The following is a 60,948-nucleotide window of genomic DNA, read 5'->3' as shown; positions in this document are numbered from 1 at the left end:
GGCTTAGCTTTCAGCCAGATGAATGAGCTGAAACGACTCTAGAGCCACGCAGTCACTGCTGCTGGAATCAGGAAAGCAGGTCAGGCATGTGACGTGGGGCAGGGAAGTCCCTTTCAGCAACAGTAACGTTGGATAAGCTCAGATTAACGGTGAAAACACTGTTTAGTAACAAAAGAACAGTGGAGAGAGCGCACCCTGCCATCCAGCCCCACTGGCAAGAGGGAAAGAGAAGTCCCATTGCACAACATTGAGGAAGTATCGGCTGTCAGCCTATACGTTAAAAAACAACAACAAAAGCTTCAATTGGAGTGCAGATTTCAATCAAAACACAGCACTGAGCAGGTATGAATTGTATAATGCCCTTTGCAAAACTCTTCACAGATGCTAAGCCCAACACCCGACGTGGGAACACGTTACGTGTGGTTGGGAAAACGAGCACTTCCAGTCAGGTTTATCAGTGCTACCTGCAGCTAAATGTGAAGAAAGCTGCCCTTTGTATCACTTAGAACACTGTTACTCATTTTTCCCTTGGTGAGCCATACGTGTTAACCTTGTGTGAAGCCCAGGTGACGCCCATGCTGGCACACAGCCTGACCACGTGGGGATTAACGAAAGCACAGCCCCTCCTGGCCCGCAATTACACTGCCAGACTGCACCTGCTCCAGCCGACCGCACCGCAGCCCTTGGCGCTCCTCACGGCACAACATGGCGGCGCCCCGCCCGCAGCGCGCTCTCGCGGCCTCGTGCCGAGCGCAGGCGCAGCCCCGCCCCAACCCACAGCCTCTCAGAGCGGCGCATGCGCCCCGCGCTACCATCGGCCAAGCGGCGCCGCCACCGGTCCCGCCCTCCGGCCGGCGGCGGGCGCAGGTGGCCCCGCCCACTCACGTCCGCCCGCCTTCGGCCCTCCCCGCCTCGCGCCGCTTTCCCCAGCCAACGGGATGCGGCGGGGCGGGGCGGGGCTCGGAGTCCTTAACTGACAGGGGCGACGTGGCCAATGGGAAGCGGCGGCCGACGGGGCGGGGGCCAATCGGGGGGCACGCCGGTGAGCGCGAGGCTCCGGCGCGACGGGGGAGGTGGGAGCGGCCGAGAGGGCTCGAGCCCTCAATCGGGTGAGAGGAGGCGTTGACGGGCGTGAGAGGCGGCCAATCGCGACGAGGAGCCGGGCCGCCCCTCCCCTCCCGCCGCCGAAGCTGCCAGAGAGTCAGGTGGCTCCGGGATGCGCGGCCGCGGCGGCAGGCGGAGGCGGGCGGGGAGGAGGGGGATGCGGCGGCGGCCCGGCGGCACGCGCTGCCCGCCCTCGCCCCTTCCCGCGCTGGGCTGAAGAGGCTCCGGGCTGGGCCGCGGCACCTGCTGCCGGGCGGCGCCGGGCCGCATGAACAATAGGCGGCGGTACCGGCCCCGCCGCCCCCCGCAGCGCTCGGCTGCCGCGGGCGCCTCCCCTTATGGAGCAGCCTCGCCATGGAGCCCCTCACAGCGCTCAGCCAGGAGGGCGCGGGCGGCGGGGAGCCGCCGGGCGGCGGGCCGCTCTGGACGGCCGTCTTCGAGTACGAGGCGTGCGGCGAGGACGAGCTGAGCCTGCGGCCGGGAGACGTGGTGCAGGTGCTGTCCCGGGACTCGCAGGTGTCCGGCGACGAGGGCTGGTGGACGGGGCAGATCGACCAGCGCGTCGGCATCTTCCCCAGCAACTACGTGAGCAGCGGCGTGCAGGGGGGCGGCCCGGAGCTGCGCGCCCGCTACCCGCCGCCCCCCGCCATACAGCGTAAGGAGGGCAGGCGGGAGGGCGCCGCGGGGCCGAGTGCCGGTGGGGAGGGAGAGCGGGGCCGCCGCGGCGGGGAAGGGCCCGGGCGGTGGGGAGCGGTGAGGCGAGGCCCGGCCCTCGGCACGGACGGCTCCGCGGGGGCGGCCCCGGGAGCGGAGCGCGAGACGGCTCGGCCCTGCACGGCGCGGGGCTGCCCGGGCACCTTTCCTGTCGGGAGCCCGGAGCTCTTACGTCTGCGGGTTCCGTAGCGCGGGCGCCGCGTTCGCGTTTATGGCCGGTTCCCTTTGTTAAACACTGTGCTTCTGTAGGCTGTCAGCCTTCAAACGGCTGAAGCTTCGTGGCTGGGCAGTGGTGCAGCCTCCGGTGGCTTCCCTTTAAGAATGTCCCTAAGGAAAGAGAGGTTGCTGCATGGGCAGCAGTTGCTTTCTGCCGTGATCATCAGTTACCAGTACTAATTCATTATATTTCTTGCTCCTAACCAGAAGTATATTCTCTTTTACTCCTTGATTAATTTGTGTTAGCAGGTTCCCATTTGCCATTAAAAATGCTGCTCAGAAACACCTCTGAATGAGTTTTATCAGAGTTTGGATATTTGGGCCTACCTGGGAGTTGCATGATTAAGGTGTGATGCTGAAAGTATGGTGGGCTTGGTTTGTACCTAATTTCAAAGCAATTTTGAAGCCTTTGAGCCATTTTATTTTTGCTTATTCTTGCTGCCGCATACAATTGCGGAAAGTGAAAGAAGATGGAATGGCTGTTAGTAGATCTTGTTCCTATCAATACTGGCAATTCAGGCAAGAATAAAGTTGTGGAGTTTTTTTTTGTTTTATTTTGTTGGTTTTTTTTTGTGAGAGCAGAGATAAATCTTCAGATTAGTAGCCTTTTCTAGGTAGTAAAAGGAGTAAAAAGATGCTTAGTCCTATCTGGGACATATCTCCAAGGAATACAACTAATAGCTTCTTTTTTCCCTTATTCCACATCTGCTTGAAAGCATTTAGGTGCAGAGCTTAGTAATTCTTAGAATTGCCCTTGGAAATACGGAAAGAGTGTTGGGCAGCAGCAGGGCTTGCTTTCTTGCTAGAACAGTATAGGGTATTTTTTCCCACATGCAGAAAATGCTACAAATGCTCAGTAGGTTTTGCCTTGTGATGGCTGGGAAGAAACATTCCTACAGAAATTCTTGAGGTCTCTGCTCCTCTCTTGCTTTGTCCTGCTTAAGCACAGGCTTTATAACTATGGATTCTCCTGCCCTGTTACGCTTTCTGTGGCAAGGTAGTTCAGGAACAGTTGTGGGGTTGTACCATCTCCCTTTATCCTTGTCTTACCCTTCTGTTGCCCTAAAGGATAGCACTGCCTCTTTTCTCAAGTAAGCAACCATATGTTCTTGATGGAATAGAACTTATTCCCCTACAGGAAGTTTTTAATGTGCTAAAGGGCTCTGGTGACAGTGTGGTGTTTGTTTTTTTAAGGAAAAGTGAGATTTGGACCGGTGGAAAGGTTGGTAGCTGTTGGACTGGATTTTGTATCTTGATGTTATAAATCTATCTGCCCTTCACAAGGAGTGATGCTCCCTTTTAGAGTTGGCACTGCTAACTTGAGAGCTATTTAGAGCAACGATCCACTGTTAACTTGCTTAATGGAGTAGTACAGAGAAGTAATTTGTAGCGGGATGTCATTCTAGAGATGTGCACCTCAGTGCAGAGGCTATTTTTAGTTGCCTGAAGTTTATCTTCACATATCATGAAGGTGTTGGAGTGCAAGGTCTTGAGACATTGCTTCTGCTGAGAGTCGTGGTAGCGAGTAACCGCACACTTCCAGCCATGCTGACAGTGTTCACCTGAGCCTTACCCTGATACCCTGAAGGACAACTACCAAGCATGCTTCCTCTGCATCCCTGCTGAGGCTGTCAGCGATGGGTCCATTTGAAGGACCCTCATTGACACAGTGGGCTCTTATGCATGACAGACTCGGCTAAGTAGCTTAATCACACAGTGTAATAAATACTGATTAAACAACGATTGCTTTGCAATTGTCAACTTCACCACTGGTTCCTGGCACTGAGGTTCTGTAATTCCTTATCAGTCCTGGAGCAATGATAGCACTTCTTGAATTCTACAGCAACACAATCTGCACCCTATATGTTCGCATTGTCTCTACAGTTCATTATAGCATGTCTGATAAATTAACTTGAGCTTAGAAAAGGGGTTAGTGTGTTCAGAAAGATAAGGGGAAATGAGTCTTTCATGTGCTACTGTAGCAGTACAGCTGAGTCTGTGAAATTAAATCAACACAAAATAGTTTTTTAATTAAAAAGCTTGCCTAAAAGTGAGCTTTTTCCTGATTAAACTACTTTTGAGGATGATAAGGCCGGTCTACATTGAAGAAACATACACACATTCAAGGCAAAACTAAGATCATTCTTGCAAATAAAAGAACTCATTTCAAAGTCCCGTGCAGCGTCGTGTCTTAAATTTCACCTGGAGGCGTAAATCTTCCTTGTGTGCCCCGGGCTGCTTCAGGTGTGCACCCAGCAGGGGTTAGTATTTCTAAAGGGGAGCAGCTGACGGCACCCGCGCTGTTCGCCTTCCCTGCGTGGCCTTTTCCTCCTGGCGCGGCAGCCGCAGCCCCGGGGGGAGCTGTCCGTTCAGCACCGCCGCTGTCCGGCTGCGGGCTGGCAGCGCTGCACTCGCTGACTGCCAGTCCTGCTGTGGGCTTACGTGTTTGTTTCTTCTAGGACTTATCATTGACTCTATTGTTCGTGGAACAATAGAGAAAAGAAAACAGGCATTCTTGTTACGCACAATATGCACTATACAGTAGTAAAAAATTGTTTTCCTTATTGCTAGCTCTGCATACTCAGTATGCAGGCTGATCCATCTGTTTGTCACACAATTGTCAGTACTGTCAGAATTGGCGGAGAGATCTCATGGGGAACAAGTCTGCAAAGCCTTTAAAGTATGGAGAAATAATGTTGAATTTGGAAGGACTAAAAGATTGTTGGTGGCTGTTGAATAAAAACTTTCAAATATGGGATGAATTCAAGAGAAGTTGTGTTTGGTGTTAACTTTCAACTCTATAATATTAAGCGCTGTAGTCACATCAGTGAAGATCAGCATGTGGATGTCTCTTGTTTTAGTTTTCAAAATATTGCACTATCATTGAGGGCAAGAAATTTGGATTTATCTTTAACAGTGTTTCAGCATGTTAAGATGATGATATTTTTAAGTGTGTCATACACAGCTGTGATGTTGAAATCATGACCATTTGCATAACTACTGTATGTAAGTTTTAATAATGCTATAAGTTAGCTTTTACTGTACTAGTTCTTAAAGAAGTATTGTCAGAAGAGACTTCTACTTCCATTTGTGCAAGTTTGAGTAGAAAATTGGCCCATCTTATAAGGATAAGGGTGAGGTTGGGCAGCATGGACCTTGAGTTAATATACAGCATAGTTGCTAAAAATTTACTTTTTTTTTTTTTTTCCTAGTCTTGGAGATCGACTTCTCAGAACTTGTTCTGGAGGAAATCATTGGCATAGGGGGCTTCGGAAAAGTATATCGAGCTGTGTGGATAGGAGATGAGGTTGCTGTTAAGGCTGCTCGCTATGACCCTGATGAGGACATCAGCCAGACCATTGAGAATGTCCGCCAAGAAGCCAAGCTCTTTGCAATGTTAAAGCATCCCAACATCATTGCCCTCAGGGGTGTGTGTTTGAAGGAACCCAATCTTTGCTTGATCATGGAGTTTGCCCGTGGAGGATCGTTAAATAGAGTGTTGTCTGGTAAAAGGATACCTCCTGACATTTTAGTGAACTGGGCAGTACAAATTGCAAAGGGAATGAACTACTTGCATGAGGAAGCAATTGTTCCTATAATTCACCGTGACCTGAAGTCCAGCAACAGTAAGTGCTATACACTGAACAATAAGGGTGCTGGGATAAATCTTCAGAAAGAAATTGTATATAGGGGAATAACACTAATTTAGTAATCCTTTCTTGTGAACCGCTGAATAATGCTAATTTAGGAATCCTTTCTTGTGAACCACTGTATCCTCTAAATTAATCCCAGAGGGGTTTAGTTGTCTACAGTATGGTGCTGCAGACCACAGAAAAACATGTAAACGCTGTTACTTCATAGACGTGACTTAAGTGACTGGATAGCTATGGTTGGAGTATGTTTCTGTTGTTCTCGTAACTACAATGCCTTATTTCTTCTGGCACTTCAGCAGGCTCTGGTGTGTTGGAAAGTGCTTTTGAACTTAAACTTTTCACCTTCTTTCTGCTTTTTTGAAGGATAAAGATGTCTTTTGGAAGATTAACACTAAAGCTTTTATTTGACTTGCTATATTTTCCTTTTTGTATGAGATATAAGCCTAATTTCCTTATGAGAGATAATCTCTACCAAGTGGGAACTTCTCCTAATCCCTCACAGAGCTAGTGTTGACAGAAATGTTAGTTTGGGTAAATGAAATGAACGAGTACACCAAAGTCTAGAGCTGATGTTTGTGGTGCCTTACATAGGAGGCAGCTGAACTGACATGGACTTGAGCATTAGTAATTATGATTCTGTATTGTACTCCATGAAAGTAATAGCACTGTTGTTGTCAGTATAAGGTGGCTTGTTTGTTTTTTTTGTAGTATATCTGTTTTTTTTCTCCAAACTTTTAAGTCAAATGCACACATGCAACCATTATTTAAGAATGTTAGAGCAAACTGTTGCAGTGGCTTAAAGATCCTCTCCATCCTGATGTCAGCTTGCAACTGTTTGGCTTTGGCCTTTCTCTGTGCTTATTTCTTGTCTAGATGGAGAAAGAAATCAACTCTCTGCATGTTAACTGCAGTGATTTAGTTAGATGTGTTAGTATGAATCCATTTTTATTTATGACTTGAATTAATAAGTGCTATGAAATGGGTGACTGAGATGCGGGCACATGTCCTCCTTTGCTTTGAGGACAGTAACATCTAGCAGAGATCTGGCAGATGGGAATTTTAATATCTTAAATAGATTTGCCAGAGCTACTATTAACCATTACGATGCTATAAATTTCAAGTCTGCAGAATCTCCCTACGCTATTTTGACCTTAAATCTTTTTTTATTTTTTTGTATTTGCTTTAGAACTAACAGTGTACATTCACTGCCAGAAGTATTAGTTTTTATTGGTGAGTTTGAAAATAGAAATTAATTTGAAAATTCGTAGTTTCTATATTACTCTAATGCTACTAAAGTTTTCCTTTTTTTCTTGAAAAATCAAGGCAATCTTAATACCTGAACTTCTTCCCTTTCAAGTGGCAATATGTGTGGGCACATTAATAAAGTGAGAAAAAAGATCAAGTGGTTGTGTTGATTAAGGAAAGACTGGCTTCATCTGTGAAAAAGAAATAATTAAGTTAAGAGTTGCTTACCTAAGCAAGTACTTACTGTCTTTATTTCTCTAGCAGGCTGTTAAGACTTGATTGCTTGGTGTCTGAACATTTTTGAGGTTTAGAAGGAAAGCTAATTATAAAATAAAATGCTGTTTTGTTCGGACTAGAAACTGTTAGTTGTGAAAGGGAAATGTACCAGACAGAGTACCAGTGAAATGAGAGGGACATTGGCACACAGGATTGCCAACGAAACTCAGATATGGGTGTTAGAAAGCATCTGTTCTGGCAGCAGAAAAAAAAAAGTCTCTTGTCACAGTGATTCAGCAGTACAGAACTTGTGCTGCACTGTAAATCTTCAGTGAGAAGTGGAAGGTTCTGCTAAGTACATTGCTAGAATTTTCCTTGTTTGTGAAGAAACAATTGGAAGGGAATAATCAATGAGAATGCCCGTTGAATAATTCCGGGGTGTTCTGGGTTTGGAACAGAGGGGGGGAGGATTTCTAATATTATAGAGTATTGCATCATGATGTATATATTGTTTGTGTTTTGTGGATGGTTGAGAATGAATTAAGTTATTAGCTTTATCATTGAAGAATTGCAAGCTTGGTGCTTTTTTTTTTTTTTTTTTTTAACAAGTTTCTACCCACCTACTGGATAGACAGTAATGCAGCTCTGCAGAAGGAACAGCTTCTGCTTGCCAGATCTTGGAAAAGATTCTTGGAGGCAACTTCTGTCATGTACTGAATGTCTACCACTACTCTAGAGCTGCCGTGAGAGCATCAGCTGTACTGATCTACTGATTTGTACTGCCTAAGTTTAGTAATAGGTACTTGTACAGTTCTTCTACATCTCCACCTGCTATCTTGGACTTGTGCTGACTGTCTGAAGCTGCAGGAGTCACCAATATGAGAGATAGGGATTTAGATGGGAGAGTGGGAAGGAGCAGTTGGCTTAAAGTCAAATTTCCTGCTGGAGTAGTAGAAAATCAGCTAATGCTTTGCTTTCAGATGCCTGCCTGTGTTCAGGCAGATACAGATTGCATAAGAACAATACTTCATGCTGAACCTTCTGAAAATAGTTGTGTTACGCTTGAAACAGTGAAATAAGTCAAATGAACATCTTAATTCAAGTCTGAGAAGTTACCCAATTATATATAAGGATTTGAAAATATCCTTTTTAATCTGAAGTATTGCAGCTGTATTTGTGGACTCAACTAGTTGGTACCCCCAAAAAAACGCAATTTATTTTCAACATTTGGGATGGCATAGTAAAGAACAGGTTTTCATTGCTTTAGTATGCAACTCCATTTTGTATGGAGATTAAACATAGTGAGGTTATTTGGGAGGTGTAGTTCCTTGAGATTTTCTCAGTCAAAAAACAAATTCTCACAATTTTCCATTTTCCATTTAATCAAAAACTTAAACGTCTTATTTTTGTTCCACCATTTTTCTTAATTTATTTGAAATTTTTGATATCTATGTTTGTTTGTTTGTTTGCTTTTTAATTATTAATCCTAATGCATCTACAGTGGAAAACTTGTCCTGTAAATTTTAGAAGGAGTGTTCATTTGAGTTAGAATTTTAATGTAAACTTTGGAGGTGAGCTTCTGAGCTGCCTGTTCTCATTGCTGGATGTTATTGGGAAGTGAGCATATGAAGTCTTTACAGAACAGATTGCACACCTGTGACTTATTTTTAGAGATCTGAAACTCTTCTGCTGAATGTCAGTTTGCAGCAAGTCTGGAGGGTGAGTGTTCCACAGGAATTACTGTGTCACATGTTAGCATGTAACTACAGAATAGAAAGAGGATAACCCAGGAAAGCTGTTCAGTTCTGCTGTGAAGGGATCTTCTTTCCCTTGCATTTGATTCAAGAGACTCAGTTCTTTTTATATGAGAAATTAATCTTTTTTTAATCTGTTGACAAAATCATCTGACTTCTTTCTTTTCATCTGGTGGTATTGTTAACCTTTGCCTCTTCTCCTGCATGTCAGTGCTTCACCGAGCATCTGCTATGGAATTGTTAGTAGGCCTCTTGCAGTGTGGAGGCTCCTAAATAATGGAAATGTGGAGCTATAGGGGGAAAGAAAAGGAAAAAAAAAACCAAAAAGCAGTAGGGAATGCGCACTGAAGGAAACATCACTGTGTTTAGAACAGCTTTTGGTGTTTCTCGTCTTTATCATCTGACTGGAGTCATGTTTCTGGCCACAGGAAGGTGTTTGGTCTCTAATGCCTAAGATCAAAAAGGGCAGTCCTGCTGGTTTCAGTGAAGTACTGTAAATAATCAAGCTGTTTCTATTTGTCTGCCAGCATTAGATATGCCAGCATTGTTAGAGGAATAATGCCCGTTAACTAATGCTGCAGAGAACTAGCAAAAGCATATTTGGCCCTTTTTTTTTTTTAGCTGTCTCAGCAAAATATGATTGTTCTTTGCACAGCACTAAGATTTTGCTGAGGGTATTCATGCTACTTAGCAAAATGCTTTATAAAAGCTGCTATTTGCGTTCCACAGAGTGGCACAGATTAGCAGGGAGGTGACATGTCCAAGGTCAAAGAAAGAGGTAAGGACAGCTCAAAATAAAGCCCAGCAGTTCTGATTCATTCATATCGGTAGTTCTTCCCTGTTCTTTCGAGGTGTTCACCTCACCACCTACTGGGAGGACCGAGGTGAGTCTGTGGTACCCTGAGATTTAAAACTCTAGCTTTCTGAAAATCTCCCGAGTCTGCAATAGCTTTGATTATTAGTTTTATACAGTTAAGCGCTTTTCTGTTTGTAAAAATGCTAATAGAGCTGAGTTATGGTGTATAAACAGTTGTTCCTAGGAATTAAAATGTTTTTTGTTCTTTATTTTTTATTAAACTAAAGTCAGACTTAAGAAGCAAGGATGGTTTGCAACTAGTTCAAGTCCAATTTCAGGACAATGTGACTTGAATATTACGTAGCAGTGCTGCTGACATGTGATCGGTTATCTGATTTCTTGGTGCAGTATTGGGATCCCAATCCATTTGTAAATGGCGTTCTCCTTGTTGGTCTGTTCTGAGGAGGAAAAAAAGCTTAATGTAAACCTCTTGATCTGACTGATGGTATCACAGAGGAAAGTTTTCTCAGGGTCTGGTTAATGTACGTTGGCAGAGCAGTTTGCAAGTCTACACTGCTATTGCTGCTTCTTGCACTTCAATGTAATTTGCTGAGTAATTCTCCAGTGTTGTACTTTCTACCCAAATGGATTTCCTTTGTTAGTGCTATGAAATGAATGTGAGTAATGCTTCGTCTAAAGCATAGTGAAACTATTTTAAGGACATCTGAGTACTTTGTGCTGGGTGGATTATTGATTTGGCTTCAGTTGGTTGGTCCTTCTCCTGTGACAGGAAAGTGAGATAAAAGTAATTTTTTTGACAAAAGCTGTGTGATTAATTTTGATTAAAATAGTCCATATAGTAAAACCAAGTCTTTTATACTGCCAGAGTATATTCTTAGAGGTGATTAAAGATGGCTTCTTAGATCTGTAGTGGAAATGCTAAGTCATGGCTTGAACCAGTGATTGAGCACCTGGTGGAAAGGCAGGACCAACCCAGGGAAGCTCAGGTGCATGCACTGAACAGGATCACCTGCTACTAGACCATGTTGCCCAATGCCCTATCTAACTGGCTTTGAACGCTTCCAGGGATGAGTTAGGCTTTCCTGATGTTTCTCTTATTTGGGTGTATGTCTAGGAAAAGATATTAGAGAGAATAACCTTCCATTGGCCTTGATTTTATTTTTTTGTTGTTTTTGTTTTTGTTTTTAAAACGTTGTGAACTGATCCTGGAAAGAAAGAATTCATAACTTTTATTGTCAACAGAAAATTGTGTCTAATTCTACTTACTGAAGTATTATCAATCTTGCCTTTGAATAGATTGAAATTTTGTTTGTAATCATTCATGTAGTGTGACTTTGATATGACTGTGGTCATCTGGCAACTGAAGGACATGCCTAATGTTTCATCACATTACTTTGTAGCTCACTGATTAAAGAGCGTAAGTCAGAACTGAAAGCAATCTCACACCTCAAAAAGTGGACATCTTTTTGATGGTTCTGGTGAGCTTTTCTGGTGGTGTGAGCTGTTGCCTTATGCGGGCTTGTGCAATGGTGCAGGACTGCCCTCTTTCTCAGCAGCTGGCAATTTCTTTTACTCAGCTTAATGTAAAGCTGCAGTATTTAAGGAAGCCTGGATTTTACTGTAGCCAGCTCTAGTTTTGTGTTGATTGGACATTTCAGAACCTGTTTACATTTGTTGGGATTAGTGGAAATATGCTTCTGTTTTCTTAATGCTTGTACTAAAGTCTGAGTTAAAAAATAAAACCAAAAACTTTAGATGTGGATTTTTTGCTGCTCCCTACAGAGTTTTTAAGGCTCCTTTGCATTCTGGATTGTGGAATATCTATCTGTTCCAGAAATTAATGATATTTGGTATTTGTTAATTGATTCATAGAGATGTTTTAATTGAACCCAAAGCAAGACAGTTCTGTATTCCTTTTCCATCATTAGTTTCACGTTTAGGTTTGTCTGGAAATGGCTTCCTTCGAACCAACATTATTGTTAAACTTTTTGGAAGGTCTCCTGAGTGACAATGAACGTGAATGTTATTCATGTGATTCTACTTTCCTTGTTCCCTTTTATTTGTTTGTTTTTTACCATTGCCTGATACGCTTCTTATACTGAACGTGTTGCAAGCTTTTAAACTGATACAATCTGGCAAAGTATGGCATTGGGTGCAGAGATTGTTATATTTTTCCTTGGAGCATTTAACTGATAAATAACAAAGAACAAATTGATCCTGAGCAAGAAGGTTGTTCTAATGTAAGCAGTATGTAGGATTTAATCTGAATCCAGAGTTAAACAGCACAATTTTTCCAGTGAAGTCACCTGAGTGTTCTCCAGGAGCACTCTGGGTGTTTAGTACCAGATCACAAAAGCAGTAAGACTTCTTCAGCTTGACTAGGAGAAAGGATGGATTCTAAATTTACTATGGCTCTGGAGGCCTTTTCTATCCCCTCCCCCTTATGCATTAGCTCTTTACAGTTACTATACTGCACGGCTTAAATTCTGAGAACTGCTGTGCTGTCACATCCATCACCTCTTCTAGGTTGATAGAATCATAGAATCATAGAATCATAGAATTATCCAGGTTGGAAAAGACCTTGAAGATCATCAAGTCCAACCGCAGCCTAACCAGTACCCCATCTCTAAGAAAAAAAAAACAAACAAAAAAAAAAAACAAAAAAAAAACACAACCTCTGCTAAATCATATCCCTGAGTACCACATCCAAACGGCTCTTAAACACATCCAGGGATGGCGATTCAACCACCTCCCTGGGGAGCCCATTCCAGTACCTAACCACCCTTTCTGTAAAGAAGTTCTTCCTAATATCCAACCTAAACTTGCCCTGGCGCAACTTGAGGCCATTTCCCCTTGTCCTGTCACTTGTCACTAGTGAGAAGAGACCTGCCCCACTCTCACTGTAAGAACCTTTCAGGTACTGGAAGACGGCAATAAGGTCTCCCCTCAGTCTCCTCTTCCTCAGGCTAAACAGCCCCAGCTTCCTTAGCCTCTCCTCATAGGGCTGATTCTCCAAGCCCTTCACGAGCCTCGTTGCCCTTCTCTGGACGTCTTCTTCTCTGTCTTCTTCTTCTCTGGAAGAAGACAGTTGGCCAGCTTTATGGCTTTAGTGAGCCCTCACGTAGCCAACAATTAAAATACTTCTTCGTTTCAAAGTGTGTGTGTATATATTTTATTGTGATGTTACAGAATGATTAGTAATAGAAAATATTTGCTTATTACTTAAAGGCAACATTTACATTCTTTGGTTTTCCTTGTAAGATGTAAAATGTTTAGTGGGACTTGAATTCTGTGGTGTACAGGATCTTAGGCAGCAACGTGTAACCTTCTGCGCTGCAAACAGATATTAGAATGAAGATGCACTCCTGAAATGTACAACAGAGCACACAACAGAAGGTAGGTGAGGGCTGCATGTGGAAAGCTCGGACTCAGTCCACGTGCGGATCTGTTAATCACTTTAAGTACTTTGAACGTGGGATCAAGAGCAGATTGCTCATTATCTGGATACTTGGGAAGCAAAGCTGTGCAGGCTGACTATGGAAGATACAACTAAAATTACAATTGAAATTTTGGCAAGCCATTGCAGTACAGGATTTTATTTTGGAGCAAATGTTTGAAATCTTTTCCCAAAAGCTTAGTTCTCTGCTCAGGGCAGGATGCTTTTGTACTTCCAACGGGATTTAGTAATTAAAAAAAATAACTACCTGGCAATCTTAGTTCCTTGTCCCTCTTCCAATGACACTGCTTTTTTGTCCTATTAGTCAGAATGCAGACTTACTAGCTGCCTTCTGGCTCTTGAGACCGTGCATCTCAAAGAATTCAGCAATGTGAAGAAATATACTAAGGCTGTCCTTTTCTTAAGTTGTCTGACATGTTTCCCTCCCCCAGTGCCATTTGAGCTGAAATTTATCTTTGGAGATTTTGCTTGTTCATGGGAGGGGGGATCGGGACTGGAACAATCATAGGAAGTTCAGTGAAGCCATCCTCCTCTATGCAAAAGTATTTTCATTTCATCTGTATGTGCTTTTGTTCAAATAAGGCTTGTTCAAGAGCTATGGTGCTATACTGAATGCTTGCTATTACTGTACTACTTTTTAACGTTTATCAGTCTTCTCTTCCTCTGGTGTGCTTTCAGCTTCACCCAGCCTTTAACTGACTTCTAAAACTTGTGTAAGGCTTATTCATTTATTCATTCATTTATTTATTTATATATATATTTTTTTTGGGGGGGGGGGGTGGGGGGGGGAGAGGTGTAAATTTGGAATTTCCTTTGGAAACGAGGTCAGAATATCCTGTTTCCTTCAATTCTTGCACTTGAGGACTCTTCTCCCTGTCAGGGAGAAGTTATATTGGCAGTGCTTCCTTATAGGGATGTGGATTGCCCTTAAATCCTTCAGTGGGAAAGTCTTGCAGCTTTCAAACTAAGACTTTGGTCATGTTGTGCATTGAAAGATCTTAGAATGAAACAGCATTGTTTTCTTCAAAGATTTTACTCTGTTCATTTCTTTTTGAAAAACTCTTTTATCTGGCATTTGGACTCAATATCTGGTATTTCTTGTAGCTCATGAACTATCTTAATAGAGGAAGTGAATATCTTGAGGCTTATCTGTTATCTGATAAAACTTTTTTTTTTTTTTTTTTTTCTTTTTTGAAGCCATAGCGATCTATTCTGCTTGCCTTATAGAGCAAGAAAGAAAATGTGTCCAATATCCCCACTCAGAATGAGTGCTCAGCTGCAGCAGAAGTCTTTCACATTCCAGTTACTATAGGATAAGCATTAGTTCCCCTTTGTAGCTGCTTGCTGACCTTTACTGCTGTCAAAAACGGTGATCGTAGAGGAACAGTGAGTCAGATATGCATAGATGAACGAAGGCCTGTTGGGGGGAAGGGTTGGGGAATTCTGTTACTAGATTGTTGTATATCTGGCTGAGTATCTCTGAAGTGATATAACTGCAGAAAGAAATCATGGTACTATTTTGAGAATGACTCTACTCTGCATAAGCAGCTCTAAGTTTTTTCTATGTGGATTTAAATTCATCTGCTTTTTTTATTTTTATTATTTTTTTTTCTTCTTCTGCCCTGAAGTTCTTAAGTAGTGGTCTTCTCAATTTACAACCTAACAAAATAGGAATGGATATAGTGAAGCAGTGAGAATAAAGAAAATATCCTGCATGAGCCCAGATAAGGGAGTGGGAGACTAGGGAATAAACTTCACTAAGTCTTTGCAAGTAGTTAGATGGCTACTTAGTGATTTGACTATTATAGTTACGTAGTTCTGCATCAATTAAAATAACAGATTACGTCCTAATCTTATTTATAACCTTTCCTTGATAGTGTCACCCACCTACCACTGTTGCTGCCGTCTTGATCTTAGACTGTATAACCAGATTATTATGCCTCTAAAGACAGTGTAGTGCAGAATTCAAACCTGTCAGCAGCACTGCTAATTGCAGGCATCTCTTCAACAGCTATGAAGACTTAACAAAGATAACTTCAAAATATAACAGTGGGTCACACAGCTTAGTGTTGTTTTATCACTAGTCAGCAGTTCTGCCTGAGCTATGGAATTTAAGAGTGGCAAGTATGCTGGCACTAAAATTTTGTGTTGTCTTCGTTGGAGAAAAGTTAAATGGAAGTGTAAATGTGAGGCCATCAATCATCCTTTTAATCAGTGATAATCCTAGAAAACAAACCCAGCTTTCTTTCCTACACTCAGAGCAGAGATCCTGGTTTTCTAGCCTGCTTCCCTCCTTATTTCTTTCTGTATGTTTTTAATTCTCATTATATACAGGCCCTCACTTCTTTTTTTAACCTCCCTTCACTTAATGATTGCCATCCATTCCCATCAGACTTGATGTTCATTAGCTGGTAGATTTCTATTCTTGTGTGCCAAGCTGAGTAGCATCGCGACCAGGCAAATATTTTGGAATGAACTGTAAACTAGACCATGAAAGAATCTATTTGTTGATTTCTCTCCTGTTTCTTAATAATTTGCACCAGGAAATGGAGCAGGAAGTTGCTGATAGAGCTGTGTCATGAAATGTGGGAGTCACAGGGAGTTTGGTTAACTATTGTGGCAACACAAGGGAATGTTACTTTCCTTGCTCAGTCTGAATGAGTTTTCTCTGTAGTCAGGATTTTTCAGTTTTCTTGGTGTGCAGGAGACCCTTATTTTTTGGCCTTCATTTCTAAACATGTGATGTGTTTCACTACGAGTGATCACTCTGTAATAGTTCTCCTGGAACACTCTGCTTTTGAAGCAATAATGAACTTTAGCATAATTGAAGATGAGTTCTGTTCAGCTCTACCAAAAATCAGAAAAAGAGATGACATGGCCATATTTTACTACATTTCATCTTATGGTCAGAATTAGGTGGCAATGAGGAGCCTCTTGCTGCTGGTTCTTTGATGTTATTTGCAAATTGATGGGTACAGGTTGAAATATTTATTTTGTTCCACCCACTCCTGCCCACTTGTGGCCCTGCTCAAGAGTGAAAAGGCAGCTTAATCCAATTGTCCAAAAGTGTGGTTGAAAAATGTAATAATTCTCCTGAAAGAAACAAGTAGAAACAAATGTGACTTCCTGCCTTTCAGGGGAAGTTTGTGTTTGATAGGTGCCTTCTGCTATTGTAGCGAGAGAAGAGAGAATTAAAACAGTAGCTGTTACTGTTACCAAATATAATGTTCTCAATTTCTCATGTGAAAACCTTGTGAAAGTAGCGTACCTCTTTTCATGCATACTGAGGGCAGTGCAGTGCAGCCCTCTTTGGGATTTCTTACAATGCAGGCAGAATTCTTACATGTACATTGATGGAGCAGTATGAAGCTGCGTACTCCTGCTTTTTCATTGCCTTTGTATCTTTGTCTAACCTGTTTCTGGTAGGTGCATGAGGAGTGAAAACACAGCTGTTTAATATCTGAAAATGAATTCCTTCTTCCAGAAGGGTTTTGTGCATTTGACAAAGACGTCTGCCATTGACTTTTCAAATGTTTCATTGATCATTAGTGCAAGTAGTGCGAAATGTAATGAACTGTGACTTTCAGCTGCCAATGTGCTACCAAGGGCATTTTTATTGAAGACTAATTTAACAACAGCACCATTCTGATTTAGATTTGCTGTCTTCCTAATAGAACAGTATGTTTCTGGAACCTTTAATTAAAAGAATTTCAGAGCACTGACAAAATCTTGCAGCTATGAGTACATTGACTTTCACCAGATGGTTCTCTGACATCTGATATTCCAAGTATTTTCAGTGCAGTGACATCAGTATGGACACAAAATAGCCCTAGATATGTATAGTCCCAATATTAAGCATGGTAGTGGAAATTCGTCAGTTGCTAGTAAAACTTTAACATTCTAATGTGAAACTCCACAGAACTATCTTTAAGGGTCTCATTAGACCAACAGCTTTAACTCCGTCCTTTTAGCTGTTAATCCTGCACTATCTAGTGCTCCTTGGAGCAGGCATGCTAAAAAGTACTGAAAACAGTAAAAGACAGGTTTTCTTAGCAACACATAGTTCATTGAGTTGCTGTCATGTCAAACAGGATGACTAGGCAGCGCACCAGAGTCCTGTCAAGAGGTCTTTGTATTTATTCTGCTTTACAATTTTCTTCCTGTTAGTCTGTGTATTGTCAAACCAATGAATGTTAACTCATTACCTAACTCAGCTCTGTGTGATGCATATTTTTCTCTGTGTGTCAGGCAACTTTCTTGCAAGAGGCTGATGTGAAGGTATCCTTGGTGCTTCTTGTAAGGCATTAGTTATTCTTAAAGAGTATGTGAGAATCTCAACAGGAATTTTCATTTCTGAGAAAGAAGTCTGGTCTTCATTACCTACATAGGAGGAGGCCTGGCATTTAATTTGTATGTTTACATCTCCCTAAGCTCAGCAGTAAAGTGTCGTGATTGCCTGTTGTCTATCAGGACTAACATTTTGCTGGCTCTTAGGAAGTTGAACAGTGGGACTGAATCATGAATGGTAATGATTCTTCAGTGTCCTTGTAATGAAGTTATTACTAAAATCCTCGTAGTGCAAATGACGTATCTAAATGATGTGCATTTGTCTTCATGACTGCCTGATCAAGGGCAGATGTTGCTAGGAGCTAACAGCCTATTTGGATTCATTCTTTTCTTGTTCTCTCAACTGGGACACCTTGTGATATGGAAGGGCTGGCTTGCTGGGCAGGATTAATCTGAGCAATAATGAATTCCTCCCTGACAAGAACTTATTTTCTGAAGGACAAGTTCAAAGGAATTCAAAGGAATATTTCAGGAATATATGCAAATTTATGTAGTGCTTCTGGGTTATTATTCCTGTCAGTACATGTTCCATGAGGTATCCCTCACCTCAAGTTGCTACAATGTAGTTTAAACCTCCCTGCTTTGCTTTGCATGTGCTTTAGGCAACAAATATGGTGTTGGTGATTTGCTGCTAATCAAGAGGTAGGTTAACTGGGTTTTTTGGTATAGATGCTCTCTCTGAATGTTTCTGTTGACTTAGCAGAAATAACTGTGTTTGGCAACAGTCCTGCTCTGAGTGGTTGCATCTATTTGCAGATGATGGCATGGTAGGTAAGTTAAGTCTGCAGCTGCTGCAAGTGTGTGGAGTATCTTGTCTGTGTTGTAGTCTGTGATAGATTCTAGTAAGTGTGGAAGATGTGGTACTGGCAGAAGAGGACTTGCACTGAGAAAGCTTTAAATGGGAGGCAATGACTGGTTATGTATCAAGCTCACAAGAAAGAGGCTGTATTGATCTGCAAGAGTGAAATGCATGTGTGGTGTCCTAGAAGCCTGGCTTGTATTCACCAAAAAGGAGATTAAGGGAGAAACTGGAAGGAATTGTTATTTCACCTATTTACAAGATACTTCATTGGAAACTGAGTGATTGCAGGAGGGAGAGCTGTGGCTTTGGGCTTGAAAGTCTGACAGATAGGCTAGGGAGATTCCTGACAGTCAGAAGCAAGCCTGTTGGTACTGAATGGGATGAGGAGAACTGTTTCAGATGCTAGAGTTATAATTCTTAACACTATTTAATGCAATTTTAGGTTGCAGAGTTTGTTATTACAAGGAAATAAGAGGGAAACCAAGGATGTAACCAAGGAATTAAAGACTTGAAGTAAATGCAGCTATTTTATTGTCCTTCTCTGTGGCCTATTGTTATGTTAATTTATCGTGCAGCCTATATCTGACAAAAGAACAAGTTTATGGATACAAAGGGTCTGTGTAAGTAATAATTATTTTCTTAGATATACAACAAGGAAAGGTAATTTGATTTAAATGATCTCTTTCGAGGAAGGTGCTTGCAGCCAAACTGGTATTTGGCCCCCTGTCCTGCGGTTGAGCAGATTCACACTGTATGATCTGCCTTGTGAAGTGCAGATTCACATGTTGCTTGTGCTTTTGGACTGAAGTGAAAACGTGCCTAACACCCATGGTTTTCTCTGTTTGCTTCAAAGTTTATCATTACAAATTCACTGTTTCTTTATTGTTGCTTTTAAATTATGAACTCATTTATATTATTCTGCCAGTTATTTAGGTGCAATCATTACATGCTGAAAGAAGATAGAGCAATGAGTCTTAGGAAAGTTGTTCACTCTTGCAATCAATGAGAGACTTGCTGGGAATTTCTGTTAACAATTCTTCAGCTGCTGGAAGTAATAATAGAAAAAGATAGCTGGAAGATGAGGGTTGAACAAAGCTTACTTCTGTACTTCTATGTCTTGTGTTTCATTTGTTCCTTGCTGTAGTTTGAGGGGGGAACGGGTCTGTAACATGAGTTGATGAAGGTTTGGTCGGGTGTTATCACTTATCTTTTATTTTAATTAGGAATTTAAAAAAACAAACAAAACCAACATATATAGAGCTTGCGCTCTTCATGTATTTACTCAAGGGTATATCCAGCCTATGTCTATGTCTGGATTTAAAAAAAAAAAAGTCCTCTAAGCAGTTCAAGAAAACAATTCTATTACTGGCTTGCTGAGAAGAGGATTAATTAGGAAATGTCTTCCCTTATCTGGATTTCTAGAAGTTACAGTGGTTCACTTCCTATTAGTAGAGAATTATACCGAAGAACACTAGGTACTGTATTAAATAGTTCACTCTTTTTATTCTGCGGTTCGGTGTTCCATTTAGATTTGAAGTTATTTGTTAGATTTTCACTTATCACATTAAAAGATTAGCTTGAAATAATGTGCAATGAGGTGAAATGTTTGAATAACCAAAAGTCAGGGAGAATCTTGAATTTTGAGAGATCTCTAGGAAGACCTTTTTGTATTAATACAAGTCTTACTTTACATACCTTTTATTCCCTTCCCTTCCCTCCAGTACTGATACTCGAAAAGGTGGAAAATGGAGATCTGAGCAACAAGATATTGAAGATCACGGATTTCGGCTTGGCCAGGGAATGGCATAAAACTACCAAAATGAGTGCAGCTGGGACATATGCTTGGATGGCTCCTGAGGTCATCCGCTCCTCCATGTTCTCCAAAGGCAGCGATGTGTGGAGGTACTGATTTGGCATTGAGTAATTGGATACTGAACTGCTAGGAAACGAATTTTGTTTAGGAATGAGTGATGAAGCAGATATTAAAATTCTGGACTTAGGAAAACTGTCCACTGGCTTTCCATGTACCTGACTTTGAGACTACTTCTATATTAACTGTTAACACTTCTTCCCCGTAGGAATTTGTGGATCACCTCCTGTGTGCTTCTAAATTTTTGTTGTTCCTTGCATTTACCTTCAGATCATTATAGGATTCATAGCCTCCATTTAACTATTGGCTGTCATAAAGGCAGAAAACTGAGCTGTGAAGTACTTAAAGTTGCTGTTTTTTTTGTTGGTTTTTTTTTTAACATTTTGCCAAGAGTAAGATCATTTAGTTTTGGTTGTAATTTGTCACAATACATAAGTGCACAATCATACAGTACTTCACTAAGTTCTCCCTGCAGTTTCAGCTTGAATGCAGTGTTTTTTTACGTTGCTTATAAATTATTTGATTGTGACTCTTAAGTGAATTAAATTCAGAATTCAGTAAATTGCTTATTGTTGTCCTAGGATAATGACTTTTGTGGATATTGAGAGACACATAATTAGTTCTAAACATCTGAAACAAAGTAGATAGAATTTTGTTTTCCTGTGTGGGGCCGAGGTGTTGAAATGTTGTGGTGACCAGGTATTCAGATCAATAAGAATCTCTCATTGGTCATCAGTGTTTCCACAAAGTATGTGTATGCTGTGAAATCTGTCAGGATGAAGAAATATTCCAGCTTGAAGAATTGTGTGGCTGTTAAGGAAAATGTTTGGTGTGGAGTTCTAAATTTCCTTATCTAGTCATGCAGAATGGATAGGTAATGTATTGCCTTATGCATAAATTTGAGCTCGTTCTGAGCAGTTAACTGTACAGATTGACTTAAGACTGTCATTAGATGCGCAAACCCGTTAGTAATCTGGGAGGAACTGTGAAAAAGCCGGGCTTTCACTCTGAGTGAATTCCAGCAGAAATTAAAAACCTGACAGTACTGGTTCGTAATTTTCTCCTCTGAAATTGTGCCAGGAATTGCCTTTATGGGCAGGAGGGAGGAAGGAAGAAGGAAAGCTGGAAACAGTGCCTCTGTGACTGTAACTTTACTAGCTTGTGCATACTGAACAGATCAGAAGACGTTCTGCCCCAATAAGGCTTCTTTAAAAAAAACAAACAAACAAAAAAAAAAACAAAACAAGAAAAAAAAAAAAGAATTGCAAGGGTCAGTTTAGGATTGTCTTCAGGGTAGCTTAAGAGCCACTGTATCTGTGCAAAAATATCAGTTTGGTATTTGACTGACTGTAAATCATGTACAATTTTTTCTCAGCTTCCCAGAAGTAAATTTTCATCACTTCTCTTTATAGTTCGCAGTTTTTCCTTGAAAACAGGTTGAATTCCTCTGAATGCTTTTCCTTAAGCAGGGTCATCACCATTGAAAGTGCTGTGGTATGTTGTCTCTGAATAACCCTATGTCTGAGGCAGCCAAGACCTCAATCGTACTTAAATAAGCTGAAAAGAGCTTGGTGTTTGCAGCATCTTTGTAGATGCTTGCCAGTGTAATCACTACTACTGTGTCAATGGTTAAGTGCTTGATTTTTATGAAAGCAGCAAAGCACATATGTAATAAATCCTCTCCCCACCCATGGACACAGCTTGAAATTGTAAACAGGATGAAGTTTTTAAATCCTGTTAGATTTGCTGCTCCTCTTGTTCACTTCAGGCCTCTTGGTTAACCACTGGTGTTGAGGGTGCTTTCTGCCGATAAAAGACCTTCTAGTTGGTCTGTGCACCATCAACAAAACTGGAATGTTTCTGTCCCTAACAATCACAGAACCTTTTATTTAAGCACTTTTCTGGAAAAGCTTGTTAGAATAATACTGCAGGCTGAAATGTTGGCCAGCTTTTCAACAAGAGCCTTGCTGTGTATGTGTTCCCTCTGCACAAATGCAGGTAGCTGCTGAAGATGGTGCTGGCCAACACTGAATTTTCCTAAGTCAGTCTTTTATTCCATCATAAATAACATATTTGTATGATTCCTTTTAATAGTGTATCAAACTCTATTTTAAAAAAATCCTCACTCTTCAGGAGTGTTAGCAAAGAACATGACAAGGCAGAGGAATGCTCCCATGTGTTGATATCTACCACCACTATCACCGTGGTATTGGCTACTGTAAAGCTTGTTGATGGTAATGGCACTTTGAAAATCTTGCCAGTTAAAGTCTGTGTTGCTGTGAAAGTCGTTGTGCTGCACCCATCAGTTTTAGGTGTGTAACAGAAACCTTGTGCTTACGTTGCACAGAGGACAAAAGCTACCATTTTGTTTGTATGTCATACAGTATTTGTATGTCTAGTGATGTGTTTGAGAGGAGAGTTGGGAATTAATTTTGGATTCTCGGGGATAAAACTAAAGCACAGATATGGCGGTTTATCCAGTATTGCAGCACAGCAAGCTGATATGTGTAGGAATCACATTCAAATTTCCATGCCATTTAAATTTTTGTTTACTACCAAATTCATTTTTGACCTGTGCAGCTTAAAAGAAGATAGTGTTACCAGTATGATATGAAGAAAGATAAGGCACAACTTTACAGCCTCCATCTGAGTTCCTAAGGTTCCTCAGTTCAGATTCATCTTGGCAGTATCTACTCTGAGACCAGTTAAATAATTAGGAATTGAATCTCTATTTGGGAATGGAATACCAAAGCTACCTAAAAATACCTGATTAGCAGATCAAGTTATTCCATGCATTCAGAGATGTAGATACTTTGGTCACTAGAATACTTCATTTGAATCAATTGTTGGCAAGCACTTTCATCCTCAGCTGACTGCTTGCAGGCTTCTGTAGACTTCTGTGTGAAATGAAGCACTGGCAAGATACCAATTCCTGGAAGATAATGGTTGACTAACAGTGCTGTTAGAAATTCATGTGAGAAAATCATACACTACTGACTGTTGTGAAATAACTACGTGTAATCTCTGGAACTACCTGTTGACTAATATGTAAAAATGCTGTTAATTACCATTTAAAAAATGTAACGAAGTTCAATTATAATTTTATTTTTTTTGTCCTAGCAAAAGTAACATTATAGTTTCTGTTGCTGCTTGGGTCTACTTGGTGTGTTGATAGTTGCTTTATTATAGAAGGTGCTGCACCAAGGATAGTGCAGAATAGGAACCTTCAGTTGAAATACCATTGAAAAATAACAGTGAGAGGTATTTAGTGGGTTTTTAAAAGTTCACAGGTTGGCAAGAGAGGTGGCAAAATCACATCTGAAATCCTGCAGACCTCCAGCCTCCTCCTTCTGCAGAATTCAATGTGTAGGATTGAACCTGATGTTAAATGGCTTAAGGGATTACTGGATCACTGGGAAATGGTTAATTATTCATACAAGTGTCAGTTGACTTGAACGCATGTTGTGTATCACGTGGTTCATTTTGTAATTAAAGTCCAAAAATTACCAGTGGATGCTGGGAAAATAAATGAGCTTTCCTCCCAGTTGAAAATGCATGCAACTCATTGATGCTTTCTTCACAGACCTTTTTCACAGAAATCTGTTCTTTTGCTTTATAATTCACAATCTTTTGCTAGAGAATGGAGAGCACTCTTTTCCTAACAATTCCATGAGGGAAATGATCTTATTCCTGCTTTATCCAGAACAAGCAATAAAGTAATAGGACGGACTACTGAAGAGTTAACTTTTGATGTCAAGACACTCATAGCTCTCCCATCCAAAGAGTACAATGAACAATCAGAGCTAAGCAGGATAGGTATATATTCAGTCCAGTATTCATTTTCTTCCAGTGTGCCTTGTATGCATGCTTGGAGGACAAAAAGAAGTCTGAAGTCTTTAAAGTTCTAATTTTCAAGTGAGGTGATTACTGTAGTGAGAAATAAAATCTATGATGGAAAGAAGTAGTCAGTGGGACATTATGGTATGAAAAGTATGAATTAAATAGGAAAAAATTCAAAAGGTTGCATAGATGGAAAAACAGTATTTTGTTTTCAAAAAGTAAACTATATTAGCAGTACAGATGGAATCCTTAGCAACTGAAATATCACGTTTAAATAGGAAAAGTTATCAATAAGAGTTTCTAACTTGGGTGACTACAGTCACAAGGAAAAAGGCTTCGTAGGGGTGGGATGGGGAGATGGCAAAAATAGATCATGGTGATGAAAAATGATTATTTCCAAATGGGTATAGCAAATGACGCTTTGAACCATGAAGAACAGATGCATATTTTAGCTGCTGAGGTTACTGTTTCATGGAACAGCTATTCAGGGAGCTTTCAGGAGGAAAAGCTCATTTGATCTTCAGGTGTATTTAGGAGGCCTTCAACATAGTGCAGTGTGCCAGTTGTTAAAAAATACATGCTTTGGCTTAATGTCTTTGCAAGAGCAGTAATAAAGTGTGGTAGAGTACTGCTTTAATCTGAAGGATTGTAGTAACAATATTGAGAAATCCTTTTTAAAAACAATAAAGGTTTACAGGTTACACAACTTCATGATGGTCAAAGTGGATCTTTAAGGAAGCTACATGGAAATGCAGAGCAAATGGATAGGAAATGACACTATGAAAGCAGTTGTGAAACAGTGGGTCATCTCCTCTGGTGCAGATTTTTATGAGCACAGCATGCAGACTCTTGTTCATTGCTGTCAAAAATGTGTAGTTAATAGTGCTGATGGCTATGTTGAAAAATAGTGTTTTGTAGCTGAAAATTTCCTCAATCAAAAAGCGTATGATTACGCTCTTTGTATCTATAGTAGTGTCTGTGGATATAAATAGGAAGCGTGACTTCAAGAATGACCTACATAAACCAAAATATGCTGATTTAGCTTCACTTTTTAAAATCAATGTATTACTGTTGACTGACTGTGTCCATTTTCACTTGGGTGGTTTACTGTATCATATCCTGAACTCAAGAAAATGAAGTTACCATGTTACATGAAAAAATGTTTGCAGTTGCTCAAAGGTTACTTAAAGATGTAAGGCAGGACTACTGACTGCTTCAGGTGCAGTTTTGGACTAGTCAGAGAAATGATTAGAGTTTGTGGTTAGTCATTAATTCATCTGATGTTGGTTTTTACAGGAGTCTCTTTGTATTTAAACCAAAGCAAAGTTAGAAACTGCTGAAGTATAAATATTTTCTGTGCTGTTGTTGGGTTTAAAACTGACTGATGAGGGGATTGGTGAGCTAGTAATGGATTTTTCCTTTGTGACCACAGATTCAAGAGGAAGAATCTGTTGCGTTATGTTACTTAACAACCTCTGTCCTTTTATGATTGCTATTGCTATCAAATAAGAAAAAATTCCTGGTTTTATTGCCTGATATTAATTAATATTTTTTTATATTCTTATCATCAATCCAGAATTCGGAATGTAGAGGTTAGGATTGTTAGATTACTATGTGACAGTTTCACTGGAGTTTTTGATGAAATGTTAGCAGTTAAGAAAAGGGAGGCTGATAAGCAGCTTTTTACAAGTAAATGCCCCTCAGGTGACCTTTATCCACTCACATTTTAGCAGTTCTCATTCTTACTCTGATAAGAAGCTTTTTCTTCACATTCCTCTCTTGCAATTTAGTCAAATATTAATCTTGAAGAGTTCCCACAGGTTATCTGTCTAGTTCATGTGTAACATACATGCATGATAAAAGAACAAGAAATGATACAAGTGAACCTGTTCAGTGTCCTTAAAGATTTCCCAAAGTTATCAACAAAGATATTTTGCGTTTTTGAGTGTCAGTGTAGATGTTCGTATGCTTCCAAAAATATTTTAACTTGCACACTGCAGTTACTTTGTTTTCATTATAAAAAAACAAAACACAACAAAATGAGGTAAAATAAAATAACAAACTTTGCCAGTTTGACAGCCACAATAAACTTATTCAGAAAAGATGTAAATGTATCAGTGTACCAGAGGCACCCTGATAGGCTCATGTACTGTCGTCTTGCTTAACCAAGAATGCATTAAAATCAAACTCTTATACTCTTTTCTCTTTCCTTTCCTGATAGTTATGGTGTGCTGCTTTGGGAGCTCCTAACAGGGGAAGTGCCATTCCGAGGAATTGATGGTCTTGCAGTGGCCTATGGTGTTGCCATGAATAAACTTGCTCTTCCAATCCCTTCCACGTGTCCAGAGCCTTTTGCCAAACTAATGGAAGGTAAGCCATCTCCAGTGTGAGTATGGTTAGATCAGTTTGTGCTGTTTAACATTGCCTCCTGATGTTGGTTTTGATACCTAAGAGCATAGATTACTCAGGTAGATTATCTGATGCTGCAAGTTATTATGGGGCCCTGGTATAGCTGTTCATGGGCTGTAACAGTTATTCTGTTACAGCAGTAATATGTGAAATTCCCATCCGTTTTTTTAGTATGTGTGTCTTAGTATGTGTTTAGTTGTTGTTGTCATCTAGCTTTTTTCTTGTAGTGAAAATGCGCTGACACCAAAACTTGACATATATCAATGTAGTTTAAAACCTTAAACTTGTTTTGAAGGTCATAGCTTAAACACCTTGCTGGCCATTGTCAGGTTGGTTTGGAATCATAGACTCACAGACATTGAATGTTGAGCTTCAGTTTTGTAGCCTTCAGAAGTGTAGACTAACTGCAACTGAAACCAGCTTATGAAACTTAGAGTATAGTGTTTTACCAAGGTGGCTTGTTTTGCTGTGGCTCCCTAAAACAAGGCACCCTGAATTTCTTAAATGTAAGTGATGTATCTGCTGATGGTATTAAAAATAACGCCCTCTCTTGGGAAAGTTGGATAGAGGTGCATGGCCTGTGCTTGAACCCAGGAGCACAGAGATAAGCACCCTTGGCTCTGAAATGCTAGATTTCTCCATGTGCAGGGAGAAGAGAAGAACAAAGGAACAATTACTTTCGGCCCCTTCACCAGAACTGTTTTTCAGGCTGACTGTTTCCCATCTCTGTGAACTCTTGTTCCCCTAATGCTTCTTTTGCTTTTGAATTACTCCTCTGGTGGTCGTCAGTGAGAAAACAAAAGCTGAACTTTACCTCTTCACAGAAAAGATTTGTATGTTTCCACTGTCCTCATTAGTGCAAATAATGGCAGATCTGGGCCTGGGGAAAAAAAAAACAACAAAAAACCAAGGGCCACCTGCATAGTTATCCTGCTCACTCATTCATGCATTTGGCTGGCCGCAGCATTTTGTTTTACTTTGGGTCATGTTTGCTTTGCCATGCTTAAAACCTGAGCTAGGGGGCAGAGATTATGCCACTGACAGTCCAGCTGTATCACCCATTGCTGCTAATTGGTCAGCAGCAGGGGACCTTCAGAGCACTTTTAACATCCTTGGTTCTCTGTTTTGGTAAGAGAAGCAATTTGAAATTTACAAAGACAAATGTGTTCCAGCTTATGCCTCCCGGAACTTGATCAGATGCTTAAATACCATCTTGATATCAGCAGTTTCAAAAACAAAGCTCCCAAATGCCAAATGTCAGTAACAGTAAAATCAAAGCAGAGAAAAGATTTACAAAAAGAAGCATCAGCAGTTGCACAGATTTTGTGAAATTTTATTCATTTTTTTTAATTACGCATGCTCCTTGGTGTATCTCAATCCATAGAATGGATTAAGTGGATGCTTTTTAGGACAACGCTAGAAATTTTTGAGAATTATACCACTCTTTTTACCTAACAGTAAAGACTAGGAAACTTTTGAACATTTATATTATTCTTGCTTCTTAATGTGGCAAGTTATGTCAAATGTAGTGACCATTCTAGGCAATGGTAGTATGAGCGTATTGGGAGAGACCACATTTTAGTGTCTTCCACTTGTACAAAAAAGCTGGTGTCCATAGCTTTGAGAAATGTTTGAATATTAAATTTCCTGTTTGGTTTTTGTCAAAGTTAGATGTGCAGGAATATTGCAGTACCAGAAATAGTAAGGATACATATTGAAGAATAACCTGTGCAAGTGCCAGTATGGGAGAATATAGAGTGAGCAAATGATGTTTTCTGCAGGAATTGAAATAATGGTCAAGTCAGAGAGGACTGAATGAGTAATAATTTCACATTCAAAAGCACTGCTAAGTCAAATTCTTTCATTCAGTAACTTTTAGAAACAGGATCATAGACTGTGATGTTACTCTGTAGTGTTTTCTTTTTCCATTTGTTTTCAGTGTTCAGCTTCTTTTCAGCAGTGTGTGGAGACAGGACAAGGGGAAATGGACAGAAACTGGAGCATAGGAAGTTCCACACAAATGTGTGCAAGAACTTCTTTACAGTGAGGGTGATGGAGCACTGGAACAGGCTGCCCAGGGAGTTGTGGAGTCTTTCTCTGGAGATATTCAAGACCCACCTGGACGCCTACCTGTGTGACCTGATGTAGGGAACCTGCTTTGGCAGGGGGGTTGGACTCAATGATCTCTAGAGGTCCCTTCCAACCCCTACTGTGATTCTGTGATTCCCTCACTGTAAGAGGATGAACCTTTCCATACCATCACGAGTTGAATTGCCTTTTGTGGTAATAAGGGTACCTAACATTCTGTGTTTCTACAACTCTGTGGTTGGTTAAGTCAGTGCGTTAGATTGTTTAATGAAAAATCTTGTTTGTCTGTGGTTTCTCATAAAAGCAAATGGAGGGGGGAGGAAGCCTTATTAAACAAATTTCTCACAAATAATAACAAAAAAAACCCAACAGCAACAAAAAAGAAAGCCTTAAATGTGTACTATTTGTTGTCATAATCTACTTGAATCTTGTGTTTTCACTTAAAGTCCCCAGTATTTTATCTAAGTATGTCCAAGCTGCTTTGCAAGAGTTTTTCTGTTCTGTGGAAGAGATTCATAGTGACTCGGCTTAGCTTTAGAAGGTGCTCTGATAGATACCCTTTTACTGTACAGCTGGTAGCTCTGAAGAGTAAGTGTGATAAAAGAACTGTGTTTAAGTATCTTACATGTACATGGTCACAAAGTACAGATGACAGTTTAAAAATTCCACACTTTATGATCACACAATAGTCAGTGAAAGTGGGAAATAGGAGATGGGGTAACACAGTGTACGTGCCATTCTCAGCCACTGGGGATCAGTAAAGTACCACTCATCATCTCAAGCCTTCTTACCAAGAGATGCTTAATAGTTGCTTGTCTTTGTCCTGTTCTAGATTGTTGGAATCCTGACCCACACTCACGACCTTCCTTTGCCAGTATCCTAGGCCATCTCACCGCTATAGAAGAGTCTGGTTTCTTTGAAATGCCCAAAGATTCCTTCCATTCCCTTCAAGAAGACTGGAAACAAGAAATCCAAGAAATGTTTGATCAGCTCAGAGCCAAAGAAAAGGTAAGTAGAGAAAAACAGTTCTTGCTTATGTTCTGTTTGATAGAATACTTCCTATTCAGGGATAATCTTTTAGGACATCTCAAAATTAATTTTGCATGTGCTCTACTTCAGCTTGTAGTAAGTTCCCGAGTAAATGGGAGTTTTGATGCATGCTGGGGCAGATTCATAAGTAAAATAAACGTCTGCATCTTTAGCTGCTGCTCTAGTGTTGTAGTGAGCATAGTGTCTGTTATACACTATGCAAATTTCTGCTCTGAATTATCTTTGTTTAATACATCTGGTAACTATTTCACTGCCAGTGTAGTAACTGAGAAGCCCAACAATAATTGTTAACATTAAAAATAAGAGAGATTTAGACTACATGCTTCCACGAACACCTCTTCTATATTTCTGCCCAGTTTGTGTCTTCAAGGCTGTGGGTACAGCCAAAGGGGATAAAATATAGTAAACACAAGTACTACCAAGGGAAAAATCCAACAGCTGTTGTAATTAAAATTCACCTGGTAAACAGCAGGGAATGAAGATCCTAGCAGGAATAAAAGGAACTGTGACCATTGGTTAAGTGAAAAGAATTCAAGTCTTATTCTTCATGCGTACTGCCAGGAAGAAAACAGTTTGCTGCATCTTTGCTAAGGTCCTTACAGATATTAGGGATGTTGGTATGAAGTACTGCGGTCATTCACTGAAGTAGTGGTTTTTTGAGTTGACTTCCTCTCACATAAAAGTAAATTCCTAATAAACAGCCAACTTGATTTTGGCTCAGAAGTTGGATTTAGAAGACAGAGAAAAAGAGAGGGCATGTTGTGAACAGGGATAAGTCCTACAGTGGTTCATAAAACATTTTCTGTGCATGTACTATAGCAGCTTTTGGAGGAAAAAAAGAGAAGGTAAGAGGAAATTCTGGTAAGATTAAATGCAGTTTGAACTCTTCAATTTTTACCTTCTGTGGTGGGGTTATCCAGCTGGAGATAGTTACTGCAAGTGCTGAGTTCTTTTGTCCTTTTGGTGAGAAGAGTGAAGTGAGAAGAATGGAAGATTTTGAGATCTCACAGACAATTTCAGTTTTCTTTTTCATGCCTGAGAAGCAAACACGTTTGGTGGAAACTGGTGGGAACAACCTCTTTGTGATATTTATTTTAGTTGATTTTATGTTAGAGTTGGGTTTTGTGCTATTTTATTCTTGAAAATGTGCATGTCAGCATTTTTTCTCATGGCACTGTATTTAGGATTCAGTATCTTTTCACAGAATCACAGAGTTGTTAAGTTGGCAGGGATCTCAGGAGTCATCTGCTCCAACCTCTGCTTGACCAGGGCTACCCAGAGAAGGTTGCCCAGGCTCATGTCCTGGTGGCTCCTGAGATCTCCAAGGAAGAAGATTCTACAACCTCTCTGGGCAGCCTGTGCCAGTGCTCCATCACTCACACAGTATGAAAGAGCTTCCTAATGTTCAGACAGCCTTCTGTGTTTGTGCCGACTGCTGCTTTTCCTATCTCTGAACACCACTGAGAACAATCTGGTACTGTTGTCTTTGCATCCTCCCCTCTGATATTTGTACATATTGATAAGAAGTACCAGAGCTTTCTCTTCTCTAGGCTGAGCAGTCCCAGCTCTCTCAGCCTTTCCTCATAGGAGAGATGCTTCAGTTCTTTCACCATTTCAGTAGCCCTTACTGGCCTTTCTCCAATATGTCTATGTCTCTCTTCTGTTAGGGAGACAGAAGGTACTCCAGATGTGGCCTTATGGGTGCTGAGTAGAGAATTTTTCTTAAAAAAAAAAAAAAAAAAAAGTCCACATGTTAATACTGATTTGAAGGACCTTGAATGGCAATCACAGAATTTCTTAAACGTTGTTTTCTGTTTATTGATGTTCAGCTGAGTCTTTGAACAGTGGCATTAGCTGTGCTGTGAACACAAGTCAGTGCTGTTTCACCTTCAGAATAGGCACTGTTAGCCTTAACCCACAGGCCACAAGGTAGCTGTTCTTTCTCATTTCTGATCCCCCTGCAGGAGCTTCGCACATGGGAAGAAGAGCTGACTCGTGCTGCTGTTGAACAGAAGAACCATGAGGAGTTGCTCCGAAGGCGGGAACAGGAGCTGGCAGAACGTGAGATTGACATTCTGGAAAGGGAGCTCAACATCATCATCCACCAGCTGTGTCAGGAGAAGCCTCGTGTGAAGAAACGCATGGGGAAGTTCAAGAAGAGTCGGCTCAAGTTAAAAGATGGCAATAATATCAGCCTGCCTTCAGGTTGGTGAGATTGAAACAGTGTCAGGAGAGATGGAGGAGCAGGTGAAAACCTGTAGCTTTGGTGTCTCCTTTGTGCTCATAGTTGCGCATTTTCAATGATTGGATTTACTTTGGGAAAAGCATACCTTTGGCATCTAGGAACTAAACTTGATGTTTTTGCGGCTAGTATCCCTCAAAGGGATTTGGTCAAATTATAGAGACAAGAAGTGGAATTATGATGTTACGCATTTGTTAGTGTATATGATTCATAGTAAAAATGTTGCAATTTAATGCATTAGTGCTCAAAATGATCATTTTGATAAAGGATAGTGGTTTGGTTGTTTAAAGCAGACGTTCCTGCTCTGGGAATGTTTTACATGATGCTGCAGCTGAAACTATAAGCTCTCAGATTTCTTGAGGCAAGAATCAAGAAATTATCAGCAATATGTTGTAGCTTTGGCACTGTAGCACTACACAGCTTCATGTGCTAACGCACAGGTGACTTCTAATGTAACCCTGAATAAACCTTCAATACTGGCAATCTGTCTGAGAAATGACTTAGCAGGTCTTTGTTAGCAGATCTTTGGTCTGAAGTAACTGTGTATGGAAAGGGTAGTAATTAGCTGTAAAACACTTTCTGTATAAACCCTGAAAATTTCACATGGTTACAAATTAACCATCAACAGTTATTTCCTTTTTTTTTTTTTTCTTGTATTGAAAAAGAATTTTAACTGTTTTTCTGTTTTTGTATTGATTCTTTTTATCTTTCGGTAACAGATTTCCAGCATAAATTTACTGTACAGGCTTCTCCGACAATGGATAAAAGGAAGAGCTTGATCAGTAGCTGCTCCAGCCCTCCTGCAAGTCCTACTATTATTCCCAGACTCAGGGCCATACAGTGTAAGGAGCTCAATGTAGTATTGAATTTGGGAAATGTGCAGTCTGTCAGCGTGGTAAGATGCCAAGATTCCATATCTAGGACAGGACTGTAAAAAGAAATGTTCCTAAAATGTTGGCTTTGTGCCCTGCATGTATGAATTTAGAGTGAGAAAAATGGTGTTTTGACAATTGTCTGGGAGGGTGGTGAGTTTGGTATTATTTGGAGTCTCACCCTTACCTATACTCTGGAAAGATTAATGCTAGATTGTCCAGAGAATGTATTGTTTGAACTTGTAGGCTAATGTTTAGAATATTAGTTTTCAGAGTAGATTTGTGAAATGTTATTGAAGTAGATTAAGTTACTGATGGGGAGAAAGAGAACTGAGGGTTGTTGGTGTTCCCCTAATAACCCAGAATTAGGGTATAAATGTGTATTAGAAGTATGAAAGGAATGTGAATGTATAGTGTTTGTATTGGATATCACAATTCTTGTTTCTGATAGCCAACTAGTTCTTCTGAAGGAGGAAACAGTACAAAACTGAACTCTGTAGTCATTTTGAAGGGATCTATTTGTTAGATCAATGTTGATGTGTGATGAGAATTTTGGGAAATAACTCTGGATGAACATTTTCATTCTAGCATTAATCTGGCTTGTGTTCTTTACGTTGCATTGGGACCCATGTGTGTACCTGATTGGCTTTTTTCCCATTTCCCACTCTTTTTGAAGTGACTCCTGCTGAAAGCAGTAAAACATGGGGACGAAACTCAGTCCTTCCAAAGGAGGAAGGAGAGGAAGAAGAGAAGAGAGGCCAGAAGAAAAAAGGACGCACCTGGGGACCAAGCTCACTTTGTCACAAGGAACTAGGTGCAGGAGAGGACAGGTAAGGGAAGAAAGCCTGGAATTAGATTGATGTCCATGTTCTGAAACTGGTTATGAGCTGTTTCCCAGGAGATTTGCCTGTCCTCTTGCAAGTGCTTTTCTGCTTACATATTTGCTGTACCAAAGACTTTAGAAATTCTAAACAGATTAACAAACTGTTGTATTCGTTCCCTTGCTAGAGGTTCAATCCTGACCTGATGCTTTTCCTGTCTGCTATTACCTTTTGTTTTGAGCAGAATTTCTCCTTAGCTGCGGGAAACTTATTTCTCTGTGGCTTTTTTTTTTTCAGGCTTAAATTTGTTGTTTCACATTATGGCTGAAAATAGTCATTTTGTAGTTCTCAGCTATGTTCTCTCAGTCCTGTACGTGTTATTGTTTAAAAAGCATCTGACAGAGCCAGGCAAATATCTTCCAGCTTTTGAAAAGCACACATGTACCTTGAGTGAATTTTAGCAGATTCTGAGCAATTTTTAGCAGAGATGCAAGTTGTACCTGGCCCTTTTCTAGAGATTCTTGTTTTGTGTCTTCATTGTTATTTTTCTTGAAATAATGCCTAGAATTTTGGAAATAAGCCTCTTTTTTTGATTTATTTTTTTTTTTCATTTTCTGTTGTTTTTTTGTTTTTCATATTCCTTTTTGTGTGGTCTGAAGAACTGAGTTGGTTTTGAGCATGGACTCCTGAAAAAGAGTTACTTGCTGACTGTGATTGCTCTTAGTAAGGTGACAGCATTTTGCAGAGTGCTTGAAATGTGATAGTATTGCTGAGAGGGCAGTGTGGTTAACGTAAATGAACTGCCTCTCGCTGAGATAATTGAGTCACAGAATCATTTGAGTTGAAAAGGGACCCCTAGAGGCCATCTAGTCCAATGAACAGGGATACCCACAGTGAGATCAGGATGCTTAGAGCTTTGTCCAGTCTGACTTTGAATGTCTCCAAGGATGGGGCATCCACCACCTCTCTGGGCAACTTGTGCCAGTGCTTCACAACCTGTATTTCAAAGAACTTCTTCCCTGTATCCAACCTAAATTTCTCCTCTTTTAGTTTGAAACCATTTCCCCTTGTCTTATCCCAGCAGACCCTGCTAAAGAGTCAATTTTCTTCTTTCTTGCAGCCTGTCTGTTGGATACCAAAAAGATCATGTCAAACTGCATATTATTTAAATAGAATACGGCTGCAGTAAAAATTAGTGCCTCTGATGATAGAGTACTTGCTCTTTTTAGGGTTTTTTTGTTTGTTTTTTTTCACTCTGCTAATATTCATTTTCACTCACCATCTTTCTCTTAATATGCATCTGCTTTATGGTGTTTATCTTAACTGTGTATGTTGTACATGTGGATAATACAGATACAATGTGCATTCTCTGCTGCATTTCATAGCTGAGTGTAGTGTGGAGGGAATAAATTGGGCTTACGTTGTAAAATCATGTCGTTGTCTTTCTTGACAAATAGGATTCAGCACTGTGCTGCCTGGGTTCAAGTTCATAGCAGGGTACTGTGTATACCAGAAAGATTAAGGATGAGAAAATGATGAACTCTGAAGACAGGTGAAAACTGTACAAGATGCTTCTAGTGTGATCTGAAACTATTCCTGAATGTTGGAAATAAAAGGACCATTTGAAATTTGATGTCTATAGATTGATCTTCAACCAACTGAACGAGTACTGAATCAAACTCAGACCTTGTGACTTTAGCAGACTAGCTATATTTTTTGGGCAACAAGCAGGACATACCAGTTAGGTCGAGAATAGAGGATAAATAAATACCAAGGCAAAAAAAACAACCTCTCCACCTTGTTATAATTTGACCTTGAAATCCTGCCATGGAAGTAATCTTACACATGCAGAGTGATTCTAGTGAAAAACGAGAATAATGAGAGAGTCTTGATTACAATCCTTCCTTTGGAAAGAAAAGAGGATATGAGCGCATTTAAACTGTTTTCACAAGGAACAGCACAAGTTGGTCGTGTTGCTGGAAGAGGTCTTTTCAATTCTTCCAATAACAGATAGATGCTATGGTACGTCCTACTGAGATTCAGGCCATCCATAGATACCATCTCCTTTCATTCGATTTTCTGAGTCAGTGCTTTTAAGCTTTTCAACAACACTGACATGTTTAATGTTGGGGCCTGTAGGATGCTACAAAACTATCAGTTCAGAGACTACTGATGACTGAAAAATAAATCTAGGTGGCCTGTTGAGGTATCAAAAGTGTACAGCTTATTGCTATTGTTTCTAATATTGGGAAAGCAGTGCAGAATACATATGGGATGATGACAATGAATATCTATTCACAGGGACTTCTAATAAGCTTAGGTGCAAAGCAGGATACCTTTAAACTCAACTGACTTCAATGTAGGGATTTGCTTTGGTTTTGTTTGTTTTTTGTATTTTTGGTCTGTAACTAAAAGAGTAACATGAATTATGGTGTTTAGTTACCCATTTTTCCATAACCTGTAGCTTATGCTTGTAACTTTGTACTTCAACACAATATTTTCTTCAGAGGAATGTAATATATTCTTATAATATGGAAGTGTGACTCTGTTGTTATGAATTTAATGTACTGTATTCCCAGTGAGTGATTTTTGTTTTTCTCTATTCACTGGTAGTTCTCGTGGAAATGTTTTTGGAGATATTTTTCCGATCCTTCTGCTGAGCACTTTACTTTGTACTCACCATGGCGTGTTTGCTTTAGTTTTAAAAGAAACTGTTTCGTCTGATTTCTGTTGTGCTTTGTATTACTCTGCATTTATAGCTTTTGTTTATCACTAGAGATCTTTTGACTGCTACACTGTTACAAATGAGAGAAGTGTTGTGAAATGCCTTGCTAGCACAGGATCTTTAAGCTGTGTAATTAAGGTGCATTAATGCATACTCTAAATAGAGCAATAGACAGTATAGAAGGGAGGAATTAGTTTCTTGTCAGCCTTCTACATCTTATTCTTTCTATAATTTCAGTCTGAAAGCTCTGGTAGAAGGATACAAACAGTGGTCATCCAGTGCACCAAACCTAGGGAAGATCCAGAGAACTGCGCCTGCTTTTCCAGGATTCACCAGCTTAGCAGAGATGGGTAAAGGATTTACCTGGACTTGATATTCTCTTGTTTGGTATTCCGCTTTGATATTGTGCTTCCATTCACATTTGAATGAGCTTTTCCTTGTCGTCAACTTACAGCAATGTTTTCATTTTGATGTTGTCTGTTTTTTCTTTATTTGTAGTGAAATGACAACTTTCACATTTTGGATTTTATTTTTTTGTTTATTCTTGTAAGCTAGCAAGCTTCTCCTAACTCCCCTCTTCTTTCCGTGCTACCTTTCAGCTCCTTTTCTGTTAATATTTAGATGAGCAGTATGGTTGCACCTTTACTTGCAAGGAGAGATCCTTATCATTTTCCTACTTTTTCACTCATCACTTCCATACATAGAAACTTTGGAGGTAACTGAAGCACAGATTATTTCTGATATGCTGTTTCCTTAATGGATCCTGAAAAAATCAACATGTTAGTAACTTCTTTGGTGGTGTTTCCAGGTACTTGTCTCAACCTATCTGTTTTGGGGTCAATAGCTTGTAAGCATTAGGCAATTGGTAAACGGTGCTTGTAATGAGAAGGATGGTTGCATCTTCTGAGAAGAAGTTTAACTCTCATGTGTATTTGTATGACAGTGGAATTAGCCGAACTCTTGCATCCATGCAAAGTACTCTTTTTTTCATTTGCTTTGCAGATGATGAAGACAGTGAATGTCTTAATGGGGAGGGCAAAGTGCACCCTTCACCTGGGCACAACCAGTCATACCTCTGCATCCCCTTTCAGAAGAATGATGACTGGGATGGGCCTTCTAGTGATGCCAATGAGGAGTCCACTCCTGTGAACTCGGCTACAAGCACCCCACAGCTGACACCCACCAACAGCCTCAAACGTAGTGGCTCCCACCACAAACGGTGCGAGGTTGCCTTGCTTGGCTGTGGAGCGGTTCTGGCTGCTGCAGGCCTGGGGTTTGATCTGCTAGAAGCGGGGAAGTGTCAGCTACTGATTGAAGAGGAGCCAGAGCCACCCAAGGAAGAGAAGAAAAAACGTGACAGCATTTTCCAGCGAGCTGGACGCCCACGCAGGAGCACTAGCCCTCCTTCTCGAAAAATCTTCAAGAAAGACGAGCCCATGTTGTTGCTTGGAGAGCCATCCACATCCCTCACCCTTCTTTCCCTGTCTTCCATTTCCGAATGTAATTCCACCCGATCCCTGCTGCGTTCAGACAGTGATGAGATTGTGGTATACGAAATGCCTGTCAGCCCTGTGACAGTCAAGGCTCCCTTGCCAGCTATTAATAACCCACTAGTTAATGTCCAGATTGAGAGATTCAAACAAGACCCCAACCAGTCCCTCACTCCCACACATGTGACGGTCTCTTCCCACACCCAGCAAGGCGGGCACAGGCGCACACCTTCTGATGGGGCCATCAAAGGGACTGGACTAGTTGTCAATGGGTGCCCAACCAGTGGATGCCCTTCCAGTAGCTGTTTAACTGGAGCACTGGGAGCAGGTAGGTTTTCAGCCATCTTCCTTTTCTTCTTCAGAAGAAGGGCCCAAACAGTATAGTATACTTGTTAGGAAGTAAACATATTGCATATACAGCATCTGTTGCCGGCCCACAGGTAGGGCTCATGGATATTGTCTTTACAAAAATAATGACTGGAATAATACAGTAACAGTCTCTATTCCATCACCTGTATACCAAGGAACTCTGCATCATGTTGTGAGGCAGAACATGTTATTGTGTTAAGGTACAAACACTGTTCATTTTTAGTAGTTTCTCAGAATTCCATCTCTATTGCCTTTATACACTTGCTTGTATTACTGTTACAACTTCAAAGCAGGTTATAACTTTTAAGTCAGTGAAGACTGGATCTTTAAAGCACTGTGGGGCCTCTGCTGCTCTTGCTCTTATTCTTATAGGTAATCTCATTGTTACGGTCTTTAGGAGTGGCTGTGACTAGATAACTGAATGCTTTCCCCTAGTAATTCATGAGAAAAAAGAGGACTAGAATATGAATTTAATTAGACTAAACAAAATGTGAGATTGTCTGTTGAACGGAAGTCTGCAGTAAGATGCGGGTTAATGCTCATTAAAATATTCACGAAAAGTTATGTTCTGTTTTAAAAACAATCAAACAAGAACGACAGAAAGTGCCTACGTTAGATTTTATTAAATGGCTCTTCTAGGGAGTTGGTCTAACTCACTGCAAACAGGTGTCACACATCCTGCTGTGCAAGTGTCTCCCCGATCCATTCACGCTGTTAATGGATAATGTACCTTCCAAAGGATTTGGAGAGTTCTTACCTCTGATAGGAGGTCAAATCCATGCTGTGCAGTCTGAGAATGAAGAAAACAAATCAGAGAATGAACAAAATACTCTGCTTACGCAAGGCAAGTGAATCAGGTGTTTCACAATGTGTTGAGAACAATATAGGAATAAAGAAACCAGTTATTCTCTTCAGTCTTGAAGATATGGAGATTGTAGGTTCTGAATGGAGGCTTTCTGCTTTGAAAATGTTTTCACAGTGTACATACAATAAGATTTGTCGGAACCTTTTAGAAGTGACATCTAACATGTTTCCCTCTTCTTTCACATTCTCTGTTTTGGATAGGTGTATTAAAAACACCTAGTCCAAGTAGAGATCCAAATGAGGTCCCTCGTCTGCCAGATCCCAACCTTGTTTTTCCTCCAACCCCGAGACGATGGAATGCACAGCAGGACCCCACGCTGGAAAGACCCAAGACACTGGAGTTCCTGCCTCGGCCTCGGCCCGCAGCCAGCCGGCAGCGGCTTGATCCCTGGTGGTTTGTGTCACCCAGCAATGCCAAGGGTGAATCTTCTGCCAACAGTTCAAGTACTGACACTCCAAGTAATCTGGACTCTTGTTTTGCTAGTAGCAGCAGCACTGTAGAAGAGAGACCTGGACTTCCTGCACTGCTTCCTTGCCAGGGGAGTCATCCTGTAGAGGAGCGGACACTGTTGGACATAGATGCTGAGGGACAAAGCCAAGACAGCACCATTCCGCTATGCAGAAGTGAACTTAACACACACAAAGCTACAGCATATGAACTCAAGCAAGAATTCTGGTCTTAGTATGAAATTCACTCGGGACAGTAAGCCCCTCTAAATTCAATTCTACTTTTTGCACTGAGAATGCACTTTGAAGACAGATGAGATAGAAGCTACAGAGATCGTATGGTGCTGCCTCTGCTGAAGGTGTTGTTCAACTGCCTGATTGTTGTCTGCAGTTGGCTGTAATTTGGCAACTCAGAGCTGCTGCCTTTGCTGTGGGGTTTTTCTGTAGTCTTCCCTGTCACCTTATTGCAGTTTGTATCTGCAGTAAGCTAAAATTATCATATCAAAGTCTTTGTTACTGACCTTGTAGGATTTGGCACTTGCAGTAAGTATCTATCCTGGTACTCATCAGTTATTTCAAAACTCAAATGCTATATAGTACAGCAGACGCCAGCATTTATTTTTCCCCAAAACTCCAGGAAAGAAACAAGCAAATATCTGGAGACTACCTTCTCTGAAATGTGTCATTAGATAGGCCTGGCTATCACGGTGCCCCCACTGAAGAAGCAGAAGTATCGGTCTTACGCTTGCTTGCCCTGTTTTGTTCATGTCCTAGTGTAAGGTGGAGAAGATTGCTGAGGAGGAAGGCTATGGCATCTCCATTGGTGGACTTCTTAGAGAAGAGACTGGGAATGAGTAGGTGTAGTTGGTCTTTGCTTCAAGGCAGGGTGAGTGGGCTTCAATGATCTATTGAGGTCCCTCTCAGCCCTATTTTTCCATGACTCTTTGCTTTCAAAATAGTGAATGGGGGTGTTAGGACTACTTACTTCAGCCTGGTTTTTTTGTTTCTAGCCATGGTTCCATTACCCTCTTTTTTTCTCCCCCCTGTAACACAGACTCGTAGTTGAGTTGTCTCAGCTTTGGGAGGGAAATGGACAGGAACTCTTTCTTTAAAGCTTTGTGTTGGCTTGCAGAAGTAAGTTATGTCCCCTCATTCTTTCTTGTTCCTGTTTTTCTGACTTTCTCATTCTTTTTAGGAGTGGCCCTGTAAACCCAAGATGGTTCCTGTGCACGCTGCTACTTGTTCAAGGCTCTTTAGAAATTGAGGCTTTTGTTCATAGTTGAATTGTGCAAATAGGAATCAGAACATCTGGATTCTGTCTTCTTTAGTCACTGACTGACTTTGTGACCTTGGGCAAATAATGTAACCTCTCCGTGCCTGAATTTCCCCATCTGTAAATAACAGGGATAATACCTACCTCACAAGGGGGGGTGGGACCTAAGTAGTATGTTCAAAGTTCTTTGAGATCTTTTCGTGGAAGGCAGTATAGGCATGTAAAATGTTTGTTCAAATTCGTAAAAGCTCGTACCTGGGCAAAGAAGACTAGGTAAGAAGACCTCCTGTATTGGAGGAGGAAGTCACACAACTAATGTGTGTATATGCTCAGTTTTCTTCAGAGCCTGCAAGTGTGTCTGTACCCCCAGCAAGCCTGTGTTATTGGGTTTAATGAGAACTTCATTTGTTCCCATTTGGCGTTATAAATAAGGGATGTGGCCTTTTTATATGAGTGTGTTAGGGTAGTTTGCTTTATTGCAGGGTACAGCTTATCTGTTCACTCTTCTTGTACAGATCTCTGCTCGTTTTACTAATCTGCTTGCCATTTGGATGCAGATAACTGATTTGGCAGTACTGCCTTCCTGTCAAGGAAGTCCTGTCCTGTAGTGAAGGCACTGTAGATGAATACTTTCTTGCAGCAGCACAGAGAACGCGAGTGTTTAGATGTTTACAACCTTGATGTTAAAAACCAGCATGAGTGGGGAAATACTCTCCTTAGTAATCTTAATTCAGTTTGAAGGCTAAAAGCATAACGTTGCTGTTGATCAAGTGTACCTTCTTAGCAGGCAAACGCAGTATGTTACCATCGAGGAAAGTCATATACTTCTTGTTCATCACATTCCACAAGATTTGTTTGATGGTTGAATTTCTTTTTGCTGCCTACTCCACTGACCTCTCCAGAGCTAGCCTTAATGATGCTACACTAGCTGCTAGTGCTGGGTAGACTGTTGACTGCGTAGACAAGGTACTCTGGTGTGTGGCAAAGAAACTTAGAAAATTTCATGTTTCTGGCACTTTTGTTAAATGTAAACCATTAGCATTTTTATTATTTCTTATGTGTTCATCCTTTTGCTTTCCATTTCTAAAACCTCAAAGTGTCTGTGATCCAGGAACTTTAAAAACAAACACACACCAGCAAGAAGCACCTCACGAGAAGCTCGATCAGAAGTTGTGTCGGAAGAACATAAAGCAAGGCATTAGAACTATGTAGTTTTCAGTCTCCTTTTACCCTTTTTGAAAGTCTGAGACAAAACTGGATCAGCTGTTCTTTCTATGCAAAAAAAATGTTATTCCAAAGTTATGGGAAGTAAAGACGTAATCTAGAATTGCTCTTTTGTGTAGGAAAGTTAATGAAGTGTCAGAATCTCTTCTCTCTCACTTCTGGATAACCGCTTGGTGAAGGTGATGGGTAGCTAACCATAGGAGGATTGTGTGCCAAATGGCATCTGCCCTAACACCAAATGGACAACAAAGGAACTGGATGACACTGGTGATAAAGAGTCATACATCCAGATCAGGGTTTCCAGCTTAGATATTCTCTATTACAAAGCTGCTAGAAAGGCAGTGTAGAAACACTGTTTGATAAATACTCCTTAGATGCAGTTATCTTAATTGAATCTAGCATGTGAGATAAAAACAAGATAGGCTCGGAGCATCAACCCATAAGTAAGCTTTCCGGTTTGGAGCTCTGTGACTTACCTGAGGGTACCAAGCAAGAGGAATCTGCTGTATAACAAAGCTGTTTGCTTTAGCGAATGGTGGGATATTTTCTGACAGGCAGAGGGCTCTCAAGGCAAAGAGTTGTCATGTGTTTTACTGTATGCATCCTGAAAGCTGTTGCCACTGGTGCCTTGAGGCCCAGAGGCCATCTGAATGTTAAAGCTTGCTTGTGACCTTTTCATTTATCCATCTATCCTGTACTGGTTTGATTACTCTCCTGCCTTAATCTATTAGTTATCTTTTCCTTCCCAGCTGTAGGAGTTGAGGTGCCCGGGATCCCCAAAAGAGCTTCACTGTAGTCCACTATATACCAAGAAAACCTGAGCCGGTCAGAAAGCTCACATAACTTTTTTTCTTATCTACTGGCTTTCATTTATTTGTTAGCGAGACAAACATTTCATCATTACATTGAAACACTTCTTGAGGAAAATGGTGAAAATTTTGCTATAAACATAAATGTTTTTTCCTTAAATACCTGAACAAGTTGCACTTTCTGCTGAGAAAAAGAGAGCATGAGAGCACAAGTTTACTGAGCAGCCTAAAATAATGATGAAAGAATGGAGTAAAACGTATTAATATCGTTACAGAGCTCACAGAGAAGAAGTAACCTCATTACTCTTAGTATCAGTTACAAAATGTCATTGCTGTGAAATCGATTTTGCAGATTTGGAAATACATGCAGGTTTTCCTTTAAATAGTTGACTGGCAATATATATATCACTAATTTATGTAACTGATTTAGGAATTTAGAATGTGTTTGCCAGCTCTTGGAAATATGCTATCTAGCAGTCTGCCTGTTCTTCCTGTAAAACTGAGGAGAAAGCACAGACATAGCAACAGAGCAAAAAAAAATTCCTTAATTCCTTTTCAAAACATTTCTGCTGGTTTCACAGAAATTGAATGTGGGACAGGTAGAGAGAAGTAAGCTTTTGTGTCAAAACTTAAGCGATAAAGGTTATGGATTCTTTGTAATATTGTTGCTTCCTATGGACTGCACAATGCTCAGTTTCCCGTCAAGTAGACCTTATCTCCTTTGAGTCTTTTCTGAGGTGCAAATGTAACTTTTTATAGGTACCCTCTTTCCTTCAGATTATTACTGCAGTGGATTGTTATTCAGTGTGGGGCAGGGAACCTCAATGAAAATATTCTTTTTGCAATTGTTTTCTAACAAAATGAGTATTTTCAAAGTAAAATTTTCATTAGTGATGTGGAAAGACCTGTTTGAGTTTGGTATGCTTTTATGATGTATTTTTCTGTACCTCTAGGAATGGGAGTAGTTGCCTCCCTCTTCATAGCATGCTGTTATCTTAAGACTTATGGACAGTGCTGCGTAGAGATGTTACTGGATGAAACTGGATACCTCTCATTCTGCTGAAGGTGAGGCAGTAATGGTCATGTAAAGAGAGGTCTTTGTCACTTGGAGTGCTTTATTAAATAGCAAATGACAGGAAACCTCCTAACTTGAACCACCACCTGTCTGTCTTTTATCTGACTTTTATCTGAACTTAATTCATTTCTATGGAATGAGTGTGGGATCTGAAGACCCATTAGATGTATGGAACCAAACCTAATTACTATATCCCAGAACTCAATGTTGGCTTGTTACCATTTTAAGTAACTCTAAGCTAATATTAATGTTTATTTCCTTGGGTTTTTTGAAACTTTTCTTCTTGGAAAAAGATGCTTATTACTTTCTAATATTTTCTGTGTGATTTGGAAATATTCTTAAAAACCCTCTCTATCAGCTATATGGAAAATAGGAAGGCTTATCTTGCACAGTGATATAGATCCTTCTTTTAACACGAAACAAAGGAACATTTAGAAATGAAAATTTCTGATCCCTTTTGCTACAGGGTAGTCGCTTTCCTTCGCTTCTATATTTATAACTTGCTTAAGGCTATAATTTGGGTAAAACTGGATGTGAACACTGACAGGAGAGGCATATGTTAAAATATATGTTTGCAAACAAGCAATAAATACAGCATGTGCACAAACAAAACCAAAACATGCTCATTCTGTCACAAAGGATAACTTTATGACTTCATGAACATTTTTGTTCATTATACAGTTAAGGTATCTTTAAGAAAGAATGCCTTCCTATGTTTTTCTTTATAGTTTACTTTGGTAGGATTAGAATAAGGTGCTTGGCACAGACTCTGGTCTTGCATCTCGCTGGACGGAATGGATTTTTAACCAAATGTTTGTTTTTTGTATTTCCATACCTGGTCTGTGGTTTAGACTTTCCAATTTCTTTTGGTTAGCAAACAAGTCTTAAGAAAAGTTTGTTTCTTCAGCTCTGCTTTTACAGTTTCACAGAGCAACACCAAAATGCATTTATGGCTCACTTTGCTACTCCCATCTTATTAAATACACTGGTAGAATGTTACATGCTATAGTTCTAATATTCATTTGCTTTTGTTTTTTTTCACGTTCAGCTTTTTAAAGCAGCATTACCCTTGGTCAGAGACAAATACAGCTTCTGAAATCACCTACATCAGCTTTATTTTTGTATGTTAAAAACAGTCATTCCCAGCCTCAGAGGTATGTGCTTGATTATAAGGTAATTTCCCACTGGTGACTGGGTCTCACATAGCTACCAGAATTCTTACTGTCCTTCTGTAACAAGAAACTCTTTTTTCCTAACACTTCATTAGTGTCGTATACAAGAACCTCATTTCACCTCTTTCTGTACATAAGTAAAAGAATCTTCTTTTTCTTTGTTTCCAAATGACAAGGAGCATCACTTTACCTACTGAGCATGGATACTTGTACTGGTCTTTTTAAGTCTGTGAATTACATCTGTATGTTTTAGGTGCATCTTTGTATTGCTAGGTGCCTTCTGTTTCATGTGCATCTTTGCTAGGGTCTTCTGTTGTTTTCTGGAAGGAACTGGAAGGATGTGGCTTTTCAGTACTGTAGTTTTCTTCATCATACATTAGGCCAAACATGATACAAACATTTCATGTGCATCCATTTGCTGACTTGTATAAACTTTTGTGGAAACAAGCATGCTATTGCTAACTCTCCTTATTTGTCAATTAGAACTCTAAATACATGATTCCATGGCTGTCTCTATCCCATCTTTGTCAGTTATTTGTTCTTGTTGCTGTAGCATTTTGGGGCCCAAGACAGAAATCAGTGCTATTTTATCTGTGCTTTGACCTAAAACATTTTCAAGGTAGAAGCATAAAACACAAGTGGGGGAAGTGAAAATGGAGGTTGGCAGAAAATAACCAATACGAGGGTGAAATTTTCTATCTTAATGTAGTGAGGAGCAGACAGAAGATACTATTGGCAATCTATTGGCAATATAGTTAAATTGAGTCCTAAAGAAGGATTTGAGGATTGTGTAGTGACTTTGTTTCTGGTTGATTTCTTTTCTTTTACCCTGAGCTACCTCATTTATACAGATGGAGTGGAAATAAAGGATAAGTTTTAAGAGTTGCTCTAGATAAACAATTGAGGCTAGAATGGTGAGAGCACTGAGGAAAACACTGTTTGGTCTTTGACATCGAAATTCCTTATGGAAAAATAAAACCAGCTGTTCAGTTCCAAAAATTAAGATTATACTTTTATTATGTAACTCTACAAGATAAACAATAACAAGGCACAAAGTGGTTTTTGGCCTGTGGAGGAGCTGTATTTCCAATCTAAAAGGTGATAATTTCATTTTGGTCGCTGCTGCTTTTAAAGGTGAAAGTATGTTTTTTGAGAACATATTTTTTTTTCTAAATAATCTCATATACTCTTAAGTGAGCCTGTATGTGATCTCGTTTCCCTTGTATTTACTGTAGATTTCCTAATATCATAGAATCATAGAATCCTTAAGAGTTGGAAGGTGCTCTAGGTCCTTCTAGTCCAAATCCCCTGCAATGAACAGGGACATCCACAGCTAGATCAGGTTGCCTGGAGAATATATCTGATCCTAAAGTAGTTCTTATATCTGATTGCTAATGATGTGCAGATAGTCGACTATAGCTAATATTAAGAAACTATGACACGTTTTTAGCATGTATCATAGGGGATTTTTCTGCTCAGCTGGAAATGGGCTACTGCTAGGTCTGTGGCTGATGGGGTCAGATGGACAGATGGATGCGCATCTAGCAAGTGTGGACCTAGAACAAACCTGCAGGAGGAATGCCAAAGTTGCATTTGCTTAGAGCAGGATATTTGAAAGGTAATAATGCTGGAGGAAAAATGTCCCTTCATTATTCAGAAGTAATTCTCGAGGATCTTGTCCATGCTTGAATTTTAGCCTCCGTACAGTGAGAGTTCATGGTTTCTAATAAAATTTTTTAGCTGAAGCCCCAGCATCAGACCAAGATAAAGTATTTACGTTATTTGGGAGTGATTGACACTGTCTCCTTGTCCTACGTTGATTGTTCCAATGTAGCATTTTCTCAAGAATAGATGCTGAATAAAACTGCCTTCTTGTCTTAAAGCAGGAGGAGAGACGAGTGAGTCTGAGAAAGAAGAATAATTGTTGTAGCCATGTCCTAATGCATTTCCTTATCACTCTCCCAGCAGCAGAGGTTAGAATGGAGCAGGAAGACATACCAGTGTTTTTCTAGGCTTCATTGAATGCTGCTAACATGAGATTTCAGTATATAAACAAGCAAATTCTTTGGAAAGCTCTGTATATTGAGCTTCTTGTTATTGAGTTTCAAAACAAATGTGTCCTCTGATTATTATCCAGCATTGTTCAATTGCACATTTATCTTCTTGAGTTTAACTACAGTTGGAGAAGATCTGAACTCCTTCCTTGAGTTCTTGTGGAGGTGGCTACTTTTTGACTTTGGGGATAAAGTAAGTTGATGTTTTCTCCTAATCCCAGTTTAAAATGCAAATTGAGTTGTCTCTCCTGACTAATTGTCCAGATATTCGTAGTAGGCTTCTATTTCTGCCTTTCATGCTTTAGTGAGTAGCTCTTAAAATGTCATCATAGTTAGCATTTGTGTCTGAATAGGGCAGCTAATACCTCTGAGCTGATTTTTCACACTGCATCTCAAGCAGATGTTATTGCATTAGTTCTGCCATTGCTCTGATTTCAAGGTTATCTTGGCAACCATAACATCCAGAAATCCTAGATTATGAAGAATAAAGCAGCAGAAAAAAATAAGACATACCAATGCTTACCAATTGAACAGCTGAGTTTTGCCAGTGGTCTTTGCAGAGAGTAAAAAACATTGTTGTACAGCGTAGGTCTCTGAGAGACAGCTAAATTCCAAGTAGAGAATGTACCTGGAACTGCTTAACGTCAACAGGCACCAGTGCCTCTCATATTTGGCGGTTTTTAGATGAAACCACGTAAAGCCAAAAACATCTAGTAGTAAAAGTTTCTATGTAGGGTACTGTCTTTTAACTAGGAGGGGAAGAAGCCTCAATTCTAGAAAGCATACTTAAACATCATCAAAATCAATGGAATGTATCTGTGGGGCTGAATGCACAGAAACCTCAAGTCAACAAGGCTATTATGAACTGATCTGGGGCATTGTCTTGTAGAGATTAATGGTGAAGGACCAGTCTCCATATTTTGTCAGAGGATGTTCCTTCACAAGCCTTTGGGTAAATGCAGGCTTGATTTGCTCTGACTTGTGTGGCCTTTCCATGCCTGCATTTGCCATCCCGTTTCATCGCTAGTTCTTACCATAAACAGGGAAAGCTTTGAGAATATTTTCTGATGTAGGAGAGATCAATAATTCTGCACTAGCAGACTGCTGGCTTCAGAGGGGGCAGTAAGTGGTGTGTGGAGGCTGTGTGTACAAATTTTGATTTAACCTGAGGTGTTTTCTCAGGTTCTTTCATTTCAGAAATGCATCCTTCCGGGTTAGTGTACAGATCTGACAAATTTGGAAGTGATCAGTGTCTACTGTTATTGTTAGGGTTCTTGGATTCTTGCTTGTCAGCTGTTGGCCCAGCACTCTGTGTTGGTATATATGACTTCTTTGTCATAAATTCAGAACAAACTGGGAATATGGGAGATATTTTGCCTGACTTCAGTTGAGAGGCTTATACGGAGTGGGGAGGGGCAGTAGCGGTGGAAAAATCAGGGAAACTACCTGTGATTTTAACAGTGTCTCTTCTGTGGCTTTGAAAGTCTGAATTTCGCAGCCAGAGAATGTATTTCCTCCCTCTTTTTATAAGCTGTGTCTTTCTTTTGCCTTATTAATTGTGGATCTGTTCCTGCTTCTGTTTAAAGCCAGTTGCAAAAAACAGTGACCTGAATTTCCTAGGTACAGTGTTGTCAAATCCGAAGAACCAGGTGAGTAGATGACTCTAGCGTAAGATCGTACGCCCATGTCCATTCTTTTGAGGTATGGGATAGTTCCTGCTTGTGTTGAAATCCCTGTGTGGAAAGTGTTAGGTACTTTGTAAGGAGCTCCAAACTCTGCAGGACTGGGATTCATCTGATGACTTAAGTATTTCAGTCTAGTGTTGGAGACCTCTGTATGTCTTCTGTTCATGGTGTTCAAAAGTTTGTTACTATGGACGTAGCACCTGAAGGCGTATTTTGCCCGAAGAACCTGCAATGAAGCAGTTGCATTAGCAAATGGTAATGTATCCCAGAGTTGAGTAAAATAACAGAGGCCACCAAGGTTTTTCTTGTTTGTGTGATGAAATGTTGTCAAATGAAGTGATTTGTTGGAGCCTTCCTTTAACCTCTGTATAGCAGTAAGCTTAGGGGAAAATAAGATTGCATTATTTTTTAAAAAGCTTTATTTGTGACCTGGCTTCGTTGCCTCTGACCCTCTTGGGCTTAAATAGTTAAATTATATTAATGTCCAGTTTGTTTCACTGTAGGTAACACATCAACTGAATACTCTTGTGCATAATCTACTGTATCTTTCCTCTGTTCTGTGTCAATGTATTATGTGTATTTGGATTACAGTTCTTTTTTTATTGTATTAAATTATTTTATGTTATAGAACAATATTTAAGCAAAGCAAAGAGCTAATGAAAGTTGTTGGCGTTTTGGGATTTTTTTTCCTCTTTGCTTTCTTTTTGGATGTACTGTAAATTGTAAACCAAGGATGCCAAGCAGGCTTGGTTCAATGGCTAAAATTATTGTATTACAGTGTAATGCTGATCTAGGCCTTGTCTCAACACTAGAGCACACAGACTTGAATAAAACTGTTACAAAAGTGATTGTCTTTAGGTCCTGAGTTCTTAGCTTTGTGCTTTAGATAATCTGAACAGATATTTAGAACAGCAGTATCATTACCTGGTCTGAGGAGCATGTGTTTTCTTTCCAGTGACATGACTGGGTAGGTTTTTTTCCCTTTGTTAGTCATCTTGGTTCTGATAACCGTCCCAGCCCTGGGCTCTCCATAGTTTTGAAATCTGTGCTAAATCCACGCAGTATCAGTCTTGGCATACAATATCTGTGCTAATGTCTAGCTCTGAACAGGGTATTTAATTGCTTTCATTAAGGTTAATATTTCTGTTCTGTTAGCTTAAGATTTTTGTGCTCTTTATTTAGCATCCCAGCCAGATGATGAATCTGAATGCCTAGATCTGTGGCAAATGCAGTAACACATTTTGCGCATGATGACATTTAGCAGATGGTTTAGATTCACTTCTGCTGCTACGCCTTTGTCCTTGCCACCTTATTAAGATACTGTTGCTTTGAACCGGTTTTCAAACTCTCTTTCATGTACTGCCAGATTGAAAGATGACATGGTTTTGTTTCCTGTGTGTGTGAGTCCTGGCTTATGACTTTGCTGTTGTCTGACATCGTTATTTATGTAGGTCACTCCAAAAGTAATGCCTCCCATTTATTTCCATGGAAACTACAACAGATACAGAGAGCATAACAACACTATTGGGTAGAGCAAATTCTTAGCTACAAAACAATGTTTTTCAGCATGGTCACTGGCAGTGCATTTTTGCTAGCAGTGGACAAGAGCCTGAATGCCTCACTCGTATTAAAAAGTAAATAAACCTGTACCATTGGAGATGAGCACTGCCACCACTGCTTAAATGCACCACCTTACTGTGCTCACATCCACTGCCAGTGGGTGCAGTTTTTGCTGCTGGGAGGAATTTGCTGACCCACCTTTGTTTATTATGCCCTTCTATATCAGACGCCATTTTGTCAGACTTTCCCCTCTGGTGCCATCACAGCACAGCAGCAAAATGTGATGGAATCTTGGTGGGAATGTTCAGCCTTTACTGTCATACCACTTGCTGTGCCTCTGACATCATGGGCCAACATGGTACAGTAGGAGGCATTACTTTCAGGGTAGCACTTACAATTTTGTCTTTTTAAAGAAGAGCTATTTACTACAAGTTTCATGATTTCCTTTGAGAAACGACTTTTCTCTTGTTACCTTTCCTCCAAATTCTGAATGACTCAGACTTAAACAATTTCTGCCTTCTGTGACACTTTGTATAATAAGGTTCTATCGTAAAAGAATCTAGTGCTCTAGCTGGATTTGTTCACCTGTCACAACCGTGAGGTTACCATAATGTTCAGGCTGACTTCGTCAGGAACAAAAATCTGGGTGCGTTATGGCAGATAAGCTTCTTCTTGTGAATACAGCTCCTGTAGAAGATGACAGCAACACAAAGTGCTGCATGAGAACGTAAACCTAGAATTTTCTTAAGCGGAGGTATCTGACTACTATCAGAAAAAGAGGATCCTAAATGAAAGCTGCCAGGATCTGTGTGGGCACAAAATAAACATCAATGGGTGTTTTGGGATGAGTAACATTAGTTTTTATTTTCTTGATGTGTAGGTAGGGGTTGGTAAGAGAAATTCTAGAACAAATCTTTTGGCCTTTCCCTTGCATATACATAGCTAAGAGATAATCACATATTACATTATCACGATACTTGATGGCAAGTACTGGAATAGTACATAGAAGTGGTGCTTTCAAAGCTCACTGCATACCTTGATATTACTTCTAGGACCATTTCTAAGACCAAGCAGATGAATGGGAGTGAGCCTAATCTTTCCTATGTGATGTAGCTGCATATCATATATTTTATATATAGCATATATTTTATATATAGCATATATAACATCACTGTCTTTACAGGACTTGCTCTCACGCTTGGACTTGTGGCTCTTTACTATTAAGTGAGAACTTTATTAAATGTTTCGTGACTTAGTATTAAGGCCTCATTGTTACATTAATTTAATATAATTAAATAATTAATTTAACAGCAAATCCCAGTGTAGTGGAAAGGGTTTGGATCAACTGATATTGCTCTTGCATAAAGTAGAGTGGAACTATGATTGTGCTATTATCTATAGGCAAAGCCTACTTCACTGTAGCTCGTAAGTGTCTTGGTTTGTTTTGGTCTAGTTCTGTAGTTCATTGCTGTAATATAATGCAACTGGAGCCAAGGAAGAGTATTAGGAGGACCAGGACCCAGGAGCTCTCATGGCTGCTCAGGGGTTCAGAACCTCAGCTTTTGCTGTGTATGGAGAAAGAAGCCACTCCTGCACCTTTCATACACAGTGTTCCACTACAGACAAGACCCAAAACTGTTAATGTCTGGCTTTCTTCTCTTCAATGCAATTTTCCATCTTTATGTTCCAAGTTTGTTTTCTGTGAATCAGAATGCTTTCTCTGGAGCAGCTGGTCCTAATGATGTTTGCCAACTAATTTCTTGCCCGCATGCAGCCCTGATATTAGGACTACACTGTTCTTGCAGACCGCTGTTCTGGTTCAGCCTGAAGTAGTTTTCCTTTCACAAATTGCATGCAAGATGGGACAGCCAATTTTCTCCTTCATTTATACACATGCCTTTGAACAGTGCAATTTCAAGCAATATCCATCATTCTCCTTCTGTGTGGAGATATGGATGAGGAATCGCTGTCGTCCATTCTTAGCTCTGAAATGTCCTCAGAGCGACTTAGTTTTCAGCATTCCTCAACAGCCATTGCAACATCTGTTGCCTGCTGCGTGATCACAGACTCTTTCCCTTACAATTAAATGTGGAATTGATCTTTTTTTTTTTTAAAAGGCTAGCTTAAAATTGAAAGCAGTGTCTAGGAAACCTAGGAATTTGGTGTGATAATTTGCTACTTATGCATGACCTTGCTGAGTTTGTATCTGCTATCTTCAAGACATAAGTGCCATGTAACAAAAAGAAAAAGAAGAGTTTCAGGACCAGATGGAGGTGAGACAGAAGCTGCCATGAAAGCCGCTGGGCACCAATAGTATGTGTTGTGTCTCTTACCAATATGAGTGTTAGAACAGCTTTTCCTTTGCTCAGCTCCCTCTGTGTAGCTGGAGCACTCTGCCTGGACCTGAGTTCTCATCAGGAAGGCGGTAAGCTGAGAAATAACTCTGGCATTTGAGTCTGTGCAAAGGGCTGGCTGCCTGGCCACAGGTGAATCAAGTCTACAGGTTCCACTTGGTCTCCTTCCCTGTGTCAGTCTGACACCTGGTATCTCTTACAGATCACTTCTGTGCATGATCACAGGTATATCCCTGCTTTTGACTTTCATTTCAACTTGGAGATGGTGCCACTGATTTGTCCTGTGCAAGAAATGAACAAGGGATTCATCTGCATCTCGACATCACACTGCTGTTGGAGGTATGTGCATTAAGTGTTGTTTTTTAGCAAAGAGGATAGGCAAAATACATTGATTTGAACATAAAAGGTGTATGGGATTCATCAGCTGTGATAAAGTCTGGATTAATCTCACGCCAATGACACTAAATCTCTCTGAAAGTCACCATCCTGCTTGCAGTTTTCTTCCTTTCTAGAAGGAAGGTTTTTGGTTAATATAATGCTGTTACATCTGGGAACAGGGCTTAAAATAACAGCAAGGCTCAGCTTGGTAGCCTCTGGCAGCTGTACAGTGGGTTCCCAGGAAGAAACTGTTTCCATCCTCAAACTGTAGGGGACGTTCCTACCAGTGCAGAAATATTGTTAATCATATTATGCTGTGCTGGGCTGTTAAGGAGATGGATTTTCCATAAAAAGACAACCCAGGGTATAGGCAGCAGGTGTGTGCTGCGGTGATGCTGGGTGACTCAGGCTGTAATGGACCGTGTCCTAAGGACTTGAAGGACAAAATTTGCTGCAATGACTGCTTCATTTGTCACTTTAAAGCTGAAGAAAATTTACCACATCCACATTTAAGTGCTGTGCTCTGTCAGTGACAGGCCAAAAATAAATAATAAATGTTATTTATTTTATTACACATACATTTGACAGCATGGAAAAGAAGCCTTGCTCAGACAGGTCCATAATTTGCTTCAGGCCACTTGATAACCAGCCACTGTGCTTAGGCACCAAGTGCTGGGTGGCTGTATGTGTGCTAAACAGATTTGGTTTCAGCACATATCCCAGTCAGTCACACAGAAGCAAGGGAAATTGCTAGAGTCTTGTCTGGGAATTACGGAGGGTTTAGTGCACAGCTCTGCTCCCAGCCCTGACACACAACTGCTAACCCTTGTTGGACTAGGTAAGTCCCATGGCCTTCTATTTTCCTCCCTACAAAAAACAAACAAACAAACCAAACACAAAAACCAAAGCACAAGCCTCCTGCTCCTTATCTAAAGACACGTGAGGATAATGCAGTCATGTCCCCTTACTAGAAGGTGTGATGGTGGAGTTTAGGTACAGCATACTGCTTGCTCTTTATACTGGTAGGCTTCTTGCTCCTGAAGCACACTGCCTGGGCAGGACTGAAGGCATCTATCCCACAGCTGACACATTATCTCTAGGGCTGTGCATTAGCTCTGGACATCCACAGGAAGTGGATGTGAATACCACATTGCATAACCTCCCTGGAGCTTGTCGCAGAAGACCCTGAAAGTGTGGGTTTTTTCCCCACTTTGTTTTTTGTTATATTCTTGTCCTAGTCCTTCATCTTTTGGAACACTCAGCCTTCATTTAAAAACAGATTAAGAGTTTCTTGCACGATTATTAGCAATGCTAAGAAGCAGCTTCTGATGTGGCTCCCTTGGTGCGAGCGCAGTGCAAATAAAGGAAGCAGGAGGACTGGTACTAGTAGGGGATAAGCGGCATGGGTGTCTGACATCCTTGTCACTCACTGGGGATGGCAGATGGGACAGCAGGACTGTCCCCAGCTGCTGAGCCAGGCAGGGATTGCAGCAGATCTGGGCACTTTGGGGCTACATGGCACTGAGGGGGATGTTTCTCAGCAGGGGAGCCATTCATGCTCATTAGATGGTCACAGCAGCTAATGGACAAATAAGGGCAGGAAGCAGGAGTGAGGCTTACCTATGGCTGTATCTTGAGGGCTGTCACTGTTAAAGACTTGCTGATCGTTTGCCTGTCAGCATCCTCATGCCTCTTTTGGCAGCTGAGAGATAAAAGGGCTTCTGTATATTGGAAGGAAAATATCCAGAGCTCCCATCTGGGTTCTGCAGCCTGCATAATGCTAGAGGTGGATGTTACAAAAGATCCTCGGAAGGAATTGGCTCATCTCTGGCCAGGTGGTCAGGAAAGGAGCATGTCCCCCCCTGTGGTGGAACTCCACACCTTGCTTCCCTCTCATCATCAGGCTGGCAACTTATGTGGGAATTGCATTTCAACGAGGACTTGGGTTCTTACAGCAGGCATTCGGCAACTTGCTGGCACGCAGCTAGTGCCTGCAAAGAGCTTCAAGATGCCAGTTTTGCCAGTGCCACTGAGTGTTAGGTTGGTTCTTCCCATACGTGCAGCCAGAGAAGCATTATGCATTGGTCAGGAGGGAGCAGTCCCATTCTAGCCTTGTGACTGTGCACTATGAAGCCCTGCACCCCATCACTAGCTCCAGAAGCAGTGAGCTCTCGTGTGCCCTGTATGCCCTTCCTTTCCTCTTCCTTCCTGTGTGTTCCCACCCTACCACATCTGTGCTTTCCTAGCTGCATTTGCAGGGTGTCATTTGCTGTCATTCAGTTTTGCGCCTTGCTTAGCGCTGCCTCTTCTTTTATTTTCTGGTGCATGAGATGCTGGCTGGTATAGACCATATCAGTTTCCAGCAGAGCTGGCTTTTGGTATTTGTAGAAGCTATTCACAGACTGGTTAACTGGGTGCTGAATAGTAACTCAGGTGAGCTTATGATAACCAGGCTTTACTCTTTCAGCTGTTAAGATTTTGGTTCTGTAATGTTTGGGGTTTTTTTTTCCTGATTTTCTCCTGTTCTTCTCTGTCATGACTCAGCCTTTTGTCAGTCCTGGCTTCGGCATGGGTTAAGTCCTGCACTGAGCTTGTCTGATCCAAGCCCCACCACTCTAAATTGTCCACTTCAGCTCTCCAGATTATTCTGGCTTTTCTGATTTTTGTCAGCTATTTGTTGGCTCCCTTTGTGAGCTATGAATTGCATTTTGGCTGCCATCGTGCATCTTTGAGATGGCTGAAGCTGTAACACCTCAAAGCCACTATTTTTGTCTAGATTCAAGGGGAGAGGAAGATAAGCACAGGTCACTGAAACTTTTGCTTCTTTGAGGAAGGGAGCTGCACTCATACAATTAAACAGAGACGGTCCTGAAAGCAGCAAGCCCTTGCAGCACATCCTTGTTTCTGGCCTCGGACACGGGAGTAGGTGGAGGCAGAGCCAAGCTGTTTGTGAGGACAAGTGGAAGCTGGCACACTGCAGGAAAGAGGATGGAGAGACACTAGCAGAGCAATACTGCTGGTGTAGGTGAGGAAACATGGAGTGTGCTGCCATCAGCTCCTCCTGGCTTTGTGCTAGGTGATCAGAGACATCTGGTGACTGCACAGAATGAGTGCGTGGCAGGCATTACTTGGTGCTGATTTCCTTTCCTTTAAAGATGCAGTGGGGGAAATGATCATTACATCACTATCTTTATAATTTGAGTAGTTTTCTTGAATATCTGTTACAAACATCTCTAGCTACTACTTAAACAAGTGCAAGTAATGACCAAAATGGGAGGAAAAGCTCATGAAAAATAACACAATTGGGGAAAGGAGGGTAGGAGAAGGAAGTGGTTAAAATGGCCATTTTGGAACAGAAGTGTTGTGATCGAGGGCCATAGAAAGTGCAGGCCAGCCTACTTTTGTGTGTGTGTGTGTATGCATGTGCTCTTAGCACCTTATGTCCAGGATCTTTGCAAATGCAATTTAGTTCTCCATGTAAGCCTCTTACATAGGTCATTCTGCAATTCAGAAACCAAGGCAGTAGGAGTTTAAAAACGTTTCTGAAGGTACAAGCTCTAAACAAGACAGAAAGTAGAGTGTCGGAGCACTGCCTCTTAATTCTTTGAGTGCAGTCCTCTTCATAGATCTTCCTCAAGTGTTCTTCTGCTTTAGGTATGCATGCATTAGCCTGCTTTCCTGCATGATTAGAGATGTTAGTAAGGATAATGTCATTAAAACAAAATGGCTGGGTATCTCTAGATGTCGATAGGGAAGCATATGATGCTCTAGTAAGAGTAGTGCTACCAGGGAAGCGATGAATGCTACAGCTAGGTACTGAGTAATATAGCATAAGAATCTGTCTTTTAGTGGCCCACTGAGAAGATAAATGATGTACAGAAGTTGAGGCTACTTTTGCTTTTTGATAATAGTTTCCTAAGAAGAAGTTGTGTTCCACTCAGATGTTTGGTCAAGCATTTTGTTGTGACTCTCATGGACTTCAGCTAATAAAGCAGAGGCATCTTTATTCTTCATCATTTTATGTGGCTGTAATCAGAGCTGCATAAGGTTCACAACTGGGTAACGCCAGCATTTGAGGGGTGAAAAAGTACTGATACGAAATCTGTGAGTTGTAGAAAGATAAGGAATCAATAAGGTGAGGTTTGGTGACACAAATACAGTGTGGCTGTTTTCACTGTGTACTATATTTACCTCTTGCAGAAGTTTGTCCCAGATACAGGATATGGTTTAGAGTTATTCACAGGTATTTGAGGGTGCAGTTTCTGTGAAATACGCCATCCTAAATAAAGCTGTATTGATTTAAAGGAAGCAGGGAAATGGTGGTTGAAAAGCAGAACCTCAGAAATGAATTTGAGCCTGGAAGTAGAGTTGCTTGTGCATTAACAAATAGTACCAATACAAAAGCGAAAAGAGCAAAATACCATTTTGTGGAGAAAGGAGCATAACCTGAGGAAGAAAATCCCATTCTTCTCAATAGCTCAACACCCCTTAAGGCCCAACGCAGAAGCTAGAGGAGGTGAATGATGAGAGAGGATTGAAGCCTCGGGCTGTAGCTGTAAATTAACATCTGCTGCTCTGGAGCATGGGCAAGGGGACAGGAGTCCAGGGAAGAGACAGTGCATTTGTCTTTGTGCAGGGAGTACTCTGGAACTGACCTTAGCCTGGAAGCTGATCTTTGGTGCTCTTCTGCATACTGCAGGTGGCCTTTATTTTTTGAAGAGCCAAACATTCCTAAAAGCCACCCTTGCTGTTTTCTTAAGTCTTGCCTCTTGTTGGATGCTTCTCTGATGAGCATTATGAGGTGAATACATATTCCTCATAGAATCACTTATGTTGGAAAAGACCACTGAGATCATCTAGTCCAACTGTCATCCCATCACCACCATACCCACTAAACCACATCCCTAAGTGACACATCTGCAGACTTCTTGGATGCCTCCAGGGGTGGTGACTCCACCACTTCCCTCAACAGCCTGTTCCGATATTTCACCACTCTACCTGGAAGAAATTTTTCCTAATATCCAACCTAACATACTCAGGCTTTTTGCTGTGCTAACTTCAGCAGGGGACAGGGAAAGTAAAATAATTTTTCACCTCACCTGGCAGGCAGATGGGTGGTTGTTGTGCTGGGCAATATCCTCTTTGGTAGCCATAGCTGTGGAGAGGAAAGGGAAAGGCAAGTAAAGAGTGTGGCACAGCCAAAGGATAGAGGAGAAGCAACTCGTTTTGAATGGCAAGGGAAGGAAGAGATCCCCTGTTTTCTGCAGCATGCCCTCCTCTCCCTCTGTCCTTGCTTTCTCTTCCCTATATGCATTCAGTAAAGATTTCTCTGATGAGACATGATATTCTGGGCCTTGCTCCAGTAAACAACCTCAGGCTTACACCAAAAAACTGCAAAATGCACAAGGATCAGCACTTAAGCATTACTGCCTGGAGTAAGAGTGAGGGCAGGGTGGGAGTAGGTGAGAATTGGCCAAGTAGAGAGCCACTGCTCTGGGACATGCACTGTTCACTGCAGCTTCCAGGAGGGATGTGCAGCCAGTGAGTGCCACAGGAGCAGCCCAGAGGCACTGTAGCATGCCTCTTACATCACACATCAAAACATCGTGAATTAAAAGCAAAACAAAATACCTCATTCTGAATAGTGTTAGCACTCTTAGTAGCACTTGCTTATTATAGAATATAGTTCCAAAAAGGCAGTTTACTTTTGCTGATTTTTCTACACCTCTAGGGAATGTCTGTTTTTAGGCTGTAAGACTTCATTTACATTGAGTGAGATGACAAATGGAAAATTAATAAATAAATAAATGAGAGAAACAAAGCATCGAACAGCTTTCTGGATCGTGCTTTGGGAGTTTACTTACATGAAATGGTGGGCCTTCCTGCAGATCAGTTGCGCAGTGCAGAGGCTGTACCAATGAAGATGGAGTCACCTACTCCTGTGAAGTCATCATAGAGTGGCTTAGGCTGCAAGGGCTTTAAAGATCATTCAGTTCCAACCCCAAAGTCAGTAGGGTTCAGAGTGAATGCTGGAAGCAGCTGGGGAGGAAGTTACAAGCCTGGTAGGAAACTTCAGGCAGAGCATTTAAGAAGGGCTGTGGCACTGAGGGCAAAATGTGCAAGAGGGACAAAAGCACCTCTATGTGAGTGCAGGGTGCTCTGGGGAGGAAGCTGCCATGGTTTATGTCCTTGTAGCTGTGTGCTGCATCTTTTGGCAAGCATAGCTGCAGCGTGATCAGACAAACTCTCTTAACTGTAACAGAAGACAAGACAGTCTTTCGGCAGACATTCATTTATTGGACAAAATAGGTGGCTGAGTATAAGATAAAACTGCTCTTCACTTGGGACTTTTGCAGTCAGAAAATGTATTTGCAGCAGCTGGATCCTCCTGTGTCTGAGCTTTCTGGATCTACATCACACTTCCAGAAGTACAGGCTTCTTAGAATCTGAGGTGCTGGACTCTAATGTCAGACTGAAGTTATGTAACATGGAGATCGGTGACAAGTGGTGTCCTTCGGGGGTCAGTCTGATGCTCCTTAACATCTTCATCAGTGATGTTGACAGTAGGATTGAGTACATCCTCAGGATGTTTGCAGATGACACCAAGCTGTGGAGTACAGTTGACCTGTGTGATGGATGGGATGGGATGGCATCCAAAGAAACCTAGACAGGCTCGAGCAGTGGGCCCAGGAGAACATTATGAGGTTTAACAAAACCAAGTGCAAGGTCTTGCACCTGGGTTGTGACAATCCTTGCTATCAGTAGAAGCCAGAGAATGTAAGAATTAAGGTTGGTGAGGTGCTGGCATAGGATGCCCAGAGAGGTGGTGGATGCCCTGTCCTTGGCGACATTCAAGATCAGACTGGATGGGGCTCTGAGCACTCTGATCTCACTGTGAGTGTCCTTGTTCATTGCATCATTGCAGGGGAGTTGGGCTAGATGGCCTTTAAGGGTCCTTTCCAACTCAACTTTTATGATTCTGTGTAGCATACTACAGCAAAGGTAAATAATAGATAGCACCTTTCCAATGCTGTCACCTTCTTAATGGGAGCAGCAAAAAAAAAGCATTCCTTTTCTGCTGAATGTGTCATTGTTCATTGACAGCTGGGCAAAATCCACCACTTGTACAGGGAGTGAGAGTGTACACTCCTGTTGTCCATCTTCCTTTCCTCACTTATCAAGGATATCTCAAATCTCCAGGCCAGGGTGACATACCGTCTCATCACCTCTGCAGATCTGCCTGGGCAATGGTAAAACCCTCTTATCATCTGGGTCAGGATGATAAGACCAGTGGCAGAGCTGATCAAGATAGATCAAAATCCAAGACAGCGAGCTGTCTGCCAGCTTCTTGCATTACATGGTGAGAAATTTTAATTAAGAAGTCTCCAAAAAGAAGTAAATGAAAGAAAACTGATGAGAAACCTTTCCTGTAACTGAAAATCCAAAGGTTTCTGGATTGCCTTGGTTGGTGCTGGGATTCAGCAGTAGATGCTGGTGCAGAGGTTTAGAGTTCAGGGTTTGCATGGAGTTGGATTAGCTGTTGAAGGTATCTCCCAAAAGCCAAACCAGAACAGATTATTTATCAAGCCTACAGATGTGCGCAACTACCCCAGAACATACTCAGAATTTCTGAGATGTTAATAAAAACATTCTTACTGCAAAGTCACTGTGCTCAGCCTATAATGTTTTGCTTGCTCCTGGTGGAGCCAACTTGTATGGCCTCCCCAGTGCTCCAGACCTGTGCTATGCCAGCACAGCCTTGAAAGTGCCACAGCACAGGTACAGAGCCAACCATGTCCTCTGTGCTTCCTGTGCAGGGAATTATGGAGATGAAATTATCTCAGCATTTCTTGAAAAGGCACTAGGGGTGATGAGCACATTTTCTGTTGTCTCAGGTGTGGCTGTAAAACTGCCATCAGGGGGGTCCTTGTTTATTCTTTCTCAGGGCTTTT

At 40.9% G+C, this 60,948-nt stretch overlaps 1 protein-coding gene across 1 annotated transcript; it reads left to right on the top strand.

Annotated features, from left to right (window-relative positions):
* The first annotated feature begins 1,095 nt into the window (after positions 1–1,095).
* Positions 1,096–49,715, top strand: MAP3K9 (mitogen-activated protein kinase kinase kinase 9). The gene is made up of 11 exons (XM_072337255.1): positions 1,096–1,759; positions 5,247–5,660; positions 20,047–20,227; positions 26,257–26,405; positions 29,365–29,540; positions 31,547–31,787; positions 32,544–32,666; positions 33,373–33,526; positions 36,480–36,592; positions 37,245–38,060; positions 39,167–49,715. Exons 1-11 carry the CDS (start codon positions 1,459–1,461, stop codon positions 39,646–39,648), a joined length of 3,150 nt encoding a protein of 1,049 aa, XP_072193356.1. The 5' UTR covers positions 1,096–1,458; the 3' UTR covers positions 39,649–49,715.
* Positions 49,716–60,948: the final 11,233 nt, after the last annotated feature.

Source organism: Excalfactoria chinensis, chromosome 5, assembly GCF_039878825.1.
Source record: "Excalfactoria chinensis isolate bCotChi1 chromosome 5, bCotChi1.hap2, whole genome shotgun sequence".
Lineage (NCBI taxonomy): Eukaryota > Metazoa > Chordata > Aves > Galliformes > Phasianidae > Excalfactoria > Excalfactoria chinensis.
This window is presented reverse-complemented; position numbering and strand designations above follow the sequence as displayed.

What these genes read in the sequence shown, in the direction of transcription:
- MAP3K9 (XM_072337255.1), top strand. Translation starts at nt 1,459, where the DNA reads ATGGAGCCCCTCACAGCGCTCAGCCAGGAGGGCGCGGGCGGCGGGGAG. An exon ending in TGACCTGAAGTCCAGCAACA is followed by an intron (nt 5,661 to 20,046) that starts GTAAGTGCTATA and finishes CCTTCCCTCCAG; the next exon opens with TACTGATACTCGAAAAGGTG. An exon ending in CTAGGTGCAGGAGAGGACAG is followed by an intron (nt 33,527 to 36,479) that starts GTAAGGGAAGAA and finishes CTATAATTTCAG; the next exon opens with TCTGAAAGCTCTGGTAGAAG.